Source organism: Trichomycterus rosablanca, chromosome 20, assembly GCF_030014385.1.
Source record: "Trichomycterus rosablanca isolate fTriRos1 chromosome 20, fTriRos1.hap1, whole genome shotgun sequence".
NCBI classification, from domain to species: domain Eukaryota; kingdom Metazoa; phylum Chordata; class Actinopteri; order Siluriformes; family Trichomycteridae; genus Trichomycterus; species Trichomycterus rosablanca.
The window spans coordinates 24,072,937-24,131,386 of record NC_086007.1 but is presented as its reverse complement, the minus strand read 5'-3'; the positions used below and the strand labels follow the sequence as shown (position 1 = coordinate 24,131,386).

General features: G+C 40.5%; 1 protein-coding gene across 2 annotated transcripts; it reads right to left on the bottom strand.

Moving 5' to 3' along the window:
• Positions 1 to 6,974: 6,974 nt before the first annotated feature.
• On the bottom strand, positions 6,975 to 48,464 carry igsf9ba (immunoglobulin superfamily, member 9Ba). 2 transcript variants are annotated; one of them, XM_063017076.1, is made up of 21 exons: positions 48,126 to 48,464; positions 40,499 to 40,696; positions 37,693 to 37,839; positions 30,302 to 30,453; positions 25,705 to 25,822; positions 24,856 to 24,997; positions 24,197 to 24,342; positions 23,287 to 23,429; positions 23,044 to 23,184; positions 22,711 to 22,830; positions 22,107 to 22,257; positions 21,526 to 21,649; positions 20,056 to 20,231; positions 19,322 to 19,548; positions 18,470 to 18,554; positions 17,194 to 17,337; positions 16,045 to 16,090; positions 15,372 to 15,458; positions 12,806 to 14,317; positions 8,484 to 8,614; positions 6,975 to 7,736 (listed from the first exon to the last, which is right to left on the bottom strand). In XM_063017076.1, the coding sequence occupies exons 1-21, from the start codon at positions 48,187 to 48,189 to the stop codon at positions 7,513 to 7,515; spliced, it is 4,278 nt and encodes a 1,425-aa protein (XP_062873146.1). In that variant the 5' UTR covers positions 48,190 to 48,464; the 3' UTR covers positions 6,975 to 7,512. The 2 variants fall into 2 exon arrangements, with proteins under 2 accessions (XP_062873146.1, XP_062873148.1); XM_063017078.1 differs by lacking the exon at positions 6,975 to 7,736 and adding an exon at positions 12,246 to 12,291 and having other exon boundaries at positions 8,571 to 8,614.
• Positions 48,465 to 58,450: the final 9,986 nt, after the last annotated feature.

Genomic DNA, 58,450 nt, shown 5'->3' with positions numbered 1-58,450 from the left:
GCCTAAAGACCTGAGTGATTTAGAGCCAAATCAAATGTAGTTCCAAATCATACAGCCGTTGGTGTCCATGCGTCTGTTTTTAGGGTAGATGGATCTTTTTTTATCTGCCTGTCCGAAGTCCGGCACAATGTCTGGACGGACATGTATTTGTCCTCCTTTGGAAGCTAACCCGGGTGCTTGTAATGATCATAATACAAACATGTCAAAAGAAATTATTTGTATGTCATTGGTTTAAAGTCGCCACTTTCCGTGAGGAACAGTGGACTTTATTGCAAAACGTCAAGCCCTGAAATGCTAGTTAATTACTTATTAGTTTTAATAATTGTTTATGATGTCAACATGCCAAAACGAAAAACAGCGTATAGCTCTGAGTGGTTGGTTTACCAGCACTTTTATTTTTTGGGGTCTGATGTTTTCCTTTTTGGGGTTATGGAAGTCACCCTAATACGGCCTGACAACTGAGTCAAATATCAAGGCTTGTGGGGAGAGTTTTACAGGGAGCTTTAATGAGTATCCTCTAGCAGTGGTCTGAGGGAGGACAAACTATGAACTGGTTCATCTGGATCAGGTTTGCAGTGGGACCAGAACCATCCAGAAACACTGGATACAAGAAAACACTCTGGACTTTATCAGCAATTTAGAGAAGCCAATCAATTTAGCAGCATGTTCTTGAAAAGTGAGAAGAAAGAATGGATTGAACATAACCCAAAATTACATGTTGTGTTACTGCGATGCCCATAATTCTGTTTTTATTATTGTAATGAATTAGTAGCCATCATGCTGGGATGTACATGTACATTTACTTTAGTGTAAGCATGTGTTCCTTTCTGGTCAACTAACTCAATACTAGCATCTTGTGGTTAAGAGGTAGAAGTGAGGCAGATTTATGTGAGGCAGTCTTAATGATCAGCATACTAGACAAGAAGTATCCAATTCCTTTATTTTTTTTTGTTGTTTTGCATACTTGGTGTGTAGACAATTAAAACCCACAGGCATATCCTTTGACGTTTACCAGCTGTACTATTAAATTTAATGTGCATTATCCCACGTACAGACTAAGGTTTAATAAAAACTAGATTACCTGGGGTAAATCCATGCAGACAATGAAAAGATTGCAGGACCTAAACAAATCACTCACAGGCGTCAAATTGCACTCGCATGTATTTTTATTATATCAAAATACAAAAATTTGAGAGGGTTATTAGATGGAACAAAGCATTGGAAATGCCAACTTAAAAAATGCTAAATGTGCATGTCTGGGCGTTTGGTGATGTAAACAATGCTACCTGAACCACTCCACATCACAATAGCTCGACTGGACCATCTGAGGCAGCGTACAGACCTTACTCTACCATCATCTGATGGAGCTGAGCAGCTTTTTGATAAGATATTGCATTTTTGTTTTGCCACATAGCTGTAGGCCTGAAATTTGATTAGATGCTCATCAGAACTTTTGTTTTGTTGGCAGATGATCCTTCTTCTCTAACGGCGATGCTGCCTGAAAGTCCAAACGAGTAGAAGAGTGGAGGCTCATAACAATGACTGAGATAATGTTACACAGATATGAGACACAATTTACACATATTCCTAGCAGCAGGCATAAAGAAGACACACCAGGCACCAAATCGTACTCTTACTGGGCGTGTGGCAATTTTTTAAAAAGTGCCTTGCTAATGCTGAGATACTTGTGATATTCCAAAACGTGGGATCAAGAGGCACACTGCAGTTTTACCGTGACCGGTTTGGCTAGCAACAAGTCCCAATTTTCTTGGAGAAATGTTCAGTTGTGTTGACAGCAGTGGCAGAACAGTGAAACAAAACAGTAGAAGCATATTTTACATAAGGCTTTGGTACAGCACCATACTGTTTAGGAGTAATACCTGAAATCAATCGGATTTCCTACAAATGACTCTCAGGTCGTTCGTTCATTCAGCTAGAACAAAAAGGAAGTCTGTTATTGGTGTGTGAACACATGAACAGTCTAGGTAATGAGTACACTGCAGGTTTTAAGGTGAAAAATCAGCCCAGAAACTGTATACATAAAGTAACGCATAAACAAGGCCTACCCAACACAAATCTACTTTAAAAATGCACAAAAATGCAGTTAATTATGCTTAGTATTAGGACTATTTCTACCAAATGAGGTTTAATTTTAAAACAGTCATAAATTAGTGCATAATGTAATAATACATTCTAAATTCTCAGTGCTGGTAAACATGAAAAGCAATGAAGCAGAAGACCAACTGACCTATGCAAAATCAGTACCCAAAAAATGAAAGTATTACAAAGCATAAAAAATAGCATAATAAGCAAATACAGGCAATCTAAAAGCTGATATGATAATTCCTGTGCATGAGCCCTCTTCAATAGTAGTCTCTTTTTTATAACAAGCAAAAAAGGGGGCATGTCTACATGTACAGCATTAGTTATATTCTACAAGAGAGACCTATTACCCCACGTCTCCATGCAGGAACTAAAATCCCATCGAGCATCATCTGAAGAATACCTGTCTGCATGTAGACACAATTTTGTGTCAGTATAGACGTGTACAAATCACTGTACAAACAAGAATACTGCATTAAATCCTCAACTGTCTTTTGTAACTGATTGCAATCAATAACTAGGTCCTGTCCAGCTCAATGGGACGTGTCTTTTTCTCATTATACCCTGGTTACACAATAAATTTGCTCCTATCATAGGACTAGGATCACATTTAAAACTTCAGAATTGTTTAACATCATCAATCATGTCTGAATCCGTTAACGATTCGATATCAATATGCCTCTGGCCCAAACCTGCCTTTTTTTTACATTTCTACCGTGACACGGAATGAGATGGTATTATTGCTTACGACCCTACTCACTAGAAGATCTCGACGAAATAAACAACAATAGAGCTACTTTGAGCAGAATAAAGTTGAGACAGACTCAGAGACTGTACATTAGTAGTTAGGTGTGGAACACAGCACCACAAGAGTTTCAGAAAGACATAGCACCAAGTCAGAATACAGATGGTGTGCCTACATCCTCACGCGGTTTCTCTAGAATGTAAACATGTGGTATTTGTCGAACTGGTTTTCGACGTGATGGACAGAACGGTCTGGAAAAGTCCTTGGGTGAGTAACTATGAGGATCTACTACGATATACAGAAAAAAAGCTTTACATGGTGAGGTGATGTGTGAGGGGAAACTCCAGAAATACTTCACAGAAAAAGAAAAAAACTAAAACAATGAACTAGGAACACTGAACTTCTCTCACTTTACTGGTCTTAAGTACTGCTGTTGATGGTTTAGTGTAGATAATGGTTAAACTTATATAGCCTGGAGGGTGTAGAACAGGAGTCAGTTTTATCCAAAGCAGCAGTGTGGCTGCAGGTGTGTGTTCCAGCAAAACAGGACAACAAAAGTTGGTTGTAAAGTGTGCTTTTGCTCATGTAAAAAAAACTCTAGCCGAACCGGCATTCTACAGACTGGACACTTCTGCTGTAAACTGTGTTAAATCAATCTTTAGGCTTTGTTTCCCTTACAGTGGGTTTAAATGGGAACAAAACAGCATATTGTAAACATTATTACTTTCTTTTTTGACCACAGGTTCATCATTTCAGCAGTAGAGAGTAGTGAGATAAGTTTGGTGTTCCTAGATCATCGTTTTAGTACAATAAGCCACGTTAAACACTCCCCCGTGTGAATATCCACTACTGAACCGTAGCTTAAATAGGCTAAAACTGTGATGTATGCTGGAAAAAGTTCAATCTGGCCACCTTTGTTACATTCCATGCAGTCAAATCAGCCATTAATGTATTTTAGTCTAATATACAGTTGAAAGTTTACATATACTTGTAAGGAACAGAAGTATGTGGACACCTGATCATGAGCTTATCGGACATGTCATTCCAAAACAACTGGCATTAATATGGATTAAAAACCCAAACTGTCCACTTACGCTGAGAGAAAACTTGACATGTCACGTACATGTGTACGTAAACATTTGACTTCAACTGTATATTTTTATCTCTCTATTCAGAATTTAGTAACACTTTACTTGAAGTGTGAATAATTGACAGTTTGACCAATCCTTCCATTCATAAACAACTTACTATTGAGTTAATGTTGTTATAAAACCACTCATGACTGTTTCATTTTTTCTTGGACTTGTTAGTTCATTTCACAGCATTCCTGGTCTTAATGTGCTGTGGCATCAAATTAAGATATAGATTAAGATCAAATAAACACCAGTAAAATAAAGTTAAAAATCAATGCTTTCTGTTTTTACTTGCATTCTACTTACTGTCCCAACTTTTTTGAAATTGGTTTATATAAAACTGTTATATTCTCTGTATTATCTGCATATTTATATGCATAACTACTCATGGAAGTATAAAACATCTGTCTTGACTTGCTCATAATGCAAGCTTCAAGTAAAGTGTCACCAAGAACCAATTGTACTTCATTAGCCTACTTCTCCACATGGTTCCCTTCATGTTCCTGACTGATCCTGGACATGTTAGTAAAAGTTAGAGAAAAATAATATTTACTGAGTCACTGAACAGTTCAAATAAATAATTAGAATAACAGTTATCAATAACAAAAGCAGGCTTTAAAAACAGGTCAAACAAGTTCGGTTGAAACCATACATTCATCATCGGTTAGAGCTAAACTAATCCAGCGCATACTTAGACTGTTAGTCAGCTCCAGACATGATAAAGCAATTAGGCGATTAGAAATGGGTCAGTTGTACTTCATTGACACAAATATTTGTTCTAACTCATGAAGACTCATAACAGATGGAAAACAAGATTATGAGAATAGTTTTTGTTTCATTTCCCCCTAACAAAAGTCCTAAAAACTAAGTTCACTTTGTCAGGTATAAAGCAATCTATACAACTTGAAAGTAGGTATTTAGTGATTAGACTGATGTTAGCTTTCATTGGTAAGTTAAATGTTGTGTTCATTTGTTTGCACAATATCTAGTTTACAGAACTGCCTTGGTGTATATATAATATAACCTAGGAGTTAATACTTGATTATCTCTATCAAACTGAATGAAACAGTTCAACATTAGACTAACGATGCATTTCACAACTTCTAAGTACATTTGTGCAAGTCACCATGGTAAAATACTTACATTAGTTGAACTTTAAGACCGTTAACATTTTTTGACTCAAGGAAATACTGAAAACCTTTTAATTTATAATTAAATATAGTTTAAATTAATGTTATATATATACTGACATTTGAGCCATTCCATTATTAGAGTCTCACTGCAGTCAAATCTAATACTGAAATAAATAGTGGTTTATGACGTTTTTAAATAAAGGTGGGATAAAAACGTCTGTGAGCTTATCTGTTTTGGTGCTCGGGTTTTACAGCAGTCTAATAAGCCTGCCCACCATCGTCTAGACTCAAGACCCAAGTCTAGAGTCTTAAGTCCTAGAGGCGCCATCAGCTGTTTCTGAGGGAAGAAAAGCTGTACTAGGAATCAACCTGTTGCCACTGCAAAAGCAGCTCCTACTGTCTGGTTAAGGTGCCATTATAAGTGGGAGAAGAATAGAAAGAGAGTATTGTAGGAGCTGGAGTGCAAAAAACTGCACGTATGTAATATATGTACTGAACTTGTTTTGTGTTAAATATGATTGGACGTATAAGTAATAAAGGGTTAAGTGGGCCTTTACTTATTATTATTATATTATTTTTTAATGCTTAATTTTATTTTCCCCCAATTTTCCCTCCAATCTAGTCATGTTCAATTACCTGATCGCATTTCACCCCCTCTACTGCAGCAGACCTCCACTCCAGACTAACACACGCCCCTTCCAACACGTGCAGTACCCATCTGCTTCTTTTCACCAGCACGTGGCGGGTTCATATGGAGATTTGTATTGTGCGCTGAGAGTCACGCACTATCCCCCATCTATATGCAGGCACCATCAATCAGCCTGCAGAGGTCGTTACTGTAGCAGTTTTAAGAAATCCCTCCGGCAATCCCACCCGCAGTTAATTGTTGTCCATATAGGTGCCCAGCCTACCAGTAGCAAAGCTCAAAAGTCAGCTCTGGTGCACTAGCTTTTAATTATTTGCACTTTTCAGCATTTATGTGGCTCTTGTATCCCCCTTTCCCATGCGGATATTGAGGGAAGACTGTATATATACAGATTTTACTTTATATTTACTGAAAGACAAGATTGGGACCAAGGTCTCCTGAATCCCGGAGCTGTGTGGCACCCACACTACCTGCAATGCCACCATTAAATGTTAAAACTATACTTTTAATTGATATATGAACAGTATGATTGTGAGCACTGAAAAGCGAATGCTCTGAATTCAAATGACACTCTAATCATGGAATGACTCACTTTTGTTACTTTTGTTCCTGAACTGAACACATTTCCCCAAGGATGTTTTTCCCAGATGTACAAAAGAGAATTTGTACATGAATTAAACATTAATTACAGCAAAAACCTTTTGGAATAGGCAGTCTTTTATATATTCTAGGAGAAAAAAACTAGCGTCTAATGTTATTGTCACCTTCAACATGCCAAAGTATTTTTGACTCTTCACTGTAACTATACATTTTCTCCAAAAGTACAAAAGTTATGTTTCGTATACTATGTTTAAGTCCCCACAATGACTATTCAGTATATCAAAAAATAGCACTAAGTGTCTGTTGAGAGTTGACTACAAATAATTTTTTTACATTGCGTTTCTGACTGGAGAAGATCGGAGAAGAACTGAGCTATATTGAGCACACAGCAACGCACGTAAGAAATCCCTCAGAAAGGTGTATAACTGCAGATCTGAACATAGCAGCAGACCAGTATTGCATTGTGTTCCCAAGACTTGGTTGGAATTTACAATTTGTCTGATCTTCTGTGCTTTGCATCAGATGCCTTTCCATGTTGAGCAGATAAAGACATCTACAAATAATAACAATAAGAATAATACAAACAGAAATTTTGCAGTTTCTCATTCTGGATCGATGCCTTCATAGTGGAACAAGTGATACTAAGTATTGAGTTGAGTTTTGCTGGAACAGGCAACAAAGGCTACTGAACTCATTATAAAATACTGTTCGCTTGCACAAATGATGGAATAAGTGCTCTGTGTGCCAGAATCGATTTTTTCTGAGGTATATTTCTTAGGAGGAGAAAGAGAAACCCTGTGTTAGACTTTTCTGAGGGACATTTAACAGTTTAGAGCTCTTCAGGTTTCTCGATATACACAATAACACACTTAGGATTTATCTTGAGACAAACAAAACCTAACTTTGTCTGCAAGTTATTAGATTAAGTCCCGAAAGATTCTTTTATTTCTCTTTTTTTCCCGTAATCTCTGTCACTTTGTCTATTGAAGCACCCCGTAAAAGTGTACAGAAAACGCATGAGTATGTAGCAGATTGTGCCAAAGTGAATATTTCTTTAGGACAATCCAATTCAATACTGACTGCATCTCCACTGTCGTAATGGATCAGGATGAGACGTGACGTGACGTGATTCTCCGCCGAGATTCAGGTTGGTCAGAGCAAAGCGCCGTAGCTGGGTGGAGTCTTGGAGTTCACACTGGTTAAAAGAGCTTTCCTGTCTTCTATGGGCAAAGAAAAGCGCAGCATGGAAGAGAAGTGCAGATAGGGGGATTTTCGGATGAGCTTCTCCCTCTTTCTCCCGGTGGGGGGCGAGATCTCTTGTCTTTGCTGGGGTACCTGAGATGCATGTTGCTGCAGGGTCTGAGAGGAAGATACATCTAAATAAAGAAATGAAAAGGAAAAATGAGTAATTCTTCAGTCCATCATTTATCTTCAGCAGCTGATACATCCTGGGGGGTGTAGGAACCAAGTGGTGGGCTGATATGGGGGCCCCCAATATTTATTAGGGTTTAACTGTCCCCTTGTCCCCAATTAAACATATTAAGTTTGCATTTATTTCTTTATTTATTGCATGAATAATTGGTTTCATGGTAAAAATTGGGCAATGTTATTGTATGGTAAAAAAAAAAAAAAGGCATTTTAACACAGCGTAAATCGGGCACTTCTACTAGGTTGTCAAATTAGGTTTATAGGTCATATCTGGGTAATTAAAGGGACTTTTTAGTCTTCTTGGTTTAATTCCTGGTAAAATCCCTGTAATTTCATAAACAAGCTGTGTTAGAAAATGTATTCTAACTGCTCTAGAGTCAAACAGTGTTGTGCTTTATGCCAGTTCAGTCAGCTTAGTATTTACATGTTAATTTAACTCATGGAAAGAACAACCTACAACTTTTTAAATAGTTCTTAATATTTTCATTATAGTTCACTAAAGTAGCTCTAGTTGGGCAGAAATTTGTTAAACTGATTAATTTAAACCCATTCTACTGACAACATGTCCATGGCTGTATGCACCTCTTAGCAACATGTGTTTAAGGTCACATGATCTATAAAACAGGTACAAAATTGTGTCCAAAGCCACAGTATTTTATCCTCATCAGTAGACTGTGTCTTGGATGAAAAGTCACCTGTGGTTTTCTTGGATGTGGAGTTGTTGTTGATGTTGGCAGCTACTTTCTTGGCTTTTTTAATACAATGATAAAACAGTGCTTCAAAGCTCTCAGACCCGGCAGGCACACGCATCGCACCTAGAGGTTCCCTACGAGACAGGAGGGCAGAAGCAAAATACGCAGCATTACTTTCAGAGCCAACAGATAGAGCCACTGTGCCCACATGTTCAGACTGATCTAAAGTGTCCTCAGTGAGAGAGAGGCTATGTCCCAAACTGCATAATACTAAATAATACAAAATAAAACTGCACAATAGGTGATTTTGAAGAGTAGAATTCTGTATGATGTGTCGGCTTATTTTCCACATGGGTTAGTCACATGATGATGCCAAAAAATGAATTAAATTTAAGTAAAGGCACGTTTGAAAAATTACATCTGATGTATTGTTTTGTGGTTAAGGACTTGGAATGTATATACATTTAAATCCTTCAAAAGAAACTGCAAAGGACATGCAGGTACTGGAGCTGGAAGGTATTTAAAAAAGGTTGCCTGGTCAGACGAATCTTGTTTAATAGTAAATAAATAATAGTGTATAATAGTTAATGGTGTCCATCATGTATAAGGTGGATATGGCTCCTGGGTGCATGGGACAGTTCAACGTACTACATCATAACGTGGTGCTAGTGATGTTCTAAATACCACTGGGCACCCTTTAAGGGTGAAGTGAATATCGTATCAGTTGGGCGATCATAATTATTACCATTACCCTAAAATATGTAGTTGGAATAATTTAACAGCATAATGACTTAACATCTTTGCTATAAAGTTGTTTCATGACGAAGGCATATGTGACTGTTGTGGTGCAGTGACAAGGTTTTGAAGCACTGGACATGTTTAATTTTTAACTTATGGGTAAACTGGTTCAATGTACCAGAATTGTCAGGTGATTTGAGCCCTGAACGGTTACAATAAGTATATAAGTACAATACAAGTATAATAAAACACTATTTACAATGTACACCATAAAAAGTTCAGTGTAAACAATGTCGGTAGTGGTTAATAATTATAAAATTCATATTTTTTTATAGTGTGGTTGTACCATTTACATTTATGGGTGGTAAAATGTATGATCTTGTGCATTAACCTTAAACTATAAATAATCAGATCACTTACTGCAGAAAAAAAAGCCTATTAACTTTTTCAAATATATGTAAAATTTAAAGATCTTTTGTTACATGGTAGTATGCACTTTTGGACATAGCCAGTCTCATCTATAGGTTTGAAAATGCTAACTTAAATGTATTAAATATAGACGGTTTTGACCAAAATGTAAAAAATTACAATTATAATTTATCTTTGAATCAAATTCACTTAGTTCAGTGAGTTTCTGGCTTCTAAATTCCCTCAACTGAATAAACAACTTACCAGAAACAAACTTAGACAAAACAATGATTAAAGTAAACAATCATACAGCTGCTTTACTCCTAAAGCCCTTGTACCTAGCAGCAAGTTCATTAGGTTAGATTCTTTTCAATATCAGTTTACTTGTCATTCAGTCTTAGCATTAGCATCGCATAATCCTATTTTTACCTCATGCTGCAATCTCCTGTTGTAAGAAATATCCCTTGAGTAATAATAAAAACCTAGTCACACCCCAGACACTCGGTAAAACGTTTGCGGTTCACACATTAAACAGATCTTCCTGTAAAAGTGCCTCCTTTTGTAAATTTGCATTTTTCATTGAACATGCCATCCCACTATCACGACACGGAGACCACGAAAACTAAAAAACGTCCACACAGGAAGAGTCAGCCAACAAGTCATGGGTTCACAAGACACAGACACACAAAGTTTTATAGAGAGAGTCTCCTGCTGCTGAGGCTGTGGAGAGAGAAAGGCGAAAGGCATTAGTAGAGGAGGGGGGGGGAGACATGGCCGACACACTAAGTCCTACAGTCACATCACCCACAACTCTGGTTAGCATGAACACAGCAAACAGTGTGGCTTCACCATGCTGACAGGAGAAGAGATGGCAGGGAGGGGGAGAATGGCCAGTAAATGACTGTAACATAGAGAAAAGAAACCAAACACTGGTACAAATGACACAAGGATTTTAGTTAGACGGTCACCGTTACTGATTTGCCGTTGAGAAAAAATTTGAAGAAGGCATGCATGATTTGGACATGGAACAAAAGTTTAAAGGGGAATACGCTCGTCTGTGGCTAAAGCACCACTTGTGTAAAATACTCACAGATTACCCCAATTTTCCCCCAATCTAGTCATTTCCAATTCCTTTACTTGCTGCTTGCACAACCCCGTTCTGACCAGGGAGTGCTGCCAAAAATGAGCCCCTTCAGTCACATGCCGGGTTTCCCTCTCCGTGGATTTGTACAGAGAGAGATAGAATATGGTCCATGTGACTCCCCCATACTCATGCCAGCGCCAAGATCAGCTCAGACACTTAGCAATGGTGTGTTAGCCTTGGGTGGGATACACCCTAGTATCATATTTTATACCTTGGTAGAGCAAACTTTGCCAAATAAATTTGCCAAAAAATATTAAAAATATGAAAAAAATTAAACAGCTCACAAGTTATATTAAAACTAATATCTGAGTTAAGACACCTACTGTATAGATTGCAAATTAAGGAGAATTAAGCTTGACTTTCCCTCTGGGATTAATAAAGTGATCTATCTAGAACAAACATTGAGCTTTTATAGTCCAAAATGTTAAAGTCTGTCTATATTACTGATCTCCTAAAGCAGTATAGCCTATTACTAGCATTTTATTCTTTAAAGACATAACCATTGGTATCAGTTTTATAATAGTAAATACATGTATTAAATGATTATGGGTTACTTATCATAGATGTATCACATGAGCTTAAGGATATGAGGTTATTGTCATCTCATCTTTTATCCACTTCCCTCGTAGGTGTTGAGGCGACAGGAGTCAAATAAGGTCAGCCGAGAGTTCTGTAATCACAGCTTACAGAATCAAGACCTTGTTGTGGTGAAAGATTTTGTAATTTGGAAAAAAATTGTCACCAGGTTCTTAAAGCTTCTTAGCAATATATTTGATTGTGAACAGGTCTGAATTATAAAATGAGAAACAGCAATCCCACTGATCCCAGTGAAACAAACAGGATTAGTGGATTAACCACAGAGTCAGACGCTGGGATGACCAAGCCACCCACAAAATTCAGTCAGACTTAGACTAAAATCATCTTGTAAGGTCATTACCTATAAGGTTGTGCCATGTTTGTTAGTGGGCAGGAATTTGTAGGTATTTGATAGCAAAAATGATTTGGATCTTTAGAACATGGCACAATGGTCTGGTAGGACACTGCTCACCTTGTTACATGATCATGTTATACTTTCCGCCAGGAATAGCCTTAAAATATGGGGTGTCTGTTTTAAATACTTATTATTAGGATAGCCTGTGCAGTCTACTTAATCCCATGGCAACAAGCTCAAAAGTGACAAATAGCAATCAGCATTTGTTTCAAAAACTCTAGTGATGTCAATAAATGGTTAGTTTAACTTTAACTAATATTAGGCTGTGTTTTTGTTTATTAATAATAATATTTTAACAATTTGCTGCACACTTGTTGGTTAATGTTGATTACTAACTGGTGTAGAGTTGTAGAATTTGGCAAAATTTGCATCCCTATTTATAACATATAGAATTATATATAAAAATAATTCCCCTTTAAATGAGAAATGATTTAAGGCCCCGCCTGCTAACCCCTCCCCTTTCAGACATGGACTCAACCCTTACCTATTATGGTGTAGAGGACCTGGTCACAACAATGCTGCCCAGATAGCTGAGATCAATCAAAAACAAAGAAGGTAAGACTACCAATGCCTGCAAGGACAAAATGTGTAAAAATCAGCCGTAACTACTCTAGATGGAGATGAGCGTTGCAAGAGATGAGTAAAGGTGCATCCCTGGCAAGAATGGCAGCCCAACAGGACCACCCTGATGGAGAAAGCGCTGAGTCAGTTGGGGTAAGGGAGAAAGAGAGATGAGACATAAGCTGAAGAGGATGAAGTGAAGTGGTCAGCTCACGTTAGAGGACAAAGACGAAAAGTCATGACATCATCAAAAAAACAAAAAAACAAAACCAAAAATGCAAAAGTAATATAATTATATCACATAACAAAACTCAAAAGAATCTGGCCTATTAAATTCAACATAGGCTTCTGTTAAGGCTATTGTTCAATTAATACTTTAATTAAAAATGGCAAAAGTATGAAGGCGTTGCTTTGCAGGCTGGGTAATGAAAATGTGATTGCTTGGTCATGTTTTTGGAGCCGCCATTGTTGCAGTTCACCTACCCTGACGAGGGCTCTGAGGGCAGCATCTCCTCATCTGTCCTCCTTTGAGATGGCAGCTGGCCGAAAGCATCGCTGCTCTCCGCCGGGGGTGAGGGGGATTGAGATGGGTAGCTGGCCGCTGCGGTGGCAAAGGCCACATGGGCACCATAACCCAGACCTGGCAGGCGGCTGGAGCCTGAGCCCAGGGTGGGAGAGGTGGTGGGAGAAGAGGACAAGGACCTCCTTGAGAAAGTGATGTGGCGAATGCTCTCTGGCATCTCCTGTGACCGCGAGGAGCGCAGAACACCCGGTCGTGGAGGCGGGCGCACCAGAATGTCGGGTGAGCCAGCATGAGAGCTAGGAGGGGTCTGTGTAAGAGGTGAGAGACGCGACGGCTGCAGCACCACCTGCTGCAGACCCAGATCCAGGCGGCGTGCCGCCCTCGGACTCAGCCACGGCTCATCCGAGCTCTCGCTACGTAGCGTACTGGGGCTCCCTGCCCGGCCTGGATAAGGCAACACTGGTACACCCATTCCATGGGCAGTGTGTCTTAACTGCCCTAAACTCTGGGCCTGTTGCATAGCTGCATGTGTGCCCACTAGGCCTCGAGGAGGGAGTGCCTCCAGTCGCAGGAACGCAGAGCTGGAGGGGGCGTGGCCACGGGATGGGTAAGGTGGCGGTTCGGGCAGGTCCCGGCGGAGATGAGGGGGAGGATGTGGTGGCAAAACGACACAGGCACCCTCCTGACCCAGGAAAGGAAATTCAGGAGGTTGCCAGGTGTCTGTAGAGCGTGAGGAGGGAGGACCATGCGCCATTGGCAGGGCATGGCCAGAAGCGATGGGATGGCGGAATGGCCCCTCGGTGGGGCACGGCGGAGAGGACGAGGACATGGCTGAACTGCGAGGGCTGACGTCTGCCGTGTAGAATGGAGGGTGCAGCTCCAGCTCGGCGCCACTACCTAGATAGCCATAGAAAGGGCCCGGAGGAAAGACTCTGTGAAAGTGGGATACTCGGCTCTGCCCTGTTGCCTGTAGCCCATTACCCTCCAACATGCTCGTACCTTCCATGGGCCTGTGGAAGCGGGGGCTGTAGGCAGGGGGTTGCGCCATGTAGGACTCCTGGCTTGAGGACACAGGTGATATCTGAGGTCTGAGCGTGGCCATGACTGGGGGAAGGGGCCCGGGCTCATCGTTCTCCTCGTCCGACTGTCTGAACTCAGGATATAGGTCTGACTCCTCTACGAAGGGGAAGCCTTCAATGCGTCGTGACTTAAGTGACATGTCTGTGTCCAACGGCTCCATGACGAAGCGACCGTCCGGCCCACGGCTGATCAGTTCGATAGGTGTGGTGACCTCCGCCTCGTGTTTTGACACGCTGTACCTCTTGCCAGTTATTGCTCGCTTGGTTCGCTTGTACAGCGACAGTTCCTTTTCTTTTCGCGGGCTTGGCAGCTTCTTGACATAAAGGCCATGTGGGCCCACACTGGTCAGAGAGGAAGCGATGCTCTCTGGACTGATTTTCCCAGAGGAAAGCCTGTGGACCAAAACATATGCAGAGGTTAGCATTTTATAGACTGTAAAATTATTTTTATTTCAACATTTTTTACTAGTATTTTTGTTTTGGCTACTTCCAAGGTGAGCCGAATCTTCCTACTTTCTACATCCAGGCAGGCAGGGGTCTACAATCTGATTAAATTTGAATTTTAAATAACTATGACTAAATAAGACTAATGTACTATTTCTAAGATAGATACAATAAAAAAGCAATGTATTTTCATAAGAAAATGTAAATAAAAATTAATAATAATAACGAAAACTTTAGCCCCCTGAAAATATAAAGAATCACATTTAATTGCAGAATAAAAATAGATTTTTATTTATAAAAACAGACGTGTGTGTTGCAATCCAGTTGCACCATAGTGAGTGTATATAAAGATTAAAACTACAGTATAAACCGGACTTTAAGTAATGATGACAAACTGTACAAGATCACTTTTACAGAGGATGAGAAATCACTTGTGTCGAGAGTATCAATGTACCATGAAGAGAGAACACAATGAGATCAGATGACAAAAACTGTTTAGTGACAAAGTCAGGTCAAATACAGCAACAATAAATCAGCTACTTATTATCAGCTGTTTATTTATTTTTCAAATCAGCTATTCAGCTTTCAGAGATATTCCACCTTAAGACTGTTTAAGAATCAAAGCATAGGAGCAGCGATGTATAACTTTTACAGTGTTGTAGCATTATAACATTGTACCCTAGCGGTTAAGGTAGTTAACTAGTAACCAGAAGGTCGCTGGTTCAAGCCCCACCACTGCCAGGTTGCTGCTGTTGGGCCCTTGAGCAAGGCCCTTAACCCTCAATTGCTTAGACTGTATACTGTCACAGTACTGTAAGTCACTTTGGATAAAGGCATCTGCTAAAATGCCGAAAATGTAAATGTAAAAATAATGTCTTCAATGGTTTTTTTTGAACCAGTAAAAGCTCCGCACCAAGATGATAACAATAAACATGCACAGCTAGGGCAGAGTGGCGAAGCTAGCGCCATCTGCTGAGAAACAGGTGCAGGTGCAGGCACTCACTGAGGGCTGGTGGATGGGGGCCTGTAGCTGCTCCTGTCTGGCTCTTCCCAGTAGGGCTCAATGCCAGGTAAGGGGGTAAGAGGAGGCCTGCGGTGAGAGACACAATAGAAAGGGGGGGCAAGAGGTGGCCATCAGACCTGACCAGGCTTCCAAACAAACATGGATGAAGATGGGATGGAAACATGGTATACAGTTACAAGAACGTTCATGGAATCAGAATGGGACAAAACAGATTTTGTATTTTTGACTTCTAGGGGAGGGGGGGGGGTTTAAAAAAGTCTCTACTTTGAACTAGCGTTTGAACATTGAGCTACTACAGCCATGCCTGCGCTCATCAGTTCTCACAGGCTCATGTATTAGCATGTTGATAGTCTGTCCAGCTGCTGTTATTGATAATTGATCAGGCTATAAAAGCTGTGTAATATCACTAGTGATGGTAAATCAATGCATCTCGCTGCCCGAAAAGCAAAGGTGAGCACAGATGCATTAATAGCAGCCATTCAGTCCACTCAAATCCTCATTCATGCATTCCTTTAAGTAAAGAGGGCAGCTGCGTAGGTCAGCCATTAGTCCTATACATGCATTTCCTGCCCCCTCTTTCATGGCATCCTGGGAATCAACAGATAGGCTAAAGTGCAAAGTATGATATACGTTACCATGCACAGATACTTACGGAGACTCGACACTTTTTCTGGTGTGGGTTATAGACAGAGGAGGATCTAAAACACAAAAAGAACATTACAAAAAATACATAACTACAGTACATATATTACAAATAACATCACGGCTGGGATTTCATCGCAGACCCGACCCGAAGATTATTGTACAACCATAATTTTATTCACAATAGCACACAGCATTTCTTTTTTTTTTGTTGTTGCAAAGATTGATTAAGGAAAAAAAGATTAAGAAAAACAAAAGAAAATATAATTTCCAAAGGAAATATAGTTCCACCACAAGAAGCTGTTCGTATGCAACAAGATATTATAATGCAGGAATTCATATAAATGAGTCGACATGTGTATCAGTGTGTAATGATTAATGAATAATAATAAATAAATCATAGATTAATGATTAATAATAATAATAATGTCTGAGGTACAAAGTAAAACAGGGCGGTACGGTTCCTCTGGGAGCTCCAGTTTCCTCCCACAGTCCAAAGATGTGCAAGTGAGGTGAATTGGAGATACAAAATTGTCCATGACTGTGTTCGATATAACCTTGTGTTAACTGATGAACCTTGTGTAATGAGTAACTACCGTTCCTGTCATGAATGTAACCAAAGTGTAAAACATGACTTTAAAATCCCAATAAAACAAACAAACAAAGTAAAACACGCTCCAAAATCAAAGCACTACAACAAAAAACTACAATAAAAACAAAAGCTCCACTATAGGAGATGCAAGGCATTGATTCATTAAGGTGTACGTGTCACTAAATGTGTTTCACATTGCCAAAATGTTGAATTAAGTTGGATGACGAGCTAGAAATGTATTTATCTTCAAGTACATGCTCCAAGTCAAATGTTACAAACACTGTGTACTGAAAATGGTTTTCCAAAGTTTCAAAAGTTTCCCAACGTTTTAGGGATGTTTTACAGGCATCAAATAAGGAATTTCTTCATATTTACAAAAATCAGTATTAAATAACAAATCACTGCTTTGTGCTTTTATTTACATATTACCTACTGTCTTCTTCTTTTAAACTGGGTTTTTCATGTTACAAGACAAGCCTAATGTTTGGACCAACTGGCTATTAAAAGCATATCAAACAAACATATTTTGGGATTTCGGCCTCTCCTCATTCGCTCATCCACACTCACCTCTTTTGCGCTTGAGCTTGCGACGGTGCTGCTTGTTGACAAAGCAGGCGGCCAGCGTGCTAAACAAAACGGCAGCGGCTAGAAAGCAGATGGTAGCCACAATCCCGGCTACCACTGGCCTGGCCAGCCCCTCATCAGAGATTTCTGTGGGAGGGAAGGGATCTGAGAAAGGAGACACACTGCAAAGCGTGAAATAAGATGGAAGCAGGGCAGCCAGGTAGCATGCAGTTATTCACAAAGCAGCCAAGAGAGTATCTACGGTATGATTATTTCACTTTAGCAGACCAGGAATACTCCAGACTTTCTGTAGCTGTAACATATGTGCTAGAACTAGGAATTATTTTACTCAAAATACACATCATTGAAGTGTGAAGGGAAATGATGGCAGGCCAGACATAGTTTCATTACAATAGTATGTGCTTTGGGATGCAGCAACAAGTTTATTAAACCCCACATACAATAACAATTAAAACTTTTTATCTTTCATTTAATTCATTTTCTTAAAAATGGTACACTATATAGCCAAAAGTATGTGGTCACCCATTATAATTATTGAATTTAGGTGTTTAAGCCACATCCACTGCTGAAAATGTTTTAAAATGATAAAGAAACATTGCTTCCACTTGCTTTCAACTTTCTGACAAACATTTGGGAATGTTTTTCCTGTTTTAGGATTACTGCCCCCTGTGGTGCCCCTGTGGTCCTCCTGTGCAAAAAATTAAGCTCCATAAAACATGGTTTAATAAATGGGGCGAACTAACTCCAACTGCCTACACAGAGCCTGACCTCAATTCCACTGAACTCATTTGGGGTAAAAAAAAAAACACGGCAAGTCAATCCTTTTTGTCCGACATCACTGCCTGACCTCACAAATGCTATGCTGATGTATGGGAACCTGTGTCAACAGATGTTTCCCAAAATTATTGTGCAAAGCCTTTCCAAAAGACTGGAGGGTGTTACAGCTACAAAAGAGGGACGACCACCTCATACTAATGCCCAGGGTTTTAAATTAAGATGCCAAACAAGCTCATGGTTGGGTGTCAACTGTAGTAAAATGTGTCAAAATCATTGCTCATGGTATTTTTTGCCTACGCTACAGACAGCGTGACTGATAAAAGCTGGAGTAGTCTTTATATTTTGCTACTGAACATACACAAAGCAGAGAAGAGAAGCGAACTACTTTAGCACACTGTGATAATCAGCAGGGGGAAATGAAGCGCCACGTGGTTCGAGCTGTGAAATTACGGGGTCAAAAATAGCTTTTAAAAATTCTCACCTGTGCTTGACACTCCCACTACATTACTGCTTTCACTAATGAGATCATCCATGACAGCCAGGGCGCGGAACTCGTACCACGAGTCCTAGAGGAACATTCAAAGTGGGTTAACAGGGTGTAGGTTGGAACTATTAGTGGCCTAAGAATGCCACTTCATTCCCATTGCTAGTACATTTCAATTCATTTCATTTTCATCAGGTGCTTTATCCTGGTCAGGGTTGTGGTGGGTCTGGTTTTACCCGGAAGGGGACACCCCCCTTCTCAGACGTAACAATCATGTCTGTGTAGAAACCCGGCCAGCCAATAGCACTGCTATTCAAACCCAGAGAGCAGTGTCCCAAAAAAATCTGGTTCCTTATTCATTTTCCAATATTTTAACCATAAACATTTAAGAAAATTCTTCATTTAAAGCAGAACCCAACCAGTTACTCAGAATTATGTCAATGCAAAACAACATCCCTTATTTCATTCAGGTTATTAAAACTTTAATACATTATATGGCAGAAAGTATGTGGACACCCCTTTTAATTTATGAGTTTCAGCTATAGGTGTATACATTTAATTAACAAACTATATGTTCCAGCTTTGGGATGAATTAGAACACTGATTCTAGTTAAATCAGTCCCTCCTCTCACAATTGTTATCCTGACTGAATGGGCAAGAATTCCCACAGACATGCTTTAAAATATTGTAGACAGCCTCGTCAGATGAATGTGGTCTGTGACGGCCACAAAAGTACAGGCGCAGGTTCTTTATTTTAATGCTTGTGGTTTTGAGATGGGATGTCCAACAAGCAGTGTCCACATACTTTTGGGCATATGTATTTATATATACTTAATACTTAAATCTGACCGGAATGAGGTCTCTAGCCAAGATCTCGGTCTCGTCTGCTGGAATGAGGTCGTCCAGGACTTCCCACCTCTCTCCCAGACGGAACTCAATAATGTAACGATCTACAGGTGAAGTGTGGTTGGCCGGAGGAAGCCACGTCAACAGTACACCCTGCTGTGTCCGGTTGGCTGTGAGGCACCGCGGTGGGGTAAGAAGCACCAGTGGTTCCGGAGTACTTATGGGGTACACTGGTGGAAACAAAACACAACACTTGCAAATCACTTGGCAAGACAGAAAAGAAGGAATCAACTACAGTATATTCAGGATTAAACTGTAAGGCATTTAGAGAAAGAGGCAAAGGAAATAAAAGTATATAAACGATTTACAGTATACATGCAATAATTCAGCACATAAAATGGGTTTATATAAAAAACTCACTAAATGAGGCTGCACAGTGCAGAGACGCTGTTTCAGCCATTGATCTGAAAAGCTGTGTCTCAAAACATACTACTTTCTAAACAGCATGGTCTAAAACAATCACCACCAGTGCAAAACTAAAGTAGCACACTTTTCAGTATATGGTGTGCTATTTGGTCAAAGCCTGCTGCCTGATTTCGCAGGTTTAGAATAATTTAGACCAAATATTCTATGATGAAATATTATCTGCACACACCAGGCATTAAAGATTGAAAACATTTAAAGTCAATAGTTCAGGGTTTGTGATAAAGTGGTGTAAAACAAGCCTCAACACTTACCTACTGTATTCACAGTGACTACCTCACTGAAGGGACCTGTGCCCAGTTTGTTCTGGGCCAGCACACTGAACTGATAGGCGGTCCTTGTCTCCAAGCCCTGAACCACCAACCAGGTCTGGGAGCCAGGCACAGGCATGGAGAGCCAATCATGAGGACCTAAATCTGTCTTTTTCTTCCTGTTGTAAAAAACAGCATGCAGTTAGAAAAAACAAAATCTTATTCTTGAAAATCAAATAGAAAAGCCACATATAATAATAAGTTTGGGGAGCAACTAATACAGAAATACAATATTTACAACTGAGACAAATCAAATACGTAACTTTTTGGAATTTTTTTTATTATTTATTTATTCTGGTCAGGGTCCAACAGGAACACACTGGGCAAGGCGCCAATCATACATAGATACCCAGTGGACAGTAGTGGGCTAATTTAATAGACACCCAAGCACCCTAAATAAAAAAATACTATTTAAATATCTCTATATTTCTGTTGTGATTCTACACAGTTTTACACATTCACGGTTAATTATTTATTTATTTATTTGGGGTAAGTGGTAAGAAAGCTCTTGTTCTAAAAAAAGAGATCTTGTTTAAAAAAAAAAAAAATTACCTAATCTAAAGAAATAACTAATCCTGCTGACAGATTTTGGACCCCGTTGTATTTGTACAATTCATACAACTCCATGTAAACTGATCTGCCACAAATGTAAAAGCATGTCATTTATATTATATAACTGTTATACAGCAGTGGGTGTCGCTGAAAAACACTGAAAGACTTCATTATTACACAACATGTGAACATAATTTTAGCCATATAGTGCATCAGATCCAAGCCCCTGGACTAGTTCTAGCGAATATACTGACAGCCGAATGTATCGCGCCCCTAACACTTATTTTGCAGGGCTGTCATGAGCGTCATTGTAATGAAATCTCAGGACTGGTTCTGATGTATTTACTGGCAGCTTGAGCTTTATTTAAGTGCAGGGAGCAACGTGGCTTTGCAGAGCACAGTGCTGATTTAATACCTGATTCAAAAGCAGCATGACAGAACGGTTATAAAAATGATCAGTAGCTGCGCTGCTCTGCCAGCTGCAGCTCTATTTCACTGGAATGTTTACGATATGCCTGAACGGAAAAAAACGAGAGTGACGTCCACATTCAGATACGTCTCTGTCTGTCTCTTTTTTCTATATAATTATAAGGAACTCTGTTTCAGCCACTGTTCCACTACAGCCAATTGTGTGTCTGTGTAGGCGCCTGACCGACTGATAGCAAAGCTGAGACTTTAATCCAACCCTTTCTGATTTCTGACACTTCCAGAACTCTTTGGTCTTTGGTCACAGCTTTTTAAAAATAAAGCACTTTTAATTGCTTTTACCCTACATGAGTCTCAAAATTTAGGACCATTAACATTAATTTAGGATAAAAAATTTAGAGGAAAGAGGAAGCTAAAGGTTCTAGGGGGACCTACACAGGGCCATACCAGACCGAAAAGGTCTGCTGAAACCCGCCGTCGTAGCCGGGTTCCCAGGAGACATTGGCTGAGGCTGTGGAGGCCTGGACACGGACGTTGGCTGGCGCATGGGGACTAGTGCCTGAAACACAAAAAAACCTCTGTTAAAGTCCACTCTATTTATATCTGCAACATATTTTTACACCAATTTAACTTTGTGTAATTATTATTATTTACATTTAGACAGTCTACGCTTGACAGTCGCAATTGGCCATGTCTAAGAAAGGAAAGGTTAGAGGCGGTGCAGCTTCCTTGACGTTGCAACAGTGACTCCTACTGAATGGTCAAGACACCTGCACAACTGGTCAAAGAATACAGAAAAACCGTGGTCCTCAGTACCTGTCGGCCATTGTGAAGATGTGGTTAGCGCTTTCACAATTACTAGAGGAGGCACGTGCTTGCATGCTACCCCTGATTGTGCTTTCCTAACATCTCATCTGACAAAAGTACAGAAGACAATGTGTACGATGTCCCTGATTTCACACAAGCTTTAACAATGAAGACGCGTAGTCAAAATGGGACCAATATAACCAGTATACCTATTACAAAAAGTCTTGTGCTGGCAGTGATGCTTGTGACAACATTGGTGGCAATGCATTCCCATTCCCCATGATCCTCTTTGCTCAGAGACACGAACTGTAAGCTGCCACTGGGTAAGATGTTGTGCTTGCTTCGACTCGGCTTTCCAACCTACAACCAAAAACAAAATAGCAGTAAACATGAATCTATCTATCTCTATCTGTCTGTCTGTCCGTCCATCTATCCGTCTGTCCGTCCGTCCATCTGTCTGTCTGTCTGCCCCTCCGTCCGTACGTCCTTCTATCCATCCATCCATCCATCTGTCTTTCTCTATCTACATGGCCAATAGCAGGTGGACAACTGACCATGACTATGTTGTATGTCCCATTACAAAACCATGACAACAATATAAAGCCGGCCCCACTGTTCCCTTAGACCAAACTCGTCAAACCATGTCTTTACCGACCTTGCTTCAAGTACAGACTTGCTTAAACAGGCAAGTTAGAAGAATATCATTTTTAAACACATGGAGCTAATAATCAGGAGGGGTGTCCACATACTTTGGCCATATAGTGTGAATACATACCGTCTGTTTCTCAGTGTGTAGTAAGTCAGACTCTGTACCTTTCTCCAGGTGATGGTTGGAATCTCAGGGTCTCCAGAAGCAGCACAGGGAAGGACGAGCTCTCTGCCGGCCTCCTGGCGGTATTCCCCCCCAGGCCTCACGTTAAAGTAAGGTGGGTCCTACATGCAAGTGGAAATATTATCATATTGTGACAATATAATGTTTTCCACACTGTAAACTGCACATAATTGAAACACAGCTGGATTTTAGGAAAACTCCATCCCATACAGGTAATGTAGCATGTCAGAGCAGTGTTAAGGTTAAGCAATGGCTCCAGTGTTTTAAAAGTCATTAAAGTTCAAGTATATTAACATAACACACTGAAAACAAACCTTTAGCACCAGAGTGGCTGGAGGGGATTGTCCCATGGTACCTAGGGCATTGTAAGGCACACAGGTATAGGTGCCAAGGGAATCTTCAGTGACCTCTGCCACCCGAATACTTCCATCTGGCATTTGGCTCCAGCCGGGGTACTGTGAGAAATGAGACACAGGCTAATGACCCTGAGCTTATTAGCATGCATAGTGTGGACACAAGTTCAGAAAGTCACAGTGAGAATTTTACAGTGTACCGACCTTCTCAACTCTTAGGGGGTATCCATCTTTTTCCCATCTGACCGACAAAACAGGTGGGTTGGCATCGACTGGGCAGCGTATGATTCCTGGCAACTTTCTCGGGACATAGATGACTGGTGGCATGTTGAGAACACGGGCAGGGTCTGTAGAAATCACCGAAACACTGAATTAAACTCAGGGTTCCATTAATATCGAAAAGGTTTCGATTTCCTGAGGTTGATTCTTGATTATAGCATAGAAATGGTGCTGGTGCTGCTCCTCTTAACCACTAATGATCTTCCTTACCACAATTCTAGTGATATTTTTTACAATATACTTACCAAAAGCAAACCACCAAGCCTTATATAAAGCCTCTTAACTGACATGATTGTTACAAAGACTGCCGATTATTATGAGTAAACCTGAGACGAGTCCTCCTGTGTAATCTCTTGGACTCTTGGACTTGTCTTTGCTTGGACCGTGTTGGTCATTTACATTGTGCCTGATTATTCATCCTGATTTTGGACATCGAGACAAAAAGTTCACCATCCCATGACTTCTCATGATGAAACATCATCTGTCATATGATTGATCAACAACCAAATTATAAATAAATTATTGTCATAGATAGATAGATAGATAGATAGATAGATAGATAGATAGATAGATAGATAGATAGATAGATAGATAGATAGATAGATTGATTGATTTATGGATAATAGTAGCTTGTAAATCCATATTTGGTCTTCTGGGGGTAAAAAAGATTATAAATATAAGGCTTGGCAGGTCAGATCTATTTTGTCAGAATATTAGGCAGATATTCATAATATTTTGACTCATCAGCGTATCGGTAGAAAATACCCTCATACACTCTAAAATTCACTAGTGCAATGGAAACCAATGTGGAAGATACAATGTGAGCCGTACTTACACTGTACTCTCAGGTAGGCAGAGGCAGAGGGCGAGATGCCCAGGCTGTTGCTGGGACTGCAGGTGTATTTGCCAGTATCCTCAGGCTTTACGCGGTAGATGATGAGGGTGCCATCGATCAGGATGCGCACTCGGAGCTTGAGGTCACTACAGAGAGAGCATAAAGGCATGTAAATAAAAAACTTAATCATTATCATTAACAAAATGCTTGAGGAACATAATGTGAGATTCCTGCCATAACTCCCTCAGATCTGGATGGGTGAGGTGGGTATATCCAACCAGACCGATTTTGCCACGTCAGAACAAAACAGTTCAACGATTTTCTGATAAATTCAACCTTCCGTCAATATTTTTTTATTTACAAGATGATCAGACTTTCATATGGTATCATTTATCCAGATTAATCCCAAAGGTGTTCAGTGGGGTGGAGGTCAGGAATCTCTGGAGGCTATTGGAACTCCAGTACACAACCTCACAACTTCAACCTTGAGATGAATTGGACTGCCGACTTGCCGGCATTAGTGCCTGACCTCAGAAATGCTCTTCTGACTGAATTACAGTATCTTACAGGAGTATGTAAACATGTATGTAAATGCGTATGTAATCTTTTGACCTCAACTGTAGAAGCATAAGCAGAGCAGAACTAGATTATAACTTTACTTCTTGAAGTAGACGTTGTCTTCCTCCCATAACCAGGTGTAGGTCAGGTTGCCGGGGTAGGCCTCTGCCTGGCATGTGAAGAGGGCATTCTGGGAAATGTTCACGGTGATGTTCTCTGGAGGTGCCACGATGTATGGAGGACCTGAAATAACCATTGAAGCAATAAAGCACTGAGTATTGTGTCAACATGCTGGTTAAAATAAATGACTTTGGTACTTTAATACGTTTATCCTCACTGTTCACATGCGCACACATACACACACAGTCCCACAAGCTGATAAATGAAAGTAGAAAGCATATAGAAAGTAGTGGCAAGTAGTAGAGATGCAGACAAGGTGGAGTGGCTGGTGTAGAGTGTCAGGAGTGATTTGCAATAGAAGAAGCACTGCCAGAGTGAAAGGGAAAGTGACGGTAGTGAGGCCTGCAACGTTGTTATGATGACTTGGAGGAGGTGGCACTGACTGAAAGACAGGAGACGGAGCTGGAGGTGGCAGAGATAAAGATGCTGAGACTCTCATTGGGAGCGATGAGGATTAACAAGATTAGGAGTGTATTAGAGGAGCAGTGTTGGATGTTTTGGAGACATTTTTGAGAATTATTTGTTTCATAAGTTAGGGACGAGGGATTGAGATGCTTTGGGCATGTGCAGAGGAGAAATGAGAGTTCTCAAATGTAGATTCTTTCCCCTCATTCCCATCCATTGAGTTTTTAATAAACTTCATCCATTCAATGAATTTGTGCCTGGCTGGTATAAAACACCATGCCATGTTGTTGTGCATCATCGTGGTGCATTTAAAAACACATCTAGTTAAGTAAGACTCTAAATAACACCAGATGTTCAGCGCTCACCTTGCACGAGGAGGCGTGTGGTATGAAATGCCTCTCCCTGGTCGCTGTGAGCACGGCAGCTGTACGCTCCTCGGTCCTCCCGTGTGATGGCCTGCACGGTCAAACTGCCGTCACTTACCTACAGGCAACACAGCAAATACAAATAAATGTATTTATTAGGATTTTAACGTCATGTTTTACACACTTTGGTTACATTCATGACAGGACAGGTAGTTACTGGTTACACAAGATTCATCTCGGAGGAAACCCTGGCGTTTTCGCACTGAAAATGTCCAGAACTCACTACGGACTTCATCACAGACTGGACTGAATCATGAAGAACTCCTATAATTATAACTTTAAGTTTAAATTAATTTTGTGTATGTATGGCTTGTGTAAATCATTTTCCCTCAAATTATTCTCCAGGCCACTCAAGGAGGATGGGGTCCCTTGGCCACTGTCACCCTTGGCTCACTCAACAGGGGGTTTTTGGTCTGTCGGTCCTGGATTCTATAAAGTTTCTTTGAGACAATGTTTGTTTGTTTGTTTATTAGGATTTTAACGTCATGTTTTACATTTTGTTTACAATCATGACAGGAACGATAGTTACTCATTACACAAGGTCCATCACTTCTCAAGGTCTCCAATTCACCTTACTTGCAAGTCTTTGCTACCCACACTGACGCGGGAAGAACATGCAAACTCTACACAGAAAGGACCCGGACCGCCCCACCTGGGGATTGAACCCAGGACCTTCTTGCTGTGAGGTGACAGTACTACCCACTTAGCCACCGTGCTGCCGCTTTGAGACAATGTCTATTATAAAAAACGCTATACAAATAAATTTGACTTGACCTGAACTGTTCATCGTCAGGACTTTAATTGGGCCACTCGAGAAGAACGTTCAAAGCATCTGAATATTTTCAGAACCTACTGTACACAAAAGGCTTTGACAGGCTGTGCAGGCCGGCGTAATAAAGAAGAGTTGGCGCTGCTTGTGCTGCAATTAAACACACACATGCTGCAGCACAGCCGGAGCGAAGCTGAGAAACTAGAATATGAGCGTCCATCTCCAGGGAATAACAGAGTCTGAGACAACATCCGTTCTTCCTGCTCTTTACACCGACTGCTCCAACCTCACATTCCTCTCTTTCTCTGAGCTTCCGGCCATGGCAGCCGTAGTGCCAAGTGCAGATTCACTGCCCGTCTCGCCGCTCTTCTTAAAGGTGAGGTCATGACACGGTGCAATCGCGGTAAAGTGTTTTAAAGAAACGGAGGAGATAAAATTAAAATTTTAAAAAAGCATGAGAGTAAATTCATGGATGTAAGTGTTTATATAGAAAGGTAATAATAAAGCACATGCCCACCACAGTCTCCATGGATACGACATGTGTGCCCTTTTATACTCTGAAAGCAAACCCAGCTCCATCGTCAACTATAAAATCGGCAAGTTTGTCATTTGTTCTGACAACAAGGACTCCCAGCATGTGCTTATTATACACTCATGGTCATTTTATCAGAAAAATCATAATAATTCAGGGTACGGCCACGCCATTCTTTGTGACATGGGTTCTGCAAGGTGTTGGAAACATTTCTTTGAAATTCTGGTCCATGTTGACATGATTACGTGATGTTATTGTTGTATATTTGTCAGATGATCTATAATGTGCCTAATCCCCCTTCATATCACAGCAAAAAAGTGCTTTACTGGATGTTTATAGAACCAGTTTGAGATCAAGTAGTAATCTGTGGCTTTGTACAGTACAGCACATGTACAGTACAATTAAATTCTTTATTTGCTGGGGTCAGAGTGCCAGGGCAGCCACTGTATGGCACCCATGGAGTCAAGATGGTTAAGGGCCTTGCTCAAGGGCCCAACACTGGCTGCATGGCAAAGCTGGGATTCAAAGACACAACCCTCTAGTTGGTAACTCAGCTCTACTGACTAGGCTAGTGGTAACCCACAGCTCTACCCACTAGGCTGGTGGTAACCCACAGCTCCAGCCACTAAGCTATGTAACCCACAGCCCTACCCACTAGGCTAGTGGTAGTCATTATAAGATGGAAAACTGCTCCAGCCACTAGTCTAGTAGTCCCAAGGTGTTTTGAAAAAACATTTACTACAACAACACACTCACAACAGCCTGAAATGTTGACACAAGGTGGATCCATGGATTTATGTCATTTATGCCAAAAGTCTGACCCTACAATCTTCATATCACAGCACAAATCAAGACTGATCAATCCAGGCAATTTTGTTCCAATCCTAAACTGTCCAGTTTAAGTGAGCCTGTGCCCACTGTAGTCTTAGATTCCTGTTCTAGCAAAGAGAAGTGAAAAAATAATTTGTTATTGTAGCTCATTCACATTATCTTGAACCAGTCCAACAATTCTCATCAAGGCCATTTTTTTATAACCATAATTTCTAACAGACACAAACCAGACCGTCCAGCAAGAACCATTCTACAGTCAAAGTCATTCGGATGACATTCTACCCTACTACCTACCCTCCTACGTTTGATATGAATATATATTAAAGCTCTTGGTCATGTTAATGTGATTTTAAGAACCTCACTGTTGACATAATGTGCTGAGTAAATAATTACAGGAATCAATAGGTGTACAGAGCCAAAGGCTGCAAATACAAATCACTACTTTCAAAGATAGAAATGGTTAAAATGGTCTTTTAAAAGTTATCTTCATAATATTAGATTTACCAGAACAGTTCTATTAATGACTTGTGCATTTTCTGTGTTTGTCTTTACTGGCAATCAGTGAGACTAATACTGGCTGAAAGCACAGCAGGCGAATACAAGGTACAGATTGGATATGTACATGATGTACAAACACAAAGCATGGCAGGGTACAGCTTGATCTGTAATTTAAAGAGCTAGAACAAGCCGATAAAGGTTCAGTCTGGTTTGTGTTATTTTTTTTTTCTTCCATTGTTCTTTCCTCAGGGGTGCGCTCAGAAGCGCTGGCAGATGATGCCTGCTGGAGCCAGACTGCCTGAATGTTTTCTGTCAGTCCAACACAAGCTCATCTCATGCTTCTCTCTTTTCTTGTCAGTTTTTCATACTCCTTCTGCACACCCGTTCTGATTCATCTGTACTCGCCTATGCAGAGCAAGATGCTTTCTGAGGAATTTTGAGGATTATTTGTTTCATTGCAAAGCATTTAAAAGAGAGCAACAGACTGAATACAGACAATGTCATGCTTGTTACCATAGCTGACATCTTAAACTCGTGAGTTCGGATCTCAGCTCTGCTACCGGCAGGCTGGGCGCCTATGCAAACAAAGATTGCCTCGTTGGGAGGGAGGGTGCCGGACAGGATTCCTCATGACTGATGCTATTATGATCTCTGCTGGCTCATTGATGCCGCCTGCACAGTGACGAGGGATAATGGATATCAGTGCGTGACTCTCCTTGTGCGAGACTGATCCCCAGTAGCAGTCGGCTACTGCACACGTGTCAGAGGGGGCATGTGTTAGTCAGGAGTGGAAGTCAGCATTGGTAGAGAGGAAGCGAAATGCAATCGGTAATTGGATATGACTAGATTGGGAGGAAAATTGGGGGGGACTGCACAAAATAAATAAATATATAAATAAATATGTGGTGAAACAGCTTGAAGACACGTATATGTCACCATACCTGTATTACTTGGTGACCTGGTTGCTAAGTAACAGTGAAGGTCTGTTTCAGCTTCAGCAAATATTTTATTCATAATTACTGGACAAATTGGACTTTAATTTCTTTTTTGTTCAGTGTATAGTTTCGTTGATCCATGAAGAAGAATGTAACATTAAAAATGAGGTCCAATTATGTTCAAATTAGGTCCGGATCTACTGGTAAACACTGGGCGCAAAGCAGGAATACCCAGGGTGCTCATCCATTGCAGGGTTTAAGCTACCTTAACGTTCCTCAGACATTCCTAATCATGTTTGTGTAGATGCCCAATCAGACGACAGCAGCACTAAGATTCGAACCCAGGTCTTTCAAGCCTCCCATTAAGCAACCTGATGATGATAATGTCCTGACTGACATGCAGCTAATGAAGAGAGTGCAGTTTAAAAGCAAACCTTTTTTACCAGCACCTACAGCTTTACTTTGCAGCACTTGAATTAGTTTGAATTTGTTTTTACCTAATTTACTAAATGGAACATTGGTCTCCTTCCAAAGTTATGAAAAAAACTCAAACTGTCATTTTACGCTTAATGGATGAGTGAATTTGTTTGGATGCACTCAACGAACCATCAAAAACAGGCCTGCTAGGAAATAGATGTCCTTTTTAATGAGAGAAGGTAAACAAGTCCCATTTATTTTGGAACAGAGAAATCAAAAAGCAACTCAATTAAATCCAAATCAAACCAATTCCTGCTCTGGATTGACTGTAATTACTGGGTCACTTGTTTTCTGTTTATTTGGTTTATTTTGGTTTTATATTATTGTTTCCTTCTGTATAATTCAGCACTTGGGTCCATTTCTCTGTCCACTGAGCAGCGAGGTGCAATCAGACCCCCTCTTATACTTTTACCACTGTAAAAACCCCACACATAAAAACACATTCATGCAAATCACTGTTCAAAAAATCAGATTCGATCACTTTTATGGACTTACTGTGTATTTTTTGCTGCTGGCCAGCTGCTCGTCCTCTCTGAGCCAGGTGACCACAGGTTTGGGGTTACCGAAGGCGGTGCAGCTCAGGGTGATGCTGCTTCCCTCCCTGGCCTCCACGTATTGTGGAGGCACGTCCGTAAATGTTGGGGGTGCTGCGAATAAAAGCACATTGAGAAACAAATCAGAGCCCCACCACTTTTATACCTTTATTATAGACTAAACCAAAACTTTTGCATACAACTCAAATTCAATGTTGGGACAGTAAAAAATGTAAATAAAAACAGACAGCAATGAAGACACCAAAAATGCATTCTTTGTTGTCATCTATTGCAGGGTTTTTTAAACCTTATTTTCAAGCAACCCACATTTTGTCCATGGTGAGACCCAGGCAACACAAATTATGCATCAAAACAAAACTAAATAAACTAAATTATTAAAAATAGTGGCAATCTGGTCCCACTTTACAAAATGTAACATAAAGCCTCCACAAGGGGGCGCCCGTGCACAAGTTTATTTCGTGTATGTGGCTGTTAAAATTTGTTGATTTAATTAATATTATTATTCTCTGTGACCCATTTTTGGCTGCCTGAAAAAAACCCTGATCTATTGCATTTTATAATCATTAGTCACGTTTTTAATAAGAGACAGGTTTGTCTAGCAACTGCACACTTTCTTTTTTTTAAGTTTATTTATGCATTTTCTCCCACTTTCTCCAATTTTAGCGTAGTAAATTTGTCTTCTGCTGCTGTGGGATCCCTGATTGCAGTCGAGGTGGGTATATTGCTGCTCACGCCTCTTCCGACCCGCGTGCAGCCCTTAGCTGAACCCTTTTTCACCTATGCACTCTGCACGGGTGCGTCTTTATCTGCCAATCAGGGTCCTTTCACAGCGTTTGAAGACCCCACCCACATAGTCCCATCATCCCTCCCTAGCAGAGACGTGTCTGCTGCAGGCACTGCCAATTATGCCCGCTAGATGGCGCCCAGCCGACCGGTGGCAACGCCGAGTGTCGAATCTCGGCGCTGGTGTGCTAGCGGAATATCCTGCTGCGCCACCTGGGTGCCACCTGCACTTTGTAACTACAAATCCACAGTCATGTAACGTGTGTAGTCTTGCTACAACAAGCAGGTACGTCTCTGAAAAAGATGTTGTCCTAATGGCAGCATATGCATCCGTACCCCTCACCTATAATGGTGCCACTGGCGCTAACAAACCTGCACACCATGCCAGACACTGGCTTTTCAACGTATCATTGATAACAATGATCTTTTTTTTTTCTTTTAATCCGCAAGAATATTGCAACACATGTTAATACAATAGGATGTGATTTGGGACAGAGCCTGAGATTTGAGAAGAGATGCCTGTGGTTCAAGGAGAGATGCCATGCTGCAAATGGATTCATAAATGCTGTACAAGCTTTAAAGATTTCTGCAGGTCTCCCCTCTTTCAGCACTTATTTTACTAAATTTGTGCTTTTTGTGTGATCTTTGCAGCATGACATCTTTTGGGGGAGTTGCAAGAGTACTGAATACTTCTTTATTGTGTATCAGTGTGGATTGATTAAAGCCTTTTCCAGCTTCATATCTCACCACCACAGGATACTTCATATGAAACGATCCTTCCTAAAATGAGCAGCCTTGGATAAAGATCTTACCGAAGGGTTCACATACTTGTTCTTCTTACTGAAGCTCACAGTTTAGTGTGTTGTGTTATTTCTCATCCTCACTTGTTAAAAAAAGTAAGTGCTAATGTATCCAGCCTCCCAATCATCCACGAGGACCATCACCATCGTTCTCACGCTGCCACCCACGCCTGGCAGATTCAGACCTGGCATGGGTGCCTAATGACCAGCGACTGCAGCAGGAAGACGCCGGGCCAGCGAGGACAGCCGTGCTCTTGTCCGAGGTTTCCACAGAAGCGCTACTGTTCTGAACGGCAACATCTTCCCATCTGACACCTGCAGGGCAGGAGCAGACAGACTGGCATCCTCTCTTACCCACCCAGCAGGAAGAGACGGCTGTGTGCGTAGGACAAACACAGCGACTGTGTTATTACAGCTGGCTACCGCCACAGGAAACTGACACTGTCGGGCCTTTCAGCTTCCCTGAGAGCCAGACAGCACCTGGCCTGACAAAAGGGGGGGAGCCACCGGAATACCAATTTACTACCAGTGTCAGCGATTGGAAAGAGGCCGGAACTGTCAAGTGATGCAACCGACCTTAACTTTAGAGCAGTGGTCCCAGGTACCGGTCCGAGGGTCATTTATTACCGGGCCGCAAAGAAAGAATAAATAATGTAGACTGGACATAAGGAACACACTTCTGGTGTTATTGTCTCCTATCACCCCTAGGTGAAAACGTCTCATTGCAGCAAAAAAAAGCTCAGGGTTTTCACAAATTGTCTATCATTGGTGAGCAGTATTATATGCACTTTGTGTTTTTTATTATGCTTGTCGAATAATTTTATTCGAAATCCTCCCGCCCCTGCTGGTCCGTGACATTATATCTTATATGAAACTGGTCCGTGGTGTTAAAAAGGTTATGGACCGCTGCTTTAGAGCATTGTTTCCATAGACAATGCCAGATTGGGATGTCCTGTAAGCTCATGGCCAGGTGTCCACAAACTTTAGGCAATATACTACAGTCAGTACATCGGATTTCACCATGCTAAATGTTTTTTCCCTTCTGCATTATTACAATTTGGATATATCTAATTACCATGTACTACTGGCGCACCTTGTATGACATCCTCGCTGACTGAAAAAGGGTTACAAAGCCCCTTTTAAGACTGTATAGGACCACACTGAGATGACTCGACCAACCAAGCAGAGGCTGCAAGCCCTACCTAATTCATGGCTGTAAAAATCACATCACGGACTGTGAAATAAGTCGTTTCTCGTGTAATATGCAATTTGCTTTTTGTTCAAAATTCTATGAGCCCTCCTAGCAATCCTACAGCAATTCAGTTAGTAATCACTTAGTAAAAAAGTAACTGGGGTAACTGAGTTTGTAAAACACCCAACCAATACTGTGGAAGCAAAACATGGACGAGTATTTTTGGATTTGAGACGGAGCCTGAATGTTCTAGGTTTACATTCAACTACTAAAGTAAGCTGTACATTGTATTGTAGCTTCAATTTATTCCATCATTCAAATTATGAGTGTAATTTAATGCCACTTTTCTTTAAAAATCAGTGAAATCTGATATCTGATTAGGCGTGGTCAATTGTTCCTGCTGGACGGTCAGCCAGGTCAGTAGCTCAGCTGTTATTCAAACTCGAGCACTCAAGAGCTTGATGGCGGTGGAACATGTGCTAGCCTGCAGTCCTCCTCGGTCGTGCATGCAAAGGAGGTACGCAAGAGGAGATAAGCAGTGCAACTGTGTGTGTGTGTGTGTGTGTGTGTGTGTGTGTTTCACATGCAGTCTGTCCCAGAGCGTGCTGGACAGAACGGCAGCTGTTTCCCTGCACCCCTCTGTTCTGTTTCAGTCATGGACTGCAGCACAGATCCAGCGAGCCTCCCCTGCTGCATCCGCTCCACTCACGGCAAATATGATGAATTTCAAGTAGGCTTCGCGCCGTTTAGATGCAATGCAGCACCACTAGCGTATGTGAGTAAGGTCACAGAGTCTACTGTGCACGCGGTGTGACATTAAAAACACACAAACCGTCTGTAGTGAACAGTCAAAGATAATCGGATCAGATTACAGAACAGTGCGGAGGGTGGAGTGAACGTTATGTTCATGAATGCTTGTGTGCATGTGAAGCCCTATGGGAAATAATTCTAGAAATCGTTCAGTGCAGCACTGCAGATGTGTGTGGGTGTGTTTATACGTACAGTGTGAAAAAGTATTGGCTCCCTTCTGATGGTCTTTTACTGTGTATTTGTCACACGGAATGATTCTGATTTCTCAGGTATGAGACTAATAAAAAAAAATTTTGGTGTTTAGACAGTCCCTACCTTAAGTCCCTACCTAATTCACGGGCATGAAAATTGTGTCATGAACTGAAATGAGTCATTTCTCGTGTGATAATATTATATTTTATGTATTTTACATATTATTATTATTATTATTATTATTATTATACACACCTAGTATTCCCAATCTGATGCTTATGATTATTACTATTATTATTATGTATATTTTACCATGTATATTAATTTAATACCACTCACTCACTCACTCACTCACTTACTTTCTTAACCACTTATCCAATTAGGGTCGCAGGGGGATGCTGGAACCTATCCCAGCTTTTCAATGGGCGCAAGGCACACAGTAACACCCTGGATGGGGTGCCAGTCCATAACAGGGCAGACACACTTACACACACACACACACGTACACACACCCATTCACCTATAGGGCAATTCAGTGTCTCCAATTAACCTGACTGCATGTTTTTGGACTGTGGGAGGAAACCGGAGCTCCCGGAGGAAACCCACGCAGACACGGGGAGAACATGCAAACTCTGCACAGAAGGACCCGGACCGCCCCGCCTGGGGATCGAACCCAGGACCTTCTTGCTGTGAGGCAACAGTGCTACCCACTGTGAGCCACCCTTGAGCTAATACCATACATGTAAATAGCTAAAGTTATAATTATTATACTATCCATAGATATCTAGTTTTACTGATGTTCTTTTTGCACAGTGCTACTATTTGCACTTATGGTAGATGCTAACTGTATTTCGTTGCCTTGTACCTGTACTGAGTAATGACAATAAAGTTGAATTAATCAATCCATCCATCCATCCATCCATCCATCCATCCATCCATCTATCTATCACAGAATTGTTTTTCTGCCAGCCATTCTTTCTCTTTCCCAAATACGCTCACAGCTTGAATTATCCTTGCCAGGTCGCTGTTTAGACTTCAGAATATTCATAGGCTTCGTCTCGCATGCATATTTTTAGTGAACAAATATCGAGAGCACACTGAGAGCTGACAGCTCGTTGCTAATTATACTGTTCCTGTGGATAGCACCTTGGATAGCATCTGACAGCTGAGGAAAGAAATATCAGGAGCCGTGAAGCCTCGTGATGAATAACGAGCACGATTCAGTGACGAAGCAAGACGAGCAAAGTCACAGTGAAATGCAGACAGCATAAAACAACTGAGTTTTACAAATATATGTTTTTAATTTAGCTGTTAAAGCAACACCCAAAGTAAACAAAAAATAGAATAAACAGAACAGGTAGTTACTGGTTACACAAGATTTATCACTTCAAGTCTTTAATGTCAAACACAGTCAGTCATGGACAATTTTGTCACCTCACTTGCACGTCTTTGGACTTTGGGAGGAAACCGGAGCTCCCGGAGAAAACCCACACAGACACAGAAAGGACCAGGACCGCCCCAGTTGGGAACTGAATCCAGGAGGCGACAGTGCCACCCAACGAACCACCATGCCGCACACAACTCCATATTAATGACAGTGATTTTGAAATTAGATGTCATAACAAGCTCATGGTTGGGTGTCCACATACTTTTGGTCATACAGTGTTAGAGTCTTTCTGTTCCCACCGCTCCTTGGCATGACTGATGAATATGAAATCAAGCTGTGATTATAATCATTCACCCCGACCAATAACACACATCCATTACACGCCAGGCAGGCTGAGTGAAGAGAGAAAAAGAGCCTATAAAGCAGCGTCTGTTGGCTCCCGGTGCACACGAGCCTCTCGAGATGGAGGTAATAACTCACACACACACACACACACACATACACACTCATATATGCACTCACACTCAGCAATCCGTGCTCATAAAGTCCAACATGTTTAACAAGCTTAAGGTCATTTTTACACTTGGTTCGAATCCTCAGGTCTGTTTCCAGGATTGATTCTGAGCTTGTCATCATTTTTGCAGGATCGTCCTGTGGCACCCGGCTCAATTGTGCAGCTCTTATAGGGTCCCACTTGGATATGTCCAATTCCTTCACACTCTGGTGACACTTTCACCCGGTCGCTGGCTGAGCACGTTTTCTTTACACTAACAAGCTTTTTTAATATTTCCCCCAATTTTTCTCCCAATCTGGTCATATCCAATAACCTGTTCACATTTTGCTTCTTCTACTGCTGCTGACATCCAGTTCTGACCAATTAGAGCCATGATTAACATACACCACCTCCAACACGTGTGCAGTAGTCGACTGCTTCTTTTCACCTGTTTGCAAACTGGGACCTGAGAGGGTCACAGATCCGATGAAACAGTGCATTTAAGAATAAGAACCGCTTCACCCTGCATTTCAAAAATACTTCAGACGCTTCAGCATTTCTATCCCCTGCATTTCCTTTCAGGGTATAGATTTTGTGTTATTCAGCCCCCTGATGGTGCAAAATAGTCACCTCATCACATGCAAGCACCCAATAAACATAAGGAAAGGCAAACAGGCATATTTTTCTGCTTCATCATCAGATCGGTGGCTTGTAGGAACCCAATTCCAACACCAACGCCGAAAAGATCTTGACAGACTACAATCAATTCTCTATTTAGAAGCTGCCAAAAAATGCTCTTTCAAAGCCATGTTCTAAACCCACGCCAAATGTGTCCACTGGGATTTCTAACGGGCAATGAAATCAGTCAAAGACAACAAGGTAGAAGCTAAACGCATCACACTCCTGCAGAATCATGCTTCACCACTGCTGAGCCAAAAATGTGCTTATGAAGCAGCGTTAAATTCTAGGCATGTGCTAGTGTGGCATAACCTGCTATTAATTTACTGTCGTGGCCCATATCCAATCAAATCAAAGTTTATTTGTCACATACATAGTCATACACAGCATAACTGATAGTGAAATGTTTTTGTCACTGCTCGGCCACATGATTTCTCATGATTTGCCTTGTCCCAACTTTTTAAAGGGATTTGCAGGACATCACAAATGGTGTAAATTGTGAAATCTCTAAATTTCTTCAGAGATTTTGCACAGAGAAACAAAGTTTTTAAACTGATTGACACTTTGCTCTCATAGTTCTCTGAAAAGTGGCAAAATTTCGACCTATTACTTGGTTGGTTGGTAATGTTTTTTTTAAATACCCAATAACTTCCCCTATCAAACTTGTTAAGGGTGTTACAGACCATTTCAACCTTTTCTACCAGGAATTATATATAAAATGTATGTTATGACAATTATCATTTTCTAGTTTTCTAGTCCATTTTCCAGTTTAAACACATTTAAACAGAACCTATAATTATAGATGTCCATCAATTTTTTAATCATTATTTAGGCAAAACTGTTTAAAAGTCTAAAAATCTAATTAAAACAGTAACAGGCTCATTAAGCACTCAAAAACAGAAGCTCATTTAGTTCATGTCACTGGTTTGCCTACAGGGAAGGAACCAAAAGGCTTGTTTTTTTTAAGTTGCAGATCTTTGGTGTTTGTGTGACTCACCATTGACTGTGAGATGGACCCAGCTGCCATTGTGGAAGGTGTCGTACTGTTGTTCCAGCATGAGAACCCTGCACTCGTACCAGCCCTGGTCCTCTGAGCGCACCTGATCAATCTGCAGAGACGCCTTGCCGTGCAGGCTCGTCCTTCCTTCAACAGATACGGACAAGTGTACAAATTTACAGATCAAATCAGCCTTCTACAAATACATACAAATATGCTCACGCTCAGGTGGATCAGCAGTACATTACAATAGCCAATCACAGGCTTTGAGTTTTTAGTCATACAACCCTACATCCAAATTTAAGAAACTGTTTTTTAGTCTCTAGATGTAATAAAACTTTGCTGTCCATGCAGGACTGGAAATGTTGTACAAGAAAAAGTGTGTAAAACATTTTCAAACAAATCTAGATGGATTTCTAGCTGGCTGCAACAAGCATTGTCGAACTGTGATATTTGCCAACCAGTACGCTATGTTTGCATGATTCCTCTTTAGTGTTGGTTTATGCAATTCCTTGCATTATTAGGCAGCACCCCAGCAACCGAGTGGTATGCAACCCCGTATCTTCCTCCTGCAAGACTCTTTTGGGACGAACCATTTGCTAAAATGTCAAGTCCCTGTTTCAGCTGCCCATCCCAAACTCTACTCAACATACTGACGTTGTGGCCGGTCATCACACTTCACAGCAGTGGTGCAACAAACAGTTTTTATAGAACTGGCATCACAAGCAGCGCTGCTGGTTTCCAGAGCAGAAAATCAATACACCATGAGGAAACACAGATTACAGCTTTGCAGCAATAAAAACGATATAAAAGAAAATCAGAGCATCAAAAAATCACATTTATTTTAACCCAGGGTGATAAAGTGCTGATGAGGCGAGATGTCAGCGCTGAGGTTAGCGAGCATCTTCACACAGGGCAAATGAAAATGAATCTTCTTAACCACTACCATGGATGAATTGCTTTCTGAATCTCCCAGCATGGATGAAACGGTGGCCCACTGGTGTTGTAGCTGCCGCTCTGAACACAGGTCAATAATTTGGGGGTAAATTGTGGGCTGCATGTGGTCAGCAACAATACTCAGATACTCAGATAGTCAAAGTATCATGCATCCCAAAGAAACACTTTCCACTACCATCAAAAATCACGATTCATCAGATCAGGCAACATTTTTCTTTGCCTGTCTTAAGCCTGTCCTAAACTTAGTCTTAAGACTGTGGCCTATTGTTAGACTACGGTTCTAGGCTGACAAGAGCCCAATGTGGTCTCCTGCTCAAAGTGTTTGGTCAAGGCACCAGCACAAGGGCGAAGGAATACTTGAGTACAGCGTGTTCCTCTATATGTAGGAGTCTGCCTCTGGCTGGTAAAAGAAGAGCCCAATGGCTTTATGAGTGCCGGACAGGGCATGTACTTGTCTGGGGTCCTTCTCAGTAAGTGTGGATGATGTGCATGAGGCTGAGCTTGACAGTGTGATGAGGGGAGTTGGACATGTCTGAAAAAAAGACGTTCTTCTTCTTACATTTAAGACTATTCTTTTTCTTATGATGAAATTACTGACCTAAACACTGACCTTAAGCCTCAGAGCTACCAGTATAAGAATCCAAACATCATATAGCTTATAATTAGTACTAGAGAACAAGCTTCCCAAGCCTTTCTAAGAGTCGGCGCATTAGATCAGACTGAACTAGCAGCTTATTAGCATGTTTGGCAAACACGGACACGGACCTTATAATTAGCTCTGTAATGCATGTAAACAAATGATTAAAACTCTGACACAGTTTGAAGTCAGAGTGTTTACTGGTGCTAGTAGGTAGAATGTAGGTCAAACTGGCATGAAATCTAACCCACCAGCCTGGCTGGGTACTTGGCAGACACGAACCGGCCGTGATCTAGAAAGTAAAGGCTGGACGGAGATTCTTCTTCTTGCTCCTCGTATTTTAAAAATGGAAACGCCTTATATTCAAATTAACAAACAAATATCAACCAATATTTACCCTTACTGTGGTGGAAAAGTTTGAATATCAATTAGGGATGCTCAGGATTACACAATAGCAAAAAGAAAGTGTTTGGCCACATATTATCAATTTTTGACCAACAAGATTAGTCAAACATGTGTGGACAGATGTGTATGAAGTCCACTTTCATCATAGGAACAATGGTTATCAACAAGAAGGTTGTGTGTTTGAATCCCAGCTTCACCATGCAAGCACTTTTGGGCCCTTGAGTAAAGGACTTGACCCTCACGGCTCCAAAGACACTGTACAATGACTGAATGCCTTTATTTGGTCATATATACATATACACATGTACAGTACAATGAAATTCTTTATTCGCATATCACAGAGGGTTAAGGTTTAGGGTTAGGTTTAGGGTTAAGACTTAGGGTTAAAGTTTGCCTAACCCTAACCCAAAACCCCAACCTTAACCATAAACCCTAACCTCTAACCCTAAACCTTAACCCTAAACCCTTAACCTTAACTATACACCTTAAACTGAACCCTTACACTTAACCCCTAACTCAAACCCCTAAACCTAACCCCAAGCATAACAGTAACCCTAAATCTTAACCTCAACCTTAAACCTTAATCCTAAACCTAACCCTAGCCCTTAACCTTAAACCTAACCCTAGACACTTAACCCTAACTCCTAACACTAGTCCCTAAACCTGAACCTCAACCCTAACCCTAGACCCTAAACCTAGACCCTAACCCTAAACCTCAACCATAAACCCTCTGGGATGTGCAAATAAAGAATTTCATTTTCAAGTTTCAGATGCTTTTCGCTAACCAGCTAATGAAATTTTACTCACCGGCATACTCGGGGTCCACATGAGGAGGATAGAACCGAAAGTTAATGAAGAAGGGGATAGGCACACCAAACTTGAACCACTCCACCACGTAGGGGGTCTGCTGGCCGTTGAGGGGGTGGCTCACGTCACATCCCAGAACTACGCTGTCTCCCGCATGGGCCGTCACGTATTGGGGCTCCTCTCTCACGCCGTGGACACCTGCACGCAAGCAGAGAAACATCAGAAACGCAGACAGTTTTAAGGTTTGGTACTGGTTTACTTAAACAACATTCAGAAATAATTTGCATCCCAACAGTAAAGTGTTTTGTGTCAAGCCTCTTAAACTAAAATATTCACAGGCTGCTTTAATAGACATACAGCAGAGGTGTCAAAATCAATCACAGAGAGGGTAAAAATTAAAAACAGGGACTATGTCAAGGGCCAAACAGGGTCAACATTTAATAAATAGGATAAACAGAATAGTGGATACAGTGCAAAAGGAAAATATATGTCAGTAGGCTACATGAATTCTTTGATTTAAGGTCACTGGTTCCAACTGTGTGTCTTTTTAAAAGATGTGGCAGGTAAAAGTACCACAGAATTCATGAGACGACATAAAACTCGTCCAGCCAACTAATTAATCGTTACTCATTTACAGTCAGATTGATTTTATAATAAGCTTTTCAGATCGGTCGATCCATACGCAGGCCCGTTACAGGCACGTGAGAAACCGTAAACATTAAAGCTCGTAGTATCTGTCTGAGCATTAAATATTCTCATGAATGGATTTTCCCTTATTGGCCTCATTGCTCAGATCAGGATGTTCACTTTAATGGAACGTAGTAGATCCTCAGCGCTTCAATGAAAAGGGAAATCACAGACGTAATCAAAAATCCTGCTGACACCGCACTCTCCGCTCTCTAGACACTGTGTGGAATACTAAGTGTCTATGTAAAGCTAACACAACAATAAATCAAGCGCTAGCTATTAATGTTGCAAATAATAGTAAGAAAAAACTAAACTTTTGTGCAAACTGCACCTAGTTTCATTAGAAGAATGTACAATGTATGATTTTATACAAAATGTATCAATAATAATAAAGGTAAAAAGACTTTACCTCAGGCCAAACATTATTCTAAAACACTTAATGAAAGATCTACAAATCACTAGCAAACACCTTAAACATTCCTGTTTGTACATTTGGTTTGATTGTCCTTAATAAATGCGTCTTCACTTAAGAAGGTAAGATTAAAGCCAGCAGTCACCCAAAAAGAGTTTGAGAAATCATGAAAAGAAGCAGGAACAACAAGCTACACAATAACAAAATAATCTACATTGCAGTCCTTTGCTAAAAGAGGTGGTGCAGCAGCCTAACATGCTATCCCGCCATCACAGAGATCTCAAGCTCTCAAGTTCGAATCCCAGCTTGTGCTATCAACCTGGCCAGCCATACAAATAGACACAATTGTGCCTGTGGGTGAGAGGTCAAACAGGCTCCATTGCCATTATACAATAGAGACCTTTGAGACCTCTGTCTGGTCAAGGCATCTGCACTAGTGGTGAGGTATTCTGGCAGTTCATAGCATCACTCTCTGTACACTGTACAGTTCTCTGTAAGACTCTACTGACAGGTGAAAAGATATGGCAGGCGCCAGTGTTTTAGTGGGCGCATGATAGTCTCAGAGCTCTTCAGCCAGCATGGGGCTGTAACAAGGGAACTGGCAATGTGCAGAGAAGTATGTAGATGAAATAAATCAGAGAAAGAAAAATAAAAACTCTGGCAATAATTCAGCTCATCATGTTTGGAGAAAGAATCTTAGGAGGACAAAAGCCACTGTAAGGTATGGTGGTGGAAGCATCATAATATGGGGCTGCTTTTCAACAAACAGCATATGATAATACATGAATAAAGTAAAGTAATTAATCTGGACAATCAAGACAACATTCCCAAACATAAAGCAAAATATCTCTAGACTAACATGGCCCCTCTGGTCATGAGCATTCTGATATTCCAAGCCCATTGGTGGGATTCTTGCATATTGACGAGAGAAACGGGTCAAAACTGAACCATAATGTGGCAAAAAATGATTTGTACTGTTGACGCCTTAAAGCTGTACCTGCCAACAGCAGCTTTGGAGCAAGGTACCAAAACATGTCTTACTTTATGCTTAGAAATATTTATAACTTGCATAATTCAATTCATATAATTGATTTCATACATCATTAGCAATGGGTGTAGTCCACATACTTTTGACCATACAGTGTAATTAAACCTTTTAACTTTAGGACTGAAACAAAGAGGATTTCTAAGTGGCTTGAGCTGTTGAGTCATGAGGCCTGACCCTGAAAACCTCTCTGTTATTGTGACAGCAGAAGTGCACAGATATGGGTCACACAAAAAGCCGGTTAAGCCATAATGAATGGACAAGAGGGGATGTGTGTACTCTGTTAAACTTTTAGATTCTGCACATGATCAGCCACGTAGAGGGTTACACCACCTCGTCCTGAAATCCCTTCCACAGCAAACATGCACACAGTGGGTCCACCACACAGTCTTATGGAGAAGTGTAATGTTTTCTTGCTGTTCTATGGGACAGTAAGTTAAATCCTACATTACCTGCATGGATTTCCTGCTCATTTTAGCACCATTTATTCTATTTGTTACAACCTTAATTTAAAAAAAAAGTAGGAATGCTAAATTTCTGAAGTTCTGAATTGGAATATACTGTATGTAACACAGGTTTTATGGCAAACCTCAAACCTTATTTCAATTTATGGGAGCAGGGTTTCTACTTCAAGGCTCTTCCAAACTCAACCCAAATGCAACCCAAAAATAATATTTTCCAAAGCTCATGAATCCTGTTCAGGATGGGAATGAAGACTTGCTGGTATATAGTGCATCAAATGCTTTTTTCTCTTATAAAGAAGGTAATGTACTGAATACTGAATCCAGTAGAGCACTTTGGGGATGTAGTATAATGTAAGACAAATCTGCAGCACTTACAAGATACATTTGTCACTGGACCAAAATCTTGTCAAAAAGGCTGTTTATAGAGCACATGTGTTCTTACCCTTTATAAGTTTGGCGTTCCTAATAAAGTTGTCAGCAAGTGTATAAATGTATTGAATTGGAACAGAGACTTCAGGGACACCAGATGGTCACTAAGTTATTTGGAAACACAAGACATGGTCACTTTAACAGGGTCATAGGTGTCCATCTGATAGGATGCGCACCCCAGCATCATTTCATCAACCAATCCCATCTGGAGCCTGGTGTCCGTGAACTTCACAATCTGTTCCCAGCCTTAGAGTTTGCTAAACTGTCTTTTTCAGGCACTGGTATGGACTTTTATTTTTACACATTTACGGAATCAAAAAGTGTTGTGAAGTTAATTAACAGTTAATTAACATGTATAAGGCATTTGTTTTAATTATTAAATGATTCATCTTCAGTAATAGTTTTATCCTGGTCAGGCTTTCGGTGGACCTGGACTCTCTCAAGAACACTGGACACAAGGTGAAAGCAGAACTCTGTGGTTCTGTAAGTAAAAATAAACATCACAAAATATTATGCCAGGGATGGGCAATATTGTAATAATATTAACTGTAATAATGCTGAACAGCTGTCGAGAAGTCCAATTGTAAACATGGCAACACACTTATTTATTTTCTAGAAAATCTTGTCTATTGGACAGGCTGTTTTCACATATGACTGTTTGTGTATTTGTATCTGTGTGTGTGTGTGTGTGTGTGTGTCTGTAAGTGAGAAAGTGATTGTGGTTTGTTTTAATGACCACAAAAGCAATTAAATTTAATCAGAATAAACTTACAGAAATTAGAAGTTTTTGGTCGTGTGCATGTGTGAACAGAAGCTGGGTCCCAAATCACTCCTCATTCACATTAAACTTTACTTATTACATTAGAGAAGAAGTAAACCAATATGCTTTTGGGTTTAGAACACTACCCAGCAAATATAGTGGTGTGACAGAAGTTTTGAGCAACATGACAGCCCAATGAAAGCATAATAGATATTAAAATACATCCCTAATGTCCAAATATCTTCAGAAAAGTCCAAGGAGTGTACTGGGATAAGACAAAAAAATCTAATGAATTATTTATATTTTACTGATGACTCTGACTGTCTAGACATTGATTCCACTCCTCCTAGAATATAAAAGCAGGCCTATGTACCAAACAGTAACATTAGAACAGGAATAAGAGTTTTATAGCAGTTAGCAAGTCTAGGCAGGACAGACAGAAAAGCATAGCGCAGTAGTCCAGGATCTGTAAGCGTCCTGCTGAATATTTAATAGCCCTGAAGGAGACAGTACGGCCACGTTGACACAGCTCTAGCTGACGGGGAACAGAGGAAGACTCTGAGTAAGGTGGGAAAGTAAAGGAATGCAAGAAGAAAGTGAGTGAAAGCATAGTGGCCGCCTGTCAGGAGCTTCCGATCTGAAACAAAACCTCCACATGACTACGGCTAAAGGCTGTAAAAGTAGCTAACTGACATCACTGCTTGGAGTTTACCTTACTAGCTGCCTGGTGCCACATACACTGTCTATACTTACATAATGCAGTATGAAATATGGCTGCCAAAATTAAAAGTCAGCAGATTTTTATTTCCGTCATGCTTGCTTTGATATAGCATAAATAGTGGCAGACTAGTTGTGGCTAAATTGTTCATTTGCATTTACTGAGCAGACAGAATGAATTGAAACAAAAATACATTTCAGAATACGTTAAGGAAAACAAATCATGTCCCAAATACATCGTCTATATTCAAATTAGCATTTTAGCCATTAAAAATCAACTAAACAAAGTAGTTTTGCATTCTGTCAGTTTGACTTTCTAAAACCTTCTGGCTCTGAAAAGCTATAAAACAGATTATTGCAAAGTAAAAGTGGAAACATACCTGATGTACATTTAACACAGTGAATGTAGCATTAGCATTAAACTTTTTTACATTGAATTGTTATTTACACTGACTGGCCACTTTATTAGGAACGCTTGTGCGCCTGCTATCTCATGCAATCATCCAACAAGCCCGTCATGTGGCAGCAGTGCAATGTATAAATCATACAGACACATCAAGAGCTTGAGTTATTGTGCACATCACACATCAGAATAGGGAAAAATGGAAGTGACCTTGAGCTAATGTTAATGTCAGAAATGCTTGTTTAAGAGTTTTCTAAAGAATCTTGTTGGTTTTCCCTCACACAATAGTCTCTAGAGTGTACACAAAAACAAAAAAAACATCTAGTAAGTGGGAGTTCCAAGAGCAGAAACACCTTGTTGATAAAAAGGAGAAAGACCAGACTGATTAGAGCTGACTGGAAAGCTACAGTAACTCAGTGTAACACAGAAAATAAACAGAAAATAAATGAGCAGAAAATAAACCATAGTAAATACAGATTAAACATAAAATGAAAATTTTATTGACTGTAAATCTAGATACCTTTGATCCCAGAACCCAGAAAATAAAAAACAGAAACAGCGTTTCTAAAAACAGGATTATAACGGCCCCCTATATCAAGCAGTGCAGGTGTCATGCATGTAGTGGGGGTCCCAAACACAAAATGATTTATGATTTCATGATGGAGAAGGGGGTTGCATTGTGGGGGAATCACATTTTGCTATGTACTTCTTTTTGCTTCAGCCAGTCTGTACCTGGCCACTACATTCAGTAGCCTTACAAGAAAGGAAAGCAAATTCAGCGTGTGCTTAAAAGACTACAATCAAGTTTACACCTAGTTCTTTGATGCTTCTTGAATCTGGACCACCAACACAGTGTTGTATTTTGTTTTTAGTCGTTTCATGCAATATGCTGTGCATTTCATATTAGACAAGCAGGTGGTGAAAATGACAGAAAAAAATACAAATAATCCCTGCCCTACAAATAATCAACTGATTCAAAGTTTTACCAACATTGGGGTTGCAATCCTTGTGTGGTTGTTTAGGATGCAACATATATAAAGTTCTACACAGATTAAATTATTAGCTTGTGTTATTTATTTAAGTGTATGCCTCTCATTCTCCTCTAACAATCATATAAAAACATCAGCCATGTGCAATGAACTCCAAGTACATGTTCACCTGCATTTTTCCCTCATAGGGGCCACGCCGCCTCACTACGCTTGCTGCTCGTGGGCAGTTTTATGGAGAATCAAAAGTTGCCTACAACTTCACCGTTTGCATAAAGCACGTAATAATAATCTATGTTGCTTTGTATGTTCATGGATATTTGTACAAAAGGGATTTCTAATGTTTCTAATAACATGATATGATTTTTTAAATATTAAACTTTTATCTTTTAAACTTAACCAACAGCATTTTTACAGCAAAATTTCCAGGGGCGCCAGACAACGACTGACCCTGCGGTCTGACCCCAGTCTCCAAACATGCTGGAACATGCAGAAAAAGAATTGCATCGTACTGTACATAAGTATATGTAAATATGACAAATAAAGGCATTCTGCTTCATAATACCTGACCACAACCCTACTGAACACAGGGGAAGAATTGGACTATGGACGGCAAGCCAGGCCTTTTTGTCCTGACCTTACAAATGTTCTTTAAGCTAAATAGTCATGAAATCCCACAGACGTTTCAAATCCTTGCTAAAGGCCTTACCAGAAGAATGGAGGCTAATATTCTAGCATTGTAAAGCCCCTTATACTTCATGTTTAAGTTAGGTTTAACAAGCTCATGATTGTATGTCTATGTAATTTTGGCAATATGTACATTTATATCTTATAGCTTATATCAAACCACTCCAGCTCATGAAGTACAAAACCACCAGGTGTGAACAGGCTAAATGACAAGATCTATCATAGGTAACCACACCATGCTGTACCTTACCATGGTGGAAAAGGTGCACAAACACTGTGCTGCATGATGGAAAAGCTACATGAACAAACACAAATGTGGATTCACCACTGATATGGGAACAAGCCTTGCTTTCGACCCCCTGGAAACAGCAAGGTTAAATGAGTCCACTCCTGACCAGGCTATAGAAAACATGGATGATTCAAGGCGCACGAAGGATCTGCATCCAAAGCAACACAACACAACCATCTCAGTCTAACGTGAGGAGCCTGACAGTCGCTACTGTAGTGCCATTATTAAAAAGGCCAGTGAATGCAGAGAATGGCGACTGCGCCTGGGAGATATCCAGCGCCATGCTGGAGGTCCAGCTGATTTAATAGAAGGTAAAAAAAAAAATCTACAGCCAGCCAGACGATTGCAGATGTATGGTCTGGTGTGCCAGTATAATAGGATGCACTGGTGGAATCTATATGTGCAGTAGGCTGTGCGATCGGCTATTCTTGTGCACTTCACATTGACATTTGCATGTGCAAAATCATCGATCGTACAGCAAGTGCAATGATTTGATTGCAAATGGTGCAAATGGAAGGTGAGATCGCGTCATGTCTCCAGGAATTCACGAAGTGACGGGCTGGAGACGATGCTACACGCCTTGCGTCTGGCCGATCACGGCCTGTCATAAAACAAACCCATAAATAATACCGCGCAATCGGATGGAATGAATGCAAGCGTGCGGATGGATCGGGCGCAAGTTCAAAGCCGCACAATCTTAAAGATCGGATCAAATAAATTGGAGAGTAAAACGTGCTCTTCGACTCACCTTGAGCTGTCGTTCCCCGGGTGCTGAAAACGCTTGCTATCAAAGTGGCCACATACCAAATCATAGTACTGTCGCCGACCAGCAAAACCAGCTCAGCGTGGCCCTTGCAACAATTTGCACATAGTCGATTTGCGCACGCCGCACCGTTTTCCCAAACGCACCGCCGTTATTCATATCACATCACTAAGAGACATGTCACATCCCGTGCTCTTTCCTCCCGGCGTCTTCCTTCATTCCTGCCCCTGCCCGTCTGTCTTATGGCATCCTCATCAACCTCATCCTCATCAGCCTCAACCTCATCCTCAGCCACGCTCCCCCCCGATCACCTGCACCAGCGCGCTCCTGAAAGACCGACACGCTCCTCCAGCGAGACGCTGAACCCAGTGCGGGAATGTAACCCCAGTCTCCGCCCCCGGCCCAATCCTACTGGCTCAGACTTCCAGTCTGAACGGGGCTATGTTTCATCAAGCCACGCCCTTGACATCTCCAGATTGGCTGGCACGTTGGAGCGCTGGGGCGGGTGCAGACCGCGTAGTAGACGAGGCTCGTATTCAAGGTGAGTTGGAGCGTGCTGGTGCTGATGCTGATGCTGGTTGGTTGGTGATGCTGGTGATGCTGGAGTGCAGCCGCAGTATCATGCGCACTGATCCGCACACACACATCCGCATCTTTACAACGCTTCCCCTTTATCAGCTCTGTTTGCACTAACCTGTCTCTATACTTTAGCTTCCATATCAATCATTACACAGAGATGAGAGATTATGCGATGTTGAGGTTGTACTGTCAGCAAACTTCCATCTAAATGTTCCAGCATGAGGTCCGTGTCCAGGCTTGGGCAATAACAAAATACAAATAAAAATAAAATACTTGTATTTATTAGTGTATTAATGCATGGATTTATCTATCAATCTAGTTATTTTCATAAATAAATCATGCTTTAGGATCGTGGTGGGTCTGGCAACACTGCAAATTTATTGAAGGTACAGGTGAAACTAAAGTCACCTAAAGGTGAACATAGTTGCTGTGCTACCACAAAGTGCATGGTGCTGTAGAGCCTGCTTGACTATGAGCAGTGGCACCACTGTTCCATGTTTTCCAAATGCTCATGCTGTCCACTGAGTCCACTATTTGCTGTTACTGTTATGGGCACAGAACAGTTACCAGCTGTACCAGCGCTTATGGTACTGGACTAATAATCAGAAGACTGCTGGTTAAAGCCCCTCCACCACCAAATTGTCACTTTTGGGCCCTTAGGCAAGGCCCGTAACCCTCAATCGCTTGCACTGTAATTAGCTACAATCAAAGGGGTATTTATAAGGACAGGCACTGGTGTTGAAGTAAAATACCTGGCTTGCATTCAGTGCTTCAATTTATGCCAAATGTGTTCAGTGGGGTTGAGGTCAGGGCTCTGAGCAGAAAGCTGAAGTTCCTGCATAACAAGCACATCACACTGGGTATACTGGGGAACAGTCAAGATGGAACAGAAGAAGACCTTCCCGAACTTGTTTCTATAATGCTGGAAGTGTATACTTGATGTAATTAATATTTTTATACTTGTAAGCAATGGGTATGTCTGAAACACCTGAACTTAATAATCAGGACGCATATTTACAGAATTTTGGGCCATTTAATCTATATTAAATTATTATTATTATTTTTTATTATTATTTTTATTATTATTTAGCATTTAGTAGATGCAATTCATGTTAAGGGCCTTGCTCAAGGACCAAACAGTGGCAGTCATAGGGCATGAACCAGTGACCCTCTGATTACTAGTCCAGTACTTTTACCGCTGAGCTATACCACTGTCCTTGGTACTGGCACCAAATTACCTCAGCTGGAGAGAAGAATTATTCCCTGACACAGTTGTGCTCTGTACCGTAGAAATTCCTCAGAGGCTCCAAGCGTCCCACGAGAAAGCAATTATCAAAGATAATGAACATAAAATGGACAGTCAGAAACTGCACTTTGGCACCTCTGTCAGAGGGGAATTCACAGCTCTGCAGTGTCATGTGTGACAAATTATCTGCAGGGATCACTAATATGGTACATCTAAAAACAAGCAATTATTATTACATGTACAGATTTATTTGTATTCACATTAATATAACTCATTTTCTGCAGGGCAAAGACATGAATCTTTTTTACAGCATGGTTGGAGAACAATAGGTCACAAAAACATAAGCTTATATGTTTTAAAGTTTCGAATCCATTTATTGGCCCCATCATCCACTTTCATTTTTATTTTATTCATACACTAAAATATTTAAGTTTGTAGGATCTATTTGCTAACACCATATTTTCTTCAACATGAACTTTAATACCAATAGCTTAATATTTATAGTGACAGCCAATCCTCAAAAAAATGGCTTGGGGTGGCAAATTATTACGGCAACTTAAATTCCTAATCACTAATCTCTCTGTTTTGATAAAGCTTCTTCTTAGTGTGTAAATCTAATGTGTCTTTACTGATTCTGGATATAATCCAGCAACAAAGGGTTAAGGGCTCAACAGTGGCAGCTCGGCGTGTTTCTAAAAAAAGTGATGGTGCTTTAGCACACAGCCAGTTTAACATCTTAAATCCAAAACATGTAGGTGCTTGTATTAAATTTTGTAAGAAAAATGTGCTTTAGCTTGCCAACATTGTACAATAATTAATTAGAGCTCCGTATGTTTCTGCTAATTTACAGGGTTACTTTAATATTTCGTTATAAAATTACTTCTACTTTAATTGCCCTCTGATTATGAGGGTTTTTTTTATTTTGTCTGAAAATGAGCAACCCATGTTCATTTAATCATTACAGGATACTTAATTCCTTGGTGGTGTTTTCTTTGTTTAATAATAGATCAAATACATTGCAAAGAAAAACATTAGATTGTATTCCTGGGTATATCATTGACTTGCAAAACATCTTTGTTAATTACACAACAAGAATTACAGCATTAATAACAAGCAATATCTTGTTGAGATCTTTATCTAAGATCTTCATATCATTAACAAATTAAGCTAATATTACTGTATTTTTCACTACTGTATTTGCCACATGTTAATCTTTCATATTCTACAATAAGATTTCTGTAGCTGCTGATCAAAGTTTTGATTGGTCAGGATTTTCAGGCTTTCTAAGGTCATTCAGGCACCATCTAAGCAGTCTTAACAGTTACATTTTGGATTTTAACCCACTTCTTCCTTTTCACATTCTGGTGTTTTCCTAGCAACTAAATAAATCTGCTGTTGGGCTGTAAACACACCTCCATGCTGGGCTTTTAATCCACTCACACACATCAGAAACTGTCTTCAGAGTGTTTACTGATATTATTAATGTAGCCAAATATTCAGACAGTGGGAAGTCTGACCTCAGATCATTGCTGTGGCCACAATACAATTACGCAGTTAGCAAGTCTCTTGGGCTTGGAGTGATTCCATGACTGTTTGGTCCAGCACATTGGCACAGTACCTATGCTCTATATGGCATTTTGGAAGGCAAATGTAGGCCAATTAGATGTGCTGTCAGTTTGTGTTAAATTCATGTCAGTTTGCTAGTTTTGCAAAGTTTGTCATTTGATTTATTAAGATTTATTTGTAAAGTTCAATCTCAGTTATTAATATTTTTACCTGTGCACTCCCAATTTAAAAATGTATAATGTATCTATAGACAGACCAAACACGGCAAAATTTAAACCAAAATATAAACCTAAACCAAGGCCTAATGTCTCGTCGGGGTTTGTGAAAACCAGCATAAACATGTCCAAAACAATTGTGAACCAGGCCTCTCCATTATACATCAGTGCCTGACCATACAAATTCCCTTTACACAGAATGGCACCAATTCCCACACACACAATCCAAATTCTTGTGGTGGTTGGCTACAAAGGGAGTAAACAACTGCATATTAATCCTCTTTGTTTTGGAATAGACTGTCCAGCTTTTGGCCAGATGTCCACATACTTTTGGCTCTATCAATAACGTCCATTATAGATTTAAAAAATAATAATTTGATGCGAGTATTAAATCATTCATTATCACATGTAATGCTGCGAATGAGAATTCACCCTTTATATGAGGACAGCTGTAATAATGCAGATGCTCTGCAGCAGCTGCAGTTCCCACCCCGTGTGTCTCTCTGTGTGAGTTTTAGGGGACAACAAGGTCTGATGTGGAGACTCCATTTACCAGATTGCTGTATGGAGGATGGGATGCAAGGTCATTCTTTACTATGTGTATTTTCCCCTCCAAAGCACCGCACAACCTTAAACGTGCTAACACATTAGCTCCCGAATCAAGCCAGAGAAAGGCTAAGACCGTCACATGCCTCCTTCAACATGCGCACAGAGAACCATACCATGAATGGACAGCCACGCTATGAACCCTGCAAATACCCCAACACTAGTGCAGGCGACTCAGTCAGACAGCAAGGGTTGCAAAAGCTCAGCAGTGATGAAACTTGTTTTACCTCCTTCTTTCATGCACTTCCAATTGTAACCTGGGGGAAGGGGGTGGGGTCAAAAACACAGCCTGGGATTTGAACTTGAGAGCCTAAGGTCTTGGCAGGGGTGAGCTAGCACATTAGACCGCAGCGCCCCGGGAAATGTTTTTAACATTAGATTTTCAAAGCTTGGTCAAATAACAGTGACACCTGATTTTCTTCTCAAACATTTTGTGAGCCACCTTTGCTTCTACCGGTTTATATCTCCAGCGCATGATCAAAGATTTCATCTGAAGTGCCAGCCCACAATGGCTGCAGTGTGTGAGATCCACCAGCCACACCTATGCCGTGCACACACTACAAGCAATTGCAACCAGGACAGCATGAGCATGGAATTAAACTGCCTTTAACAAATGCAAACCAATTTTCCAAACATCTGCTATCTCCAGCACTAAACTACCAACACATTAAATTTGTTGCAATGCAGTATTAGGCATTATTTGCTACAGCAAGCAAAGAGCATTCTGCAGGTCATAACATGACCTAAACACATATGGCCAAAAGTATCTGGACACCTGAGCATGAATTTGTTAAGCATCCCATTTCAAAATCAATTAATAAAAAGTTGCCCCCTTTCTTTGTAGCACTAGAAAGGCACTTATGTTGGACAAGAAGACTTGACCCACAGGCACTGTTCCAATTCATTCCAAAGGTGTTCAGTGGAAATTAAGTCAAGACTCTTTTAAAAAAAAAACACATAAAATCATGTCACCTCACTGTCCACAGGACCACAGTAAGATGAAGAACAATATAATTTATTAAAATATCTCAACTCAATAATTAGGAGGGATGTCCATGGCTATGCAGTGTATAAACAAATGCAATAAAATAGTTCAAAACCCTTTGAAATTGCTTTGTTTTTGGATGAAAGCATTTTGAATGGCAGCAGACCACTGTGATCCAGAATGAAGCATTTAATGAAAATCCTTTTTTTAAAGAATGTGTTTTTTAAATACAAATTATGACCAAATCATACTGAAAACTGCTCAGGATACGTCTGATCACATTTTATTTGTTTTCTCAGTTGCAAGTTTTTCTAATAAGCCTCCAGGAAAAAAAATTTTGGCAAAAGGACACTTGGATTGTCCCTTTGTCCTTCTCCCTTCTGCAAAAGCTTAGATGAAAGTAAACATCCAGCATTTTCACGCTGGTACTTCTGAGGCTCAAGTCCTTGGCACTGTCCTCTTCTCAGTATGAACACTGAGCTGCCAGATAACGCCGGGATGATACTGACTTCTGGCTGGCACAAGACACCAAACAGGCATTTTTTTGGAAAACAGTCTGTGAGAAGGAGGTTCATGCTTAGTGCAATCTGCATTTATCAAACAACAGTTAAAGACAGTTAAAATAACTTACAGAGACTTTTATCTGAAGGTAAAGTCAGCTAGTTTTATAGATATTTGCTTAAACAATCAAGGAGCCACAGCAAATAAATAGAAAAATTATAGTCAACAAAACAATCACACCCAGCAAACCCTGGATAATAGTAAAATAGGAGGAACACTCAGTAATGTTGCTTTAATGTTGCAGTCATGACTGGTTGAATATTGAAGGTCTTCATCGATCTTTGTTCTCCTGGCTGTGGTGCAGCATTTAATGGAGCCTATTTTAAAGACAGCTAAGTAAAAGAAAAACAACCAACAAACAACCCACTTATTGCAAGCTGTAGCTTTTTCAAAGACTTCTAAGAATCTAGCAGACCTAGTGACCCCACGCAGGCCAATCCATGCTCAAAGTCCAAAACCTAAACAAACTAGGTCAAAGTCCAGTAAAAGAATGATATAGTTCTATCAAAGAGTCTTTCACTGCACAGTATAAAGCATGACATTTTATTTTCACTACCAAAAGATTGATTGTGCTCTTGTGTACAAAGTGAGGACCACAAAATCATGGTGTAGAAGAATTCTACTGGTCTGCACAAAACACATTCAAAAACGGGATTAAAAAAGCTTACATTGGGCAGGCAAACATTGGAACTGGACATTAGAGATATACAAGAAGACTGGTCAGATGAATCTTGTTTTGTCTGTTTTTTAAAGAAGTTGGCCGGGCATGTGTGAGTCAGTTAACGTATAGCAATAGGATGCACTGTATGAAGCTTCACCTCACAACATACAGGAGTTGAAGGACTTGCTGGTAACTATCTATACCTATATAGGTCTTGTGGAGTCTAGGTTTTTGCAGCCCAGACATGTATTAACAGAAAATTAGGTATGAACTTCATATTTGGCAAAATACATTCAAGAATGCAGGTTTATATTAGCATTCACCAGACAATTAATTAGACTGCCAGGTGGCAAAGCATAAATGTGGTTTTCTTACTCCAGAGTGCAGTGTTTGTGAGCTGCATACCATTAGCATCCCAATCAATTAAACTCTGGATGAAAATGTATCACATTGTTCGTATGATTTCCAAACTGCCCCTTGAACTACTACGTAATGCATCCAAGTTTGTTTTAATGTGCCATGCACTTCAGGACACAAAGTCCTATTTTGAAGCTTGTGTGGCCTCCAGCTGAGCTTCTAGATATTTTCACAGTTCTAGCAGGGCATGTGCTATGTTTAAATCAGTGTTGGCAGATGAGATTGCATGGCTAAACGCACTTGATTCTGTGCTTTTTATGCAACACTACCATTAAAGCATAAAAAAAAATCTTCAGCAACACTAACTGTCTGTTCTTTTTGGCTGTTCTTTATCAAATTTAAATATGTCCCTCCAAATATACTTCAACTTCTTGATGTCAGTAGCAAGTAAAAAGACGTGTGTGTTTATTTTAGTTGCTACAGATCAATAAAATCATGTATCTTTTACTTAAACAGATTTATATCTATTAAAAGAGGTTGGTCTGGTGTTTACAGGTGACCTGCTGCTATTGTACTCCAAAGGGCTTCATAAATCAAGCTTAGAAGAAAATTCCTTGTTACCAGGCAACCGAACACATGTGAAACATGTGGTGAGGGAATAGTGTATAAATGGCTTCCTGAATAGGTATTATGATGGAGCAAAGCTAATGCTGCAGCAAATTGGCAATAGGTGTGAATAAGTTTCACAAAAGGGGCGGCAAATCTCTGTGGGGGTGTTAGGGGTCACACTAGCTGTCTGATTTTTGTACCCAAAATTACATAAACACTGATGTAGTATCAATCCAGTTAAATATCTTCTATTGTAATAATACATCTTGTAATAGGTCAGCAGAGTCAATGAGACTGTCCAGTGATCTTCACAATCCTGGAAACAAGGCTGGGGTTGTCAACAGAACAAAAGCAAATTGTCTGGATTTTTTTTAAGTCACTTGTTCTTAAAAGATCAAAAATAATTGACAGTTTAAGTTTTAAGTCTTCTTAAAATCTCTTTTTTTCTGTTTTATTTATGCATTTTCTCCTATTTTTCTCCCAATTTAGTGTAGTCAATTTGTCTTCCGCTGCTGGTGGATCCCTGATTGCAGTCGAGGTGGGTATATTGCTGCTCACGCCTCCTTCGACCCGCATGCAGCCCTTAACGGAACCCTTTTTCACCCATGCATTCTGCACAGACGCCTCTCTATCTGCCAATCAGGGTCCTTACACAGCGTTTGAAGACCCCACCCACCTAGTCCAGACATTCCTGCCCTACAGGCACTGCCAATTATGCCTGCTAGATGTTGCCCAGCCGACCGGTGGCAACGCCGAGTTTCAAACCGAGGAGTTCAGAATCTTGGTGCTGGTGTGCTAGCGGAATATCCTGCTGTGCCACCTGGGCGCCCCTTAAAATCTCTATACAAGTGATAATACACATATTGTTCCTCAAAATATTAGACTAAAATTTTTTTATGTAATTTTTTCATCCCTTATATCTTTTTAAATCTGAATCTGAAAAAACTATTTTTTATTTAAATAATTTAGAAGTTAATAAGCCAAGCTTGGTCTTCAGATGAATCAGGGAGAGTAAGCAACCTTAAAAGTAGTTAGTTAAACTTAGTAAAACTTTAGTTAATTATATCAAATTTACCATCACTATTCAATTCACAGCACTGTTTACCATATCAGTCTTATTAAATTCACAGTAGAATTTATATAAAATGCCCAGACTCCAACCACTTTTCGTTTTTATTTGTTATTCGTAGCCCTAAAACAGCACATTATGAGATCCAACACCTACTATATAACCTAAATATGAACATCTTAGATACACAATATGCAGCAGTTAACAGGAAACACATATCTGGTCAATTAAGCAAGCAACAATCTCAATATAAAAATTCTTTTCTGCACAGAGCTCTGACTTCAACCCAAGTGAACACCTTTGGGATTAACTGGAACATCAACTGTGAGCTGGCTGACCTCACACATGCTCCTTTAAGGTCACAGTGCAAACTTTCACAGGCACACGGTGACAACTTGTGGAAAGGCTTTCCAGAAAAGTGGAGCCTGTTTTAGTCACGAAGAGAGGCAACTTCATAATCAATGCTCATTGTTTTTGGAAAAATCCAGCAAGATCATGGCCAGGTCTCCACAGAACATGGCTAAAGACAATCTTGGACAGCATGGGTAACAGGCTAGGAAGCGTAGTACACCTTTGCATTATTAAGCAGCACTTTTATCGACTGCACTGTTAAAAAAGTCAGAGAAAGAGTTGCTGAGTTGCACAATCATGCATTTAGCTCTGTAATTAACATATAAAGTGTTCAGGTTAACATGGCCTCTGACTCTTAAAGTACAACACATATTACCTCTGAGGTGAGGTGTTGCACTGTCAGCACAACATTCTGTATTCCATCCAAATGCCAGAGCAGATTATCTTGATCTGTGTGCTTTAGTTTGACAGGAAATATTCCCATGGCAGTACACTCCCTTTTTAGGGGCAAACGTATGAAACACCTGACCATCAGTTTGCAGGACATCCCAATCTAAAACCATAGACAATTATAACAACAGTAAAAGTGTGAACATTTTTGCATATTTATTTAAAAGAAGGCACTGGAGTTCCATCCAAATTTTCTGTTATTGATTTTATACACCTTTTAGAAGTAGGTATGGTTAAGGGGATTAGAAAATACACAAATATGCAGACTCAAGTCTCTGTTTGATGTAATTTTTGGGGATCCACTTTTAAATCAAATGATATTTATGTTGGGTGTGGGCATCCGCTGTCCAGATCTAACGTATGGGTTGCACGTTGTGCTTTGAGTTGTTTTGATCATGTTTTATGAAATGATGCCATCTAGTGTTGGGATTTGTCAAACTCACTTCTAACACGAACCTGTAGGCAGAGGCACCGTAATAGCTTTTTGTATATACAATTCTCCTGAACTCTGGGGTCCACCAGGCTAGCACACACCTCCTGTAACACGTGTGAAGCTATTGGTCACTTCTTTACACCGACCAGCCTCAGATTGTCACAGAAAGCTTTTACACTTATGAAGGATGACACTATTTTCTCTGTTTTTTTCTGCAACAGCAGCAGCAGCAGCAGTCGCTGTTGTGGTGATAAAAAGGTTCTTGCCTTTCTTAGACATAACCAACTGTGTCAGCTAAGCACCCAACCAGGCCAGTGACACTGCTAAACCTCAAAATAAGGTCACAGTAAGGCTGGAAGAGGAAAGGGCCCTCCCAAAACTGTCGCAACAAAATTGGAAGCATGTGAATTCCTTTAAATAAGTAATTTATTAGCACTGTCGCCTCACAGCAAGAAGGTCCTGGGTTCGATCCCCAGGTTGGGCGGTCCGGGTCCTTTCTGTGTGGAGTTTGCATGTTCTCCCCGTGTCTGCGTGGGTTTCCTCCGGGAGCTCCGGTTTCCTCCTACAGTCCAAAGACGTGCAAGTGAGGTGAACTGGAGATTCAAAATTGTCCATGACTGAC

Bases quoted from the DNA above. Each gene is read 5' to 3' on its own strand.
- igsf9ba (XM_063017076.1), bottom strand. From the start codon at position 48,189: ATGATTTGGTATGTGGCCACTTTGATAGCAAGCGTTTTCAGCACCCGG. The intron at 30,454-37,692 runs GTGAGTCACACA...TTTTATTCGCAG, and splicing joins GGTCCATCTCACAGTCAATG to CACCCCCAACATTTACGGAC. The intron at 19,549-20,055 runs GTAAGTGTTGAG...TGTTTCCACCAG, and splicing joins AGTCACTGTGAATACAGTAG to TGTACCCCATAAGTACTCCG.